We start from the raw sequence: 72,089 nt of genomic DNA, 5'->3' as shown, positions 1-72,089 counted from the left end.
TCTCGTCTTTTGCTTTGAAAAAGAAAAAAAAATGTCATGATCGGTCAAATAGTGTTTCAGATTAAAAGACCGAAGGCGGTCAAATAGCCACTGCCAAAAAAAAGGGTCCACGTCTTTTAGGCGCTGACAGTTAGGCGCTGGTCTAATTGGCGCGCACACTGTGGCGTCTGGATATTTAGGTGCGGAGCACTGTGGCGCCCGTTCATTTAGGTGCTATTCCTAGTAAAGTCTGTAGATTGTATCAGCTTAGCAGGTAGAGGCGTAGGACAATGCTTTTCACACAAAATATTATATTGAACAGGAAAATATATTGTTTTGTTAATGCGTGTGCGTTGTTGGTCATGGCTTCAGTGAGTGAAGCTGCTTAAACCGGCAATGCTTTTTCACACAAAATGTTATATTCAACAGAAAAAATATATGGGTGAAGCTGCTTAAACCGGGAATGATTTTCACACAAATTGTTATATTGAAGAGAAAAATATGTCATGGCTTCAGTGAGTGAAGCTGCTTAAACCGGCAATGATTTTCACATAAAATGTTATATTGAACAGAAAAATATGTTTTTTTTTTAATGCGCGTGTTCAGCATTTATTTCTTGTTAGTCCAAGTTTGCGTTGGTGAAAGCTTTATCAATAAATTATTCAAGTTTCCGAACATTATTGAGTTCACTTTTAGTTAAGTCAAATAATAACTACACTAAACATCAGTAAAATATACCGTAGCCTATATTCAACCGGGCGGTAGGCTTAAGTGAAGACTAACTTAGTTTTCCGTCAAAACCCCGACTAGGTTTAATAACGAGCGAAGTCCCACCATTATGCTTGAAAAAATTGCTGCTGATGGCTTCATGTATACGTTGCAGTGTTTGATTGCGCATTTTTCGTATTTATTAATTGTTTAATAAAAATCTTCATCCTTCCACCTCGTGTAGCCTACCTTCTCAAACAAAAGAGCTTGCTGTGTGTTCTTTGCTGTAGCCTAGGCTACTTGCAAAGTCAGGCACTGCACACCAAAATTTTAACCACCCGCTTCAATATAGACTAAGGTATGATTTTTGTTACTGATGTTTAGTGTCGTTATTATTTGACTTAACTCTTTCGCAACCACCGAGGTCAAGACGTTTAATCTAAATAACCAGACATTTTTCACACAAATCTGTTGTATTTACGCCGTAAAAACATCTCATGTGATCGACGTAGACGCACAATCTTGACATCAAATGAAAGCATACATCTTCAGCTATCCGAAGATGCAAAGCTTTGCAATAAAATTTAAAACATTCAATGTACAACTAGCAACTTTCCATACGGTGTTTTTTCTAATTTCTAAAAAAATTAAAAGTTGGCAGAAAAGTGTACTTCATTATAATCTTTACTACCCAAGCATGATAAAATAATTTGAAAACATATGTAGTTTAATCGAATGCCAAAACAATTCTGCACATGAGAAAAATTTTACTTCGTTTCTGCGCGCAATGCTTTAGGAGGTACAGCAGAATGATTATGGAGAAAATTTGGAAAATTTTAAGCAAAAAGTTTACGTAATTTAGCCTACAGTCTTTTTGATCGAGAAACATTTTGTGTGAAAAGCATTGCCGGTTTAAGCAGCTTCACTCACTGAAGCCATGATATAATTTTCTGGCAAGCTGCCATGCTGATACAATCTACATACTTTACTAGGAATAGCACCTAAATGACCGGGCGCCACAGTGCTCCGCACCTAAATATCCAGACGCCACAGTGTGCGCGCCTATTAGACCAGCGCCTAACTGTCTGCGCCTAAAAGACTTGCTCCCAAAAAAAAATCATACAGGTCAATGTTAGCAATCCAATAACTGCATTAAACTCAAATTTTAATAACACGAAAACACTCTCATGGGGCAAATTAAATTAAACTACTTCATTAATAAAAGCTGCCAGCTTTTTTTCATGCCTAAGTTTTCTCACTGTTCGAGTTCAATAAGTAAATTTAAATTATAAGCTGAAAAAGCGTGACTGTCTTGGCTTTTCAAGGTTTGGCACTGAGACAAGTTGAAACTTGAAGTTCGGTAAAGTAGCAAATACTATACGGGTCTGCACTCTGGAATGGATGAAAGGTTGGAATCTGGAGACTGAAACTCTGTTTTTTTCTAGTAAAAAACCCGAAATTGGAAAAATCAATCAGTTTCAGTAATCACACAGCCGCTTCGATTTCAGATACGTTACACTTGAGTGACCTCAATAATTAGACACCCTTTTTCATATTATATGAAAGGACCTATTAAAAACAATGCAATACAACCAATTGGTACCAACCAGCACATAATCATGTAAATTGGCATGAAAAGGGGAAAGCTTACGCTCTGCAGTGGGCTTTCACAGGCTAAAAATGATGATGATGATTAATCAGACAATGGAAATTGCTTTATTTTTATCGGCTACTTAGGCGAGATTCACACCAAACATATAAAACTGTCTTCTTCAGCATACAAAAGCGTCGTACCAAAATGGAACATGTTTGTTTCCTTTTACTATTCACACTAGGAATTGGATTCCTGGTGTCGGATGTCGGTGTCAATGAAAACCGCTGGTAAAACTTGTATTCTGAAAAGAAAGGCCACCCGATCACACCTCTCCAGTGATCAATTAAAAACTTAACCATCGTGCATTTAACAACCATGCTATATGTATTCGCACAAAAATTATGGTCTTCCGGGCTGTCGTTCCCCCCACCCTTTTTTATGCTTGTGAAACCTGGACATTATGCCGCCGTGACATCAAACGTCTTGAAAACTTTAACAAACGAATCTATAGGCACTCGTTGCAAGGATCGTCTCACCAACGATGCAATCCTCGATCGTGCTAGGTTGCCCAGCCTAGAAGCCACTATATATTGTAACACCGCTTCCGCTAGACAGGATATGTCATGCGGATGGACCCAAAAAAACTTTCCCTATTAATGCTCTATGGCTCTTTGGAGACAGAAAAAATACCCCCCGGAAGTCCAAAAATGCGTTACAAAGATCAGCTGAAAGTCTCCCTCAACAAAGAAAACATCGATCTGGAATCATGGAAACAATTAACTTGCTAGTAACAGGTTAAAGCCTACTCTGGAGAAAGAGAACTATAGAGAAGAAACTGAATTTTTTGAAAAAAAAAAAACAGAAAACATAAAGCTCCGGCAAAACGAAACATTAAAAAAGAAAACCTAAAACAACCACGTTTCCCAACCTCCATACAATGTAACTTTCTCCCACACCTTTTCCATCATAGACTGGGCCTCCAAAGCCACGTCCACCATCATCATTCAAAGCCAAATCCAATTTGAAAACAAAACCAATGATCCCTCTGACACGAGCTAGAGCAGCTGACAACCATGCACACCAGAAATTGCATTCTTTGTGAAACAAACATGCGCCATTTTTCGTGCGACTTTTTTTTATGATGCAGACAGAGTTTTGTAGGCTATGTTCGGTGTGAATCTCGCCTAAATAGACATAGTAAATAATAATGAAAGAAGCACTCACTGAATTCAACACCATTCGTCATAGCACATGACTAGGGAACTGTGTTCCGAAAGTTCGTGTAATTCGATATTACCCTACCACAACTAATTTGCAGCATCAGGCTTAAACAGATCGTTAGAATCTACAATGTGAAATAGTAAATAATAACTTACACAAACATAACTAAAACACACATAACTGAAATACACATAGTAGATAACAGTTTCATCATTAGACATACCGGTAACCTATTGAACAACACTTTTGCAATTTACGGTAGGCCTACACTAAAACATTTTTTCAATGTTTTGCATACAGAGAAAGCAATGGCTGCCGCAAATTAGAACCTTCCCATGGGCACTTAAAATTATGTTATGAAAAAGTGGGGTGTCATTTTAAATCACCCTTTATTTTCTGTCACAAAGCTACTTGTACATTAACGATCTCACATCAAAATGAAATCAATTGATAAAAAATAATTTGTGTTTTGACATCCGAAAAGCCAATTAGAGTAGGGCTGCTAGGGCCTACATCCAAATTATTGCCCATAGCCAAAGTTATTGTAGGATTAAATGCAACGAAAATAAGCTAGGTCAGTGGTTCTTCAGCGATAAGAATATCAATAACTTTTATTTATTTGTCTGTGTCTTCAGCTATTTGTCTCGTGGCAAAGTGAAATGGAATTAGGCCTATGTGCTGTGGCCAAGTGATTGTTAAATCATATAAATTGCCTGCCGTTTCGTAATGCCCCAATGAGATCGAATGGACATGCCTGAAAATAATACTGTAATATCGGAATATGCTTTAGTATCGCAATTAAGTTAAGATATGCAACGGAATCATTATCGGACCCCCTTGACAAATTGAAACAACGCGCCAAAGCAATAAAATTCGTTGCGGGAGGTAGATGGTCGGATCACGTGACTCCATATTTCAAACAACTAAATGTTCTTAAAATAAAAGATTTGTTCAAACTCGAAACTGTAAAATTAATGCATAAATATGAAAACAATCCTCTGCCATGTAGCTACTTTTTCTAGTTATTTTAAAAAGGCAAAAAATGTTCATTTTTGCAATACCAGAAATGCAATTGACATGTATAAATTTTATGTTCCTCAATACGCATCTTCAAAACTTCAACGTAGCTTCAAATATAAACGTGTGGAAATTTGGAACTCAATCCCGTTGGAAATGAGAAAAAACTCACCTAACTCATTTAAAAATCATTATAAAAATTTTCTACTATCGTGTTAGCCTACTAATGTTGATGGCTTTGGGCCTATGTAGATTGTAGATCCCTTATTAACCGATGCATATTGTGTTCATTCAAGCAACTATATGTTTCAATTCCTTTGCTTCGCTTCTTTGATCGCTTCTTTTATGTTTAATTTATTAGCCTACCTTTTCTTTTGTCGAGGGTGGCTGCTTGACCAGAAGACCTTCCAGGTCACTTCGCAGCCACCCGTTGCCAGGGCCTGATTAAGGCTCACGGGGGCCCGAGGCACAGCTAATTTTAGCGGCCCCTATTGGCAATCATTTTCGATGCAGAGTAGCAATGTTCAACTTTTGCCTAGCATTGCCAGTAACTTCGCCAAAGCGTGACGATTCGGAATCGTTATTCCATTTAGCAATCGTTACAAAATTTGAAATCGTTTTTCAAAAATAACAACTGGTTTGGTTTGGTTTTGAATCTTTATCCTCGGACTGACAAAGCCATTGATTCCTGGTAGTTTGGCATACGTGTAGACTCACTGTAGAGGCTTTTGATGCAGGGCCAGTTACCGAGATTGGCAGAGTGAAATTTTCTGATTGTTGAAGTGTTGTTGCTTGTTGGCGAGGAATTATTCCATTCACTAGGTGCCGCTGAATGGAGAGCAGTCCTGAAATGCGTTGCTCAAGCGCACACCCCGAGAGTCGAACTAGGCACAACAACTTTGCTCACTGCAACAACAACTGTGCTCACACTGACACAACAACTTTCACTATCTACGCCTACGGTACTAAAGTAAAAAAAATTGGGGGCCCCCAAAACCAGGGGGCCTGAGGTCTGTGCCTCGTGTGCCTCATGGTTGATCGGGCCCTGCCCGTTGCAGTATCCACACATTCTTGTGATCGTTTCATCGTTTACATTATTTGACTTTGCTTTGAATGTGTGTGTAGCCTATTTTTACTCGCAACAAAATAAACGCCAATCAATCAAACCAGGATTTCGCGACGCACAGTTTGAGAACCTCTAAGCTGGGCTATTGTCAGCCCAGCAAGTCAGTTCGATAAGCGGTCGATTATGAACGAAGATACGGAATGAAAGTTCAATTCTCGGGGTGTGTTAATGAGCAACATGTTTCAAGAACACCCTCTATTCAACAGCACCCAATATATGAAAGAACTAACCAGGAGCGCCGGAAGCGGGAGGGCAGGGAGGCGGATGCCCCCCTGCCCTCAATTTTTCTGCAGATGGAGGGGCAGGGGGGGCAATGGTGCCCTTTATGGTCATGTAAACTACTGCACATTTTGCAATTGCCTATATTAATTTCTACTATTCGCTTTTAGCCTAATTATAATCTTTCATTTTTGCCTCAAAATAATATTTACGGCACAAAGTTCTGCAACACAGTAGGTTACATCATTACAACATAGCATGATGCCCTTCTTTGTATACCAGACACTTGTAGGCTGTCATTACTTAATAGTGAGCTGATAGATGAGCATTATCGCTATATCTTATCTTAAAACTTTAAAAAAAATTGGCCTTTCAGTAAGCAAAAGTGCTCTTTTTTGATAATCCTGCCCCCTCAGTCAAAAATCGTTCCAGCGCCCCTGGAACTAACAGACACCACTTTATAACAACAATCGGAAGCTTCATTTTCTCAATCTTGGTAACCTGGCCTGAAGCAGAGATTGAAAGCCTCTCAAGGTATGAGAAACTACCGAAACTTACCAGGATTAGGCTTTCAGAGGCTTTTTCAGTTCGAAAATACATACTTCCACAATTAATTAATCAATCAATTATGTTTACGGAAAGGATGCTCCTGATGTTTGATACATATTGTGATGAAATCTACGTAGACTAAACTGTGAATTTCTTTCGAAAATATTGCGTTTGTGTGCCATTGAAAACGCTGGAAAGTAAGAAAAGAGTGAGTTGGGTTCAAGTGGTAGCCTACTTTTGGACCCGGGTCCAGGATAGTTTTAAGGGTCCAGAATCTTTTAAGGGCCCCTAAAGCATGAAGAAATCATCGCGTATTCTTTGGATATACTGTAGTGCATTTTTCTTAGAAATGCCATGATTTGGGGCCCGAAAATTTTATTGGTACCGGGCCCAAGTTATCCTCTCAACGGGCCTGTCTGTGTATTATATTTGTTTTGAATAAAGCTATCCAATCCTATTAAATTATTGACAGTCATCTGTTTATGGTATTGCAAAATTACTTCTCTCCCAAACCTATACCATTCTTCTTTTGTGAGTTAGAAGAAACTTTGAAATTTGTTTGTTAATTTCAGCCAATTGTAAAGCGTTGTTTCTATAGGCTAGATATCTTTTGGTACCGTACCAAATAAATACATCAAAACTTGCTTTTAAAAATCATTTTCAAGCCAGACACAATAATTGTATAGCCCTACTTTAAACTGTGAGCTTCGAGTACAAAATTTACTTTGCACTCAGTCTGTAATGTCGTCAAGCCTTAAACTTGCATCTTTTTGTTATTATGATAACTCAGCAGAATTAGATTGCCACAGTGACAAAAATAATTTCAACAGGCTACGCTTCAGAGAAAAATGTCATAATTTTATCATAGGCTATATGAAACTGAAAGGCTGTAAAATTCAAAACCGATTCAATTTTTTTTCTGCAGTTAGTAAAAGGTTGAGTGACCAGTTCAATGGCCGAGTGGTTTCGTTTTCGGTTCTGGTGCTGGTTGACCTGAGATCGATTCCAGGTCGGGTCAAGTCGAAGATTTTAAAAACAGTCTGATCAGGCCCGGATTTAGGGGGGGGACAGAGGGTGCAGGTGCCTCGGGCCCCCTGACTTTTGAAGGGCTTCCCTACGTGGAAAAAATGTGATTTTGTGTTATTTTTTTTCAGCCTTTGAAGTTTCTGCAAAATGCTGTGCAGTGCTGGATTAATGCTACTGTAGACGTAGAGGTGGTTTTTCGCACCCTGGGCGCGAAATGTTTTTGCATGGAGCCCCTCGATTTAAAAGTGCCCCGGGCCCCCCATCAGCTAAATCCGGCCCTGGTTCTGATTGTGTTTTCCTTTCATAACGCAGAGAGAAAATTTGGGTAGGCTAATAATGTAATGACATTGTAAACCAGATAAAAAATTAAAGTGTCTCTAAAAGACCTTAGCCGTTGTAGAGCGACAATAAATAAAATCATAACATCATTACTAGTAGTTTGGGCGATTAAATTGAGAAAAATTGTTTTGACAAAAGCTCATAATGTGGCTGATATTTTTAAATACTTTTTAGATCAACATTTATCTGCGTGTTGTGATGCAACAAACATCTCCACGAACGAACATTATCTCAAAACAAGAGACTTCAGTTTTTTTGTTTTTGTTTTTATTCCAAGTGTTTTTGCGACAGATGCAAAAGTGTAAAAGCCTATATTGGTATTGTGAGGAAAACTTGTTTTGGTTTATCTTGCTAGAGATATGCAAGTTCAATTTTTTTGTGATTTATAAATGTTAAATTTCTTATGGGTTTGAAGACTAAGGTGGCCTAATGGGTCATTTATATTGCAGTCTATAACCTATGTGTATTTATAAAGTTGGATACGGTATACTTTTTCAAAAAAAAGTGTTCACTCAACCCTTTACTTGTCTTTTTGATGGAATAATGCTTTTATTTGCATTGATTTCTATGCCGAGTGAAAAGAAAGTTTTAAAAAAATCAATCATGTAAATTATTCATGAAATGTCCCTGTGTTTGCGATTCGCCAGACACTATTCAACATGCTTCAACTGTCGAGATTAAAATGCTTTATTTTCCAAAACATGACATGTGTCACCTTTGAACCACAATTGCCTGTACTCTATTGTAATTAACAATTCTAGCTATCTTGTGTCAAGCCCATCTCATTGTCCACCTTTCATTAATTGCCTTCATGGCCATGTTAACACTCCCCGTATCCCCACCGGAGGGCTTCTCATTTATACTACGTAATTTTTCGGATATCAAAAAAATGCATTTTTGGATACAGTACAGTAGAATTCGCCTATAGTGACACCTGAAGGGACCGCGGAAAAAGTGTCACCATAACCGAAGTGTCACTATAGCCGAATTCTACTCAACTGTTGCGTATGCAAACGGGACTTTGCAACAGGTGTCACTATAGGCAAAGTGTCACTATAGCCAAAGTCACTATAGGTGAATGCTACTGTATTAAAAAATGAAAGTACTACTACAAAGTTTGGTATTCAATAACTTATATCACACAAGGCTGTGTTAATTGCTCCCCACACCCTTGTTGTAGGTTCCTCTTCTGTCTAAGCGCTCATCCATTTTGGTTTGTCTACCGTTTTTCGGCTATTTGGAATGGAAAGAAAAAAAAATACTGCTACAAAACTAATTTTTTTGAAGTTACTAGATTGGGTGATTAATATTTTTAAATCTTTTTTGACAAAAGAAAATAAAGTGGTAGACGTTTCTAAATTCCTTTTAAATCAATAAAATTTTTAGACGGGGAGGAACAGAACTTGTAGGCCTACAACCACAATTATACTTAGTTACCTACCTGTCAAAATATATCAGAAAATGTTGAAAATATTGAGAAGTTTAAGTCCGATTTGTGTAGGCTACTGTACCCCACTTCTGCTGGTAGGAACAGGTGCAAATAAAGTATTTGTGCCTCAGACTCATAGTTAACATAGATTTTAGATCAAGTAAAATTTATTATATTTTTAACTTTGTTCTGTTGGATTGAAACCAGTTTTAGACTAACTTTCTCAAAAGTGATCAACCCAGTGATATACAAAGTTTTTATGTTTCGAATGTAAGCGACCACTATCCAGTAATTTTATGGATTTTAAATTTACCATTTTAAACAAAGATTGATTTACAATCGTTTACGTAAATGCTACAAACAACCGATGGCTTTATTTTCTATATTCATCACAAACTATAGATATCTTATTAAAAAACTTAACATGATAAATGGAGTAACTTTTGGTTAAGAATCGATTTCGCGCTTTCAATTTCTTCTGTTGTCTTACGGGGTGGATAATTTAAAAGCTCATCCATCTGGTAGCTCATAGAACATGCACTCAATCTAATAAACCTGCACTTAGACGTGAAAGTCATGTAAGAAGAAATTAAATTAGCTGAGCAGTTGTTGTCAAATGGGTAAACCAACGTCGTCTCAATATGTGGTCTACAGTAGAACTGACTTCGATTTCTAAATTTCTAACATTTAATATTTTTTTAATTTAAAAAAGTGAAGGCATTTGAATGGCCCCAACACATTTCTTCAATTTTGGATAAATAAGAAACTTTTTAAAGCTTGAATTTCCTATTGCCTTAGTTTTTGCATGAAAGGTAGCTTTTTGGACAGCTTGCAAACACCTCTTGGGCCAAATATGTTGCAAATTCTAATCATCTTTCATGTCACATGACGTTTTGGGCCTCTTAGTGATACCATAAAAGTTCACATGAAATTAATTTGCACAGCAACAAATTGTCACGTGGTTTTAAGTAATAAAAACACATTTAAATGAGAAACATTTGAAAAGCCACAAGAAAGCAAACAAACAAAACATTAGGATGCTAAATACAGAATGGGACTGTTCATAAAGCGTTATAAACTAATAAACTGTCAGCCCCCTCGATAAAGTCAGTCGTACCGACTGACAAAACGACGGAAATAACACGCTAGTCATCTTTTCAACATCTTGATAGTCTAGTGCTAGTCTACAGTCATCGGAAAAACACAAGAAATTAATCTAGACTAAAACATTAAGAATTCACCGTGCTCGTCGTCGTCTGAGCTTCTGGGGCCGAGGGTCTATCGTTTTACCACCCCAGATTCACGATGTTCTCGGACTACACTGGAAGGCTGCTAGAGAGCAGCCAGTCTTTAGTTTCATCATCCATGACGCGCAGACCTTCCACTCCGTTAGGTGGCTTGAAGATGGTACAGTCATTGATGATGTGGTCTGCGGTCTGTTCCTCGGCACCACATTCACAGGAGAAGGCTTGCTAAAGGCTTCATTTAATCAACAGAACGCGTGTGGAAGAACCCTGCTCGAAAAGGAAAAACGTCGCTTGCTAGATATTGACACGGAAGCCATGCTTCCAAATAAAAGTTTGTTTTAATTAAAACTTAAATATTTACAGTATATCGTGCTTTGAGACTGCAAGCTGTTGTGAGATCTTCCTGCGTTGCGATTTGCAAGCCACTACTGCACGTTTGCCTACGGGTAAAAACTGGGCTTTGGCTCTAGACTAGAATACGCCAGATCAAATTGTCGTTAAGGATTTGTAAACTGATTTGTTTTTCTAATATTCATAGTAAAAATTTTCAACAGTAAGCTGATCCTAAGTTTGTATTAGATCTGCAGAAGCGAACTAACGTATTGTAGCCCACATGTTTATGATTGCCCTATGTTAATTCATTTTGCAAAACAATGCTTTCTTTCGTCATGTCCACTAAACTGGATGGACCATCATGGCATTGTAAAACGTTCTGCGGTATTTCCATGGAGAAATTGTTCGAGATTAACATAATAAAGAAATCGGTTTATAAGGAGAGGCCACAGAGACAAAAACGTAACAAATAGTTCGTTCGGCAGCCGTGGCCGGGTGGTTAGCGCGTTGGGCTCACAGTCGAAAGCCTGCATGTTCGACTCCAGCCACCCACAATTGCTGTTGTTTCTCTGGGCAAGAAACTTTACGATAATTGCCTCTACCCAGTGATCGATTTCGAGTAATGGGTAGTACCAAATTTAAGTCATAAGTAGAGTAGACAACCGGAAACAGACATTGCAGTCGGCTGCAGCGTGGGTCAGGTGTACATCGGAAGGTGTACACCGATGCATAGCGCTCAAGTCCGCTTTCCCGCAATGCAGGATAAAGATAAACAAACAAACAAAATGTTTACGATTACCCTGTGTTAATTCATTTTGCAAAACAATGCTTTCTTTCGTCATGTCCACTAAACTGGATGGACCGTCATGGCATTGTAAAACGTTCTGCGGTATTTCCATGGAGAAATTGTTCGAGATTGTGCATTAAAAATTTGAGCGTTTAAACTTTCAGGAGTCAGTCTTCAAAAAAAAAGAGAAGACGGGGTGGAATATTTTTGGTCCGATTCCATAGCCCTAAAATTGTTTCATTTTTAGGTTTCTAGTTTAATTTGCCTTTTCAACGCTTCCAATGTGCAGTACAGTCCAGTCGTTTTATTTCTGACCATCACAGCGAAAACACTACACGTCAACATAACAAAGGTCTAGAAAAGGGTAGAAGCGACAAAACGCAAACGTTATATCGGGCTTGAGACCGAAATAAGTAATTAAGTTAAAAGAAAACTGGCACGGTCGCAACACTTTCAGGTTTTAGTTTAGTTTGAAAATGCATATTTTTACAATAACAACAATGATTCAAAGATATGAATTGTGGATCGTCAAATTTGTTTTAGAAATTAACTTATTTTGAGTTGCTGCTGATATGGTGAACAACTGTTATGAATAATCGGCTTACCAGGCAGCCGGTTGGACACCTCACGCATTGGCACTCTTCTTCTCAGTTCTAATACTTTATAAGAGGGCTGTTGGCGTATCTTCAGTAAATATTACGCTGGTTCAACCCAAATAATTACGAGAATTCGTAGAAACACATGTAGTGAAACAATTAGGTTCTAAAGTGAGCCACTTGAGTGTAAATACAAGAAGCCGCTCGACTTGAATGAACGTGTCGGGCTGCCTAATTGCGCTGAAAGTTGCTCAATTATTCATCGCTAGACTTTTCCCAATTCATTATATGACTTTTTTTTATTTTACTTCAGCAGATTCCAACAGCTAAAACTACTCGACAAGAACGTAGCCAGTCAGGGATTTTAAAGAACTTCAAGTGGATTCGGTTGTTCGTCGTATTTTCCAGCTGACAAATCTGTTTCACATTGATTCAACACCTGTAAGTCTGCAGTTACATTACACAACCATAATAATAATAATGTTATGGTTTTATTTATTGTCGCTCTACAACAGCTAAGGTCTTTTAGCGACAGGGCTCATTTTTAATTTGTATCAGGTTTACGATGTTATCACATTATTACCCGACTCATTCTCACTGCGCTATGCAGGATAGAACACAATCGGTACCGTTTTTAAAGTCTTCGGTTTGACCCGACCTGGAATCGATCTCAAATCTACCAGCACCAGAGCCAAAGGCGAAACCACTCGGCCACTGAGCTGGTGTTACACAACCAAGAAATAAGAATAACAAAATCCTGACAGGATAAGCTTTTATTATTATTGGTGTTCTCACGTACACTACTATGGGCAATTTTGTCAACAATAAAATAAATTGATAGTATAAAATAGTTAGTTTGAGTTGTAAGCACAAGCGCTGCAAAGAGATTAAATTATTGTCACAGCGACTTTTCACTGATGTTGTTTCGCAGTGGTGAGAGGCATATTAGGCTACTATTAAAAAAGTTAGAAGCAAAGTCGCTGTTGGCAGCTAAACAGAAAGCACCACATTGTACCATCAAGAGCTTCTGTAATGTATGGCCGAACTATGGTGGATCACAATAAGTTTCAATTCGTCGTAAAAATTAGCTAACTTAACTTCAAAATGTAAGAGTCATCACTCAGCGGTCAGATCCAAGACGTCAAATTAATGAGATTGACGAGTGCAGATTGTAAATGTTTCAAACGTGGACGCAGTGGGTTTATCTGTATACTTCAGTGCTGCCAATCCATTTGTTTTTATACTAACTGTCGGATCCTACTACATTTTTCAATTTAAATGGAAATTTTAAGTAAAATTGTCAGATTTGCATAAAACACGGGATAAGTTAAACTTTAGTTACCGGTTGTAGTAAAAATACAATAGATTGTCACTTTCATGTGATGGAAAATCATAATCTGTTTGTAGCTCCGTGTTTTATTCACACAACACGCTTTAAACAAATTACATGTTTTAGATTTGTTTGGTTTAAAATTAGTTTTTTCGCACCTTGCCTTTCTACCACATCATGTGATCTGTTCAACACCTTTTAATGCAGTTACCTTTGATTCTCGCAGAACCTATATCGTTGAGTTTGAGCTAAGTCAGAAGTACTGTGCAGTTTTTGTTTTTTCCTGTTTATAGTTATCAGTAGCGTAGCCAGGAATTTTGAAAGGGGGGGGGGGGGGGAGTTTCGCCTAAAACGACACCCAGCGGCGGGGGGTCTGGGGGGCCTCCCCCAGAAAATTTTGAAAAATTACTTTGAATTTGGTGCATTCTGAGAGCATTTTCAACAAAAATGTGGGTATGAATATTACTGCAAAATGGTGCTGTCCGGTGGCATAGCAAAAGGATAAATCATGTTTTCTTCGGCATTTTTCGGAAATAAAACTATAAGTGTCTATGTTTTCTTGTTGCTAATTCCTGGCTGAGATGTTTGAATGTTTGGTATTGGCAAAACTCACTCTTTTAATGCAGTTTTGTATAAAATTAGTCAATTTTTTTTAGACTGAAAGCATCATTCTCAATATCGTGACGTCACACGTGTGCCAAAGGGGGGGGGGGGTTGTAACCCCCAAAACCCCCCCCTTTGGCTACGCCACTGATAGTTATAATAACCATTGTATTTTATTCAGATGTAGTAAAAATTGTATATAATATATGTTATTCCTGAAGAGGACTTCGTGTGATGTCGAAAACGTTCGATATTTAATTGTTGCGTAGTTTGTGTTTTTTGTAAATATAATAATCTTTAATATGTTAAACTTGATAACGTTGCTCGGCTTCGAATGCCTATGGTTCAAATTAAATGTATTGCTGAATGAGCATTGTGAGTATTTGTGATGCGTCCTTTCGATGAAAAGAACTGTATTCTTCTTCTAAAAAGAAGTTTTATATTTTACTGTAAATCCAGTCTAAAAGATAAAAATGCCAAAAAGCTTGCAGACAGAGCCCAGGAAATCGTTTGCTTTTTAGCCGTCTTTCAACTTGATTGATTGCATACAAAACCACGAAGAATCTCAAAGTTAGCTCCCGGATTCTTCTTGGTCGTGGCAACTACCCTTTACCTTCAACAATTGAATCGCCAAGTGCCATTCAACGAGAAAATTCGAATCAAAAATCGACTCACTGCACTTAAAGTATTGAAAGTTTGAAACTGCACTCAACCGAGAGTTGTGAAGATGAAGCCATTTTCTAAACCAAGCGAAGTTGGAAATAACGTAGGTCATAAAAAGATACATACCTTTCGAAATCGTCACCGCCGCTGGCCTGTATTATTTATAATCTTAATTGTTCAAAATTATAGCATACCTTTGTTTCGCTGCAATCGTTATAAGTTTTCCAACTTGGATTCGTGTTCTGCTTCAATACCAATTTGACCACAATTCCAGAACACCCGACTAAGCAATTATCATAAAATCGAAATATTTTCAAACTCGCTAAGCTCGTTTCCAATCCCCTTGAGCTGTCATTACCAGATTTTTTCTTGTACCGACATTTCAACTGCGCTTGTGGTCATTAGCACTCAATGCAAGGTGACAAACAGACGTAGTGTGCTCAGGTCGTCATAAAAAATCGAACGAGGAAAAATTGGCTGAAGACGAAAGTAGGTGACTTACTTTGGTTGTGATGTGTTCGGAAAAAAAGTTGTTTGAAAGCAAAAACATGTTACATCCCGAAAAGCAAATCAGTCTTTTTCACGTTGATTCAACTTTTATCGACCCTGAATCACTGTAAAAAACGACTGATTTGCTAACTGGGATACAACTTATCTTTTGTCTAATGTAACTGTTGATCCATTTAGTTTGGAATTGTGGGAGTGTCGTGCGAAGCCAATAGGCCACTGCTCAGCCAAAAGCGTTGGTTTGTATGTTTGTTAAGTTGTTTTGTAGCGGTAGTGTTACATTACATGAGATTTATCCCGAAAGGTAGCAAAGATGGAAAGAACTACTTCGCCTCATTTCTTTAAACTTACCATTTTGACGTAAACTGCAAGCAACCCTACAGCCAAGATGTCAATTTTCATCTTGCAAGGGGGAGGGAGGCAAGTTTGCCCCCTCCCGTTGCCGGATAATCTTCAAATTGTCAGTCCTATGAAAAACGCCAATTTAAACTAAGTAACATTAGTAGCCTATAAATGCTGTAGGTATAAAAATGTACGGCACGTCGATAACAAGTTTTGCGGAGGGGAGGTCAGCGCAGTTTAATTTTTACAATCCATGATTCTTCAAGTGTTGTCGTGAATATTCTAACCGTAGTAGCTCCAAAAAACTTCAGTCGTGCAATCAGCTGTTGCCAAAAGAAACAAAGGCTTTTATTATTACAGGACAGATTACATTTGTATACCAACGCGTTTTTGTTGTTCTTGTCTTTTGTTTTTGGTTTTTCATCCTTTTCGGACCATTGAATTGTATGAGTTGTTGATACGAGACCAAATTACAATTTATATCGTGTAACGAAAGATTATCCTTGTATAAAAGGTACAGTCAGTTGATATGAATGGTTAAACAGTGCGCAAAGGTACGTGAAACGTTGTGTAAGAGCTTGTGCTTTACATTGTTTTAGCATTGTTAGCTTTTCTAGAAAGATCAATAGAGAAAAGCGGTATATTGTAGTAACGAGTTTCAAGTCTGCTTACAATCCTGTAACTGTCTGACTTGTTTTGTATTTTTTAATTTGCCGTTTGAGGAGGGTTGAAAGATCAATCTACTATAACTTCAATTAAAACATCAATTTGTTTGTCGAAAAGATGTAACAAACAATCAAAGTCAGCTTGATGTGAATTCTTTGGCTTAGATTGCCATCACAAAACGTTCTATTGACTTAAGACTAATATTAACATTTTATTTACAATCTTCAAATGCATTTTCACACTTAGTTGCGAAATACAAACTCAGTTGTCGAAAATGATAAATGTATTGTTGAAAGCAGTCCAATCAAATAGTTGCCCGCTACTTATGTAACTTTGATTGAACATTAAAGGCTCCCATGAGAACGGAATGTGATTTGCATGAAGTTATCTTAATGTGTATTGTGTAATACCCCAAAGGCTTTAATGATAAAGAGATGTAAATATATTTACTATCTCATGTCGCTGCTTGAATGGTGAAAGGCATTTTTACAGTAGGGCTGCGCAATGTTGTGATGTGGATGTAGGTGTAGAAAGATACTATATACCCGATTCGAGACACAATTTTAAGGCTTAGCCTACTGGTGGTCATGGAGAGTGGTTATGCAATTCAGTGAGAATTTTACAAATTTACCAATCTTCGTTACCCTCAAAAAAATTCTATTGATAGGTCGAAACCGAATATTTTTCAAGACATAGTTAATATCAGTCAGGATAAAAGAAGCAATTCAAGCATATTTTTGAGTGGTCGTGACTCGTGATACAGTTAGACCTACGAATCATTTCTGATCATTAAAATTTCAACAGTTAACTTGAATTAGTTGTGCACCTTTCAGGACCTGCCAAATTAACGAAGTATATGTTTTTTTAAGGAGTTACTACTCCCTCTTTCCCATGAAAAGTTGACGGTTGTTGACATTTTGTTTTAACATTATTATGTTACTGTAATTGACGTTAGTCGTGTCTTGAAATTCCGCATAATGCAGTGCAGATGCAATAAGAACGGTAGGCCTACCTCCTGACCAATAAGGCCAACCATCGAAATTTCTGCAATGACGTTCCTGCAACATGGCGAATGTCTTCCAGATGTGACATGTTAGTTGACTGAAATTCAACGATATGTCCATTGGCGCAAATCGCTTTCAGCTGAGTTTATTGCAAAATAAAAAAAATAGGCGTATCAACGTTATCAGTGGTTCCATGAAATAGCAGGCTTATCAACATAAGAAAGATTTGAAAGAAAAATGTACAATAAGCAAGAACAGGTTGGTCCAAAATAGCTTAACAGTTATTATGTAATTTTCTAAAGTAAAATATTTTATCATAGGCTGAAAGAATTTTTTGATGTTGTGGAATTTATAATTTCTACAGTATAGGCCTAGGCCTAGACCTATTTTCGTTACGGGTTTTTAACTCCTGTATAACTCTCTATGCACGAAAAAAAAAGTTATAAAAATTTAGTGCACTTTTCAAGTCAAATAATTTTACATTTCAATTTTTAAGAATTAAAATTTTGCACTTAAGTCGAATTAGGCTAGGGCGCTAATGTATTGTTGAATTGCTTATGCAAAACTCGAGTAACACAAATACATAGACTAAAACCAAGTAATATCACAAGATTGTGCATGACTTAAAACTCAAAGTGAATTCAAAGAAATAGGCCAATTATAACATGTTCAGTCTCATCGAGAAACATCGCCCAACAATAAAAGTGACAGCTGGAACTCACACGTCGTATCAAAAATACTAACTGAACGAGACAGCTTAACATCAGACAACAGAAATACCGTACCAGTTAATTTATGGTTCACAACTAATAAAGGAACAAATTAGCCTACATGTACAAAAATGCTTTAAAAAATTGAGAAAATAGACGATAGAAAAAATGAGCCAATATTATAGATTGTTTAAGTGATCGTTGTTGTTAGGGAATGCAATGGAAACTAAAACAGAAGCAATTCATCAAGAAATTGATAGGTTTAAGCAGTGGTCTTTGGCTTTTTATCTATCTCGCCCACCTTAAATAATACCGCTTGGCTTCAAACCTTCCGGCTTAAAATAAGTCCTAAAAGCAATCACATTGTCGGCCGATTTATTGATCACTCATCAGTGAGATAGCCTACTTGACACTGGTTCTTAGATATTAGATTTGATACAAGACTGGAAATTCCAGAGTTCAGATATCCAAAGTTTGCTTAAACTTTCGGCCTGCACCAGGATGTAGAAAAGGAAGCTTCACAAACATAAGCAGCTCCGAAATAACATTTTTTAGAGTTCATGGAACCAGGGCCGGATTTAGCTGATGGGAGGGCCCGGGGCACTTTTAGATCTGGGGGCCCCCGTGCAAAAATTTTTTTCAAGCCTACGGCGCAAAAAACCACCTCTACGTCTACAGTAGCATCAGTCCAGTACTGCACAGCATTTTGCAGAAACTTTAAAGGCCAAAAGGAAAAAAATAGCACAAAATCACATTTTTTTCCACATAAGGGGGCCCTTCAAAAGTCGGGGGCCCGGGGCAACTGCCCCCTCTGCCCCCCCTAAATCCGGGCCTGCATAGAACCTGAGTACAGAGCAAGATAAGAACGTAAACAAAAGGGAATTGGCCTGCAGTGTCCCTATATCCAGTTTTCTTTGTAACCTGGACTTAAAGAAAGCCAAACGACTATTAGTAAGAATATGCGCTTATGTGCGTGGAAGTGCTAGTTTACATTTAGTAAATAAAATACTATTTTGCAACATTTTAATAGCTTGAGCTAACAAAAATAGTTGCATGTTTAACACATCAGAAAGTAAGCATTTAATTTGAGTCAGGAGCGGAACTAGAAACGAATTTTAGGGGGCAACGGAGTTTCAAACAATTTTTACCCTTACATCCACTGCTGAAAACGTGTATTACCAATGGAGTGGTTACGAATGAAATAAAACTGAGCAAGCAACGTAAATAAGTTAAATAAAAACTGAGGAAACGTGTTTTTTTCTTTGGGATTTTGACCGCTACTGATTTTTAGTTCATTTTGCAATTGAAGAGCTTAGTTCTAAAAGTACCTAAGTCTCATTTTGCGAAAATCGAGTTGACTATTGCTAAGATATGCTTGCAGTTGCGTAAGTCCACCCGAGCAAAGTGGCAACAAAAAAGCAACCTGTCGCACATGCACTCAGTCACTTTTTCTAGCGCCATGTTTGCTCGGGTGGACTTACGCGACTGCAAGGGTTTTTTAGCAATAGTCAACTTGATTTTCGCAAATGTGACTTAGGTACTTTTAGAACAAAGCTCTTCAATTACAAATTGAATAATTTTGATGGAGAAAATTGCCCAAAAGCTACTTTGATCGATTTACACAAAAACTTCGATCAAACACACAATATCGCCTAACAAAATAGCCTAAAACCCAGGGCCCGATTAACCATGAGGCACACGAGGCACAGGCCTCAGGCCCCCTGGTTTTAGGGGGCGTAATTTTTTTTACATTAGTACCTTAGGCGTAGGTAGTGAAAGTTGTTGTGCCAGTGTGTGCACAGTTGTTATTTTTGAGTAGTGATTTCAAATTGTGTAACGATTTTGCAGCAACAGTTGAGCACTCCTGCTCTGCATCGAAAGCGATTGGCAATAGGGGCCCTTAAACTTAGCTGTGCCTCGGGCCCCTGTGAGCCTTAATCAGGCCCTGCTAAAACCATATGTTTGTAATCTAAACTTGTTTGGTTTTCTAGATTTGTGGTTGCGATCAAAATATTTGTCATCGAATAAGTTTGAAACATTTCGGAAATGATTAAAGCAAATAGGCTAAATCATACAATTTGAGTTTGGTAAACTAAACTGCAACATTCTGTATTTAAATTAGCGACGCAGACTGTTAATTGTGTCATTTCTGAATAAAGCTATCGACATATAATACCTCAGACCATTTTTGAGATTGCAAAAGAAGATTGGTCGAATATAACAACACCAAGTTCTGTGTAAAAAATAATTATAATTCTATTGTTTTTGATTACCAGAGTAGATAATAATATTATGTAGGATTGTTTGACGTAGATGCCCCAAGAATGCATTCTCCCCATTGTTTTGAGTTGTCTTTTTGGATACTTATGTTTATATCCGGATCTTTCGCTCAACTCTCTGTACCTGTAACCGTGAAAGGAATGAGAGGGAGTGGAGCGGTTCTTACTTGCGTCTACCCTGCTCCGATGGTGGCTACCCCTACTATATCGTGGGAAAAAACTGAGGAAGATGACATCATACCAGTGGCTACTTCCGTATCCGGGATCCCGCACATCAGGTAAGTAAAAATTTTTACACTTTTCTGGTTTGCAAAAGTTTAAATTTTACCGTTTTTCACTAAATGTTCCATTTTTAATAGCTTTTACTTCAAATTTTCATGATCCATCATAGCGCACATTTTAGTGGTGGAACAAAAATGCTTTCATATTGTGTTCGTCAAGTGAAGAAAGTCTTTACATCTGGTAAAATGCTAAACATAATCAGCTGACATCACTTACATACATTCTACAGTGGTCCCTTAGTTGGAAGGGCTAGTCTTGAGGAAGCCAATTTAACAATATCTTCCCTTAAAATACTGGATAGCGGAACTTACACATGCAAAGTTATCGGAGTAGGAATTCCTTCACTGTCTGCGTCCACTAACCTGGTGGTGACAGGTAGACCTATCAAAGTAGCAGCTATACTTCAAAAACAATCTTGTTTTATTTTGTCGTATCCTGGCTTTCTTCTTGTTTTCTTCACAATGTAGATATTAACGATCTGTTTTAGCCTAATGCTGCGAGTTCGCTGTGGTAATAGCGAATTAATTCGCTGCTGCTGTTGCAGTATTTACGTTGTGAAGTAATCAACGATCATGCTGCTGTTAGCAAAACTAAGTTTATTGCACTTTTCGTGCTTGGAGAGTTAGATTGAGTGGATGGGAAGACAAGGAAACCAATTTTCGTGTCCATCTTCAGACATCCCTTTAAGTGTCCTGCCAAAGACATAGCCACAGGCTCTTGAGTGGTGTCGAACTAGCGCCCTTTTGAGCGCCGTACCAGGAGCCTCATTACTCGGCTATGTAGCTAACCACGCTACGCCCTTTGGTTAACGATTTAAATTCAGTGGACCAAGAAGCAAGGAAGTTAATCTTCATGTGCACTTTCCGAATATAATGTTTTAACGGGTCACAATATGTTGCTACAATCAACGTACGTAGAATCTAAAGTTTGTCTGACCCAGAAAATGAACAGTCCTACTGAACAGACAATAATTTGCTTGCAGTAAAACAATCCAGCATAAACTTAATTTTTCAGCATGCCCATATTTAGGATATGAAAGAACAATTGATTAAAAAGGGATGTTTTTAAAAGCTTTGTCTTTAAAGTGCAACTCGTAGCCTAACTTTCCCAGCGAACCATTTGCAATTTTTTGCAGAGCAATTTGCCCATCTACTTGTACATGCTGACATTCTGCGGGTTAAATTAAAAGCTTAGCCTATGATTAAAAAATCAAAATGGCACGGATAATTCTTGCTGCAAATCGATACCTTTGTAGGCCGATGACAAGTCAGAAGTCAGATATGAAATATGTACGGTACATAATTCTTCCAAGGTCTGTTGGAAGTCGACTTTGATATTGATTTATTGTAGTTGTCATGATGCATTGCTCCTGGACTGCAAAAAAATCTAAGTCATAGAAAAGAAATAATTGGGATAAGCTGTATTTCATTATGTCGCTAACATTTGTCATCTCCGGGCTTTTAATCAACGATGATAATTAATTAAATCTTTCCGCTTAAATCAATAGACTTTGTTCGTCAAATCGCTAATATCTGTAAACCGATTAGGCCGTCCTGGCTGATTTACCTCATTTGCTTTTTCTTGATGTCGCTGTGTCCGCTTATTAAGTTAGCCCACTGAGTGGTGCTTAATGAACACCGCTTTATGCATTAAATCTTTTTAGCTGTGCCATCTGTGAACGCATCAATCATCAAATCTCCTTCAATCCAAGCAAACGGAAAATACGCGGCAGCCACTTGTGTTGCTAATGCCGGCAAACCAAAAGCTACAATCCAGTGGACCAATGAAGCTGGATTGGTTAGTTTATTATCAAATGTTCTGAAAGCTTTTGACATATGCTACACAACTTGATTTTTCTAAAATGTTTGAGAGAATAAATTGTAGTTGAGGCCACTATGATAAAGCACTGAAGAAAATCATTTAGTTTTACGTCCATAGTTTTATCCTAAGTTATACAGCTTTGTTCGCGATGCAATCCGTTAGATAGAGTGATAGACTGTTATCGACACACTATTATTAGTTTGACAAAGCAAAATTTTGGAACCGTTTTTTTACGCTTTCATAATAAAATCCTCCACCACTTGAAGTCAATCTATAGGCTATGTTTATCTGGTTGAAATGAAGTTGCAAAAACGTGTGCCATTTTTATCAAACACCGCATTTTAAAGACCGCCCTCAATTCAGTAGCCTAACTACAGTTCACCTAATGAAAATGTAATATGAATTATCTCGTGTTGAGGCACCTTGACTTTGATAACCACATGTTTTTTGTGTCTTCACAGTGTAGCTTCAAGGTAAGTAAAAGTAATACCGTACTGTATGTTATATATTTTCGCTATTTTACATTGAAATTGAAATTAATGTGGAGCAAAACTACTGAAAACAAACTTGATTGATTAACTGATATCCCATTAAGTCACTGATTGACCTTCATCAGTACTTCAATACCTTTAACAACAGGCCAACGCCCAGTCACTGTTAAATAAATTTTGAAGGTTTCTTGGTCCCAAGATACTGCTTCAATCAATAGTTTTTTTTTCTTTGATTGATATTTCTAAGTTCTGACTATTATTTGCCATTAGATCCAGGATTCTCGTGAATCAGAATCTTCATCTGAAGATGGGTCTTGGGATGTGGAATCAGTGCTTTTTCTTGCTCCAGGATTATTAGGAAGATTATCCAACTCTACTTCTCCAATTTCCTCTCAAGAACAGAGGCAAATATTTGTTTGTCATGTATCCCACGAGGATTTGGTAACAGATGAGCAAAAAACAAAAAAAGTGACTGTTGATATCTTATGTAAGTTGGTCAGAAGACAAGAAAAAATGTTGTAGCTACCGTAGGCCAAATTTGCGTGTAACTTTCACTTTACTGCAAAGGTGACATGCTTTGACTTCAAACTACTCTTTAATGTCGGAATGGCCCGTTTCGGTGAGTCCGATTCGGTGAGTCCGATCCCTTAAAGGGGGATTTTTTTTATTTTTTTTTTAAATTATCGGGTACCGTAGCCTAATTATCATTGCCGTTTTAGGGTTAGGGGTTAGGGTTAAGGGTTAGAGGTTAGGAACTCACCGAATCGGACCCACCGAATCGGACTCACCGAATAGTAGCAGACCCCTTTAATGTATCGGCTTTGTCTTTTAAATGTTTGTTGGTAAAATGACCTAGAGTCTGTGTTGATTTCTAGTCAGTTTCTAGTCGGTTTCTAGTTCTAATCTGGTTGTAATAGCGTGCGATTGGCATGACAGAAGTCAAGACAAAGATATTGTGGCCTGAAAAATGACATAAAATGGATGGAAGGATGGTTATTTCATTTTTGTTAAAATAAGACAAAGTAATTGGTAGCCTACAGCACTGCAGAAACAAATATAAGGTTGTATCATTCAACACTTCATTTGGCTCATTTTCCTGTAGATCCTCCTCTGGCCTATATATCCCTTCTATCCAATCGCTTGACCTGCCACGTAGAAGGCAATCCAACCCCCACTTTAAAATGGTTTCTTCCAAACGGTGACATCATGCTGGAAAACTCAGAGATTTACGTCAGACCGTCAGCTTCAGAAAATGGCCGTTACACGTGCTTGGCCTCAAACGGAATAGATCCAGATGCTCTCAGTACATTGGATGTTCGGAAAGCTCAAGACCTTCGTAAGATTTAGCCTAAAACTAAAAAAGTTGTAAATTTTGCAACCAGCGATTTCATTTTCAGAAACTGCTTTATTTCCATATGAGTTTTTTATTTAAGCTAGTTAAAAACTATTGTTTTAAACGTACAACTAGTTTTGGAAAATTCTTTAAAATTTTGACCAAAAGTTTGGTTAATTTCTTGTCGTCGTTAAACGAGAATTCAAGCCTAGCATAATTCGTTCTTGATTCTCACATGACCATTTTATGGTTTGCCGTGATCAGCGGCGATAGGCTACTAGACAATCAAAATTTTCAATGCGAGTGTGGTAGAGGGATAATACTAATGCAAATTCTGTTTCTAGCTACTTTGTTCCGGACTTTAGTCAAATTGGAGACGTCACTTCCTACCACAGCTTCCGGTTACGAAATAAGCTGCTCAGCGGAAATACAGGACTCAACTAACAGGGCGCAGGATCTGTCGTTCCAATGGACAAGAAATGAAAAAATACTTGATGTAGATTCGTACCAAGGTAGAATGTGATATCTGAATCAAAGTTTTTAACAACATAGTCGCAACAACATTTTGTTCCTCCTTAGCGTAAAACAAAGGGACGTGGCTACAGTTTAGCAAAGTGTGACAGACATGGCATATTTTTTGTACTATGGTCTGCAAACGTAGAAACTAAAATTTTTGTTACTCTACTAAATAGTAGTATGTTTTACAATAGAAGTGTTTTGTTTCTTTTTCGTTTCTGCGAGTTGAGAGTTACAGTGAAATCACTAATCCATAGCGAAAAGCTCTATAGTCCGTTCTATGAGTTGCCTTCGGTGTTTCATGAAGAGTCAGTCGATTATGATATGACGCTTGAAAGGACGGCAGCTCGACACCGCTTAAGAGCATGCGACTGTGTTTTTGGCAAGACACTTGATAGTACTCATAAAGATAGACACGAAGATGAGTTTTCATGTCTTCCGTTCACTCAAAGGCATGCCTGAAGGACAGGTGGACACGAAGATTGGCTTCCTTGCCTTCCCGTCCACTTAATCTAAATCTTCAACCACCGGGTGTAAGCCTGGATACGACTCGATCTAATTTTTCAAACAACTGGTGCAATCCTTGGTGCAACAATAAATGAAGTCAAGCCAACGCATTTTTCTTTGCAGTTACAACAACATTAACTGCATCTAATTCAACCAAAGCTACGCTATCTTCTACACTACGCTTCGTAGATGTTTTGCGAGGGAGGGACGACGCCACTTTTCGATGCAGATTCGTAAATACGTCACAAACCGTTGGCTTTGTGACAGCTGTCGAAAGATCGGTTCGAGTGTCAATTGATTGTGAGTAGTTTCATAGTTTCTTGGTTTATTTAATTTTTTTCATGAAGGATTGCTTTCTAAGAGCTGTTTATGAAATGACATGGATTAGTCAAAACATGGTTTCAATTTTTTTGATAAAATTCCGACGTAGATTATTGTTTTAGTGTTGAGAGGAACGTTTAAGTAGGATATCTGTTTTGCAATTTTTTTACGGACGATATTATGGCTCAAATAAGACTCTCTACCAGATGACATATCCGAGTTTTAATAGTTTGCTTTCAATTTTATCTCCATTGAGTTACACAACAGCTTTTACTCTATGTCTTCGTGTAGTTTACGTGTTCAAATTGCATTGTACTCTACCCATCCGAAAAACCACTTCAAACAGCATTTTGATTAAGAATATTACTTTTTATGAAGTAAAATTACATACAGGTCTGTGCATTCATAGTTAGGCAGATGTATTTTTTATTCGTATTTTCTTATCCGTCAAAGAGGTAGATGGAGAATCTCATTTCAATATAAAATAACGACTTAATATCAAATATCAGCCGTCATATATTCATTATGTACAGCAGCAGCTATCCTACACTTTGAAGGTTCTCGTTTGGCAAACCTTAATGGAAAGTTTCAACTTTTAGGTTGTAGCCAAGTAAAATTTCTCGAGGTCCTTGACAGAAAAAGGTAGTTTCGATTTTAGAAATTTACGAAATGCATTAATAATTTACAAACGTAGGCAAAACTTTTGTAAAATTGGCCGTGGTGGGAAAACTCTACAGTGAAGTGTCTTTTGAAAAACTTGCATGTTTAACACTGTTGATTCATTACTCCTATATATGAAATCTTACAGTGACACATTTCAAAACATTTACAGATGGTTCAAATTTCCTCAACACATTAGCCTACTTGTTTTAAAAGTCAATAGTTTTATCCGTATGTCAGTGGTAGTGGAGAGGAAAAATTGCCAAAGGCTAATGAGAAGAAACCTCCCTTAGCCTAGTTTGCATTTTATTATAATTTTATTAGAAAGCAACGTTTGCATTACGGCTTGTCGAGAAATTTGCAGTAAAATCTATCCAAGAAATAGGACTTCATTGTTTTTGTGTTGGGAATTTGATGAAAAACAGTATCGGTGACCTGTCAATCCACAGGTTTCTGGCAAATCATAGAGGGTTATTAATTATAATCTTTTATTATCAATGACAGCTTGGGGCTGCATTTCTTACTATGATTCTTACTGTTTTAAAAATATTGGAATTTGTCAATGTAATTTTGGCTACTACAACTTTAATGAAGTCGCTTTTGGTTTAACATTCTGATGTTAAAATAACGTAAAAATATCAGCAACTTATTTTGGGATTAATTAAAAAGGATTTTGCAGTCGCTAGGGGACTCGTTTGTTTTTATTAAGGGTTTTTACTATAAAATCTGGCGTGAATCGTGGCAGAAGATGGGAATGATTACATAGCCAAAGTCTGCTGTACCGTTGTGTTTTAAATTTTTACATCAGGCCTCATTAATATTTATAACTGCATTCCTCTGTTGACGTTTGCCTTTCTGCTCCGGCCCCGATTCAACTTGTCTGCCTTTATACTTTGTCTAATTCGAAGTTGTAATTTTCTGCTCAACCACATATGTCGTCAATGACATGCTGCTGGCTACCTTTTCCAAGTTGGTTCATTAACAAGTAAATAGGCTACTTAAAACATTGTGAGGTTAGATAAGGATATTTTTTCTGCGTTTTTTATGTATTTCCATATAAGAATTACGCTTTTAATAAGGTTTTTTAAATTTAAGAGCACTTATTATTGCAATCGTAGCCCAACTTTCACTAAATTATTTGTCAATGCAGTTCTTGAAGTTTACTGTAGCCTAGTTATTCTGTATTTGTGTACTTATCCGGTATATACATTTTTTTAACTTTAAAATATGTCACGTGAGCTTTGTCTGAATGCTTATTGCAATTCTCCGGCATGTTTAAACGTTAAATGCAAGCTTATTTTTTGCTAAGGTTTCTGTTTCAATGTTAACATTGAAGCATAAATAATTGCAGATAAAAACATAAAAATAAGATACCTCAAACCACCACCATAGCAGCATACCCAAACTAAATGTGTAGTTTTAATTGTATGCTTTTAAAATTTAGATCCCCCTTCTGACGCGGTTATTGTTGGAGAACCAAATGATTTCACTGTGTTGGAAGGGAACGAATTGACCCTCAGATGCGCAGCGGAGTCTCAACCGTCAAGTGCTTACGAATGGCATTTTAACGGTGAGGACCATTTCAAGTGTTTGCATAGTTTTTTCAAGAACTTGAAGTGGTGCAAAATTGCGTCTTTCATTTCCTTAAGCTCGTTAGTGTTCTTTAATTACTTTGAAGTTTTTGTTTTTCCACTCCATAAAAACAACTTATTGCGGCCTACTTCGAAAGTGAAACCCGATTATTATATTGCAGTAGTCTATTTTCGTTCTTTAAGTGAAGACTCTTCGATATGGTATTGATTTCCTTTTTCAAACCTCCCAAATAAATATGTGGTGAACCTTATGCGTTTGTTGGCTTTAGAGATCTATGGGGCATATTTGAACAATTAATATTTGCAGCAATGCAGTACCAAATAATTAAAGTTGGAGTTTTTTTTTGAAAATCTGTTTCAAATAAGAGTTCGAAAAAATGTGCAAACTGTAGCCTAACCCGAAACCCCAACTAGCCAAAGACCTAATTTTTAATTGTCTTGTTTATTCTTCTCCAAACGGAATAGGCTTAATCTGCCTAGTTTTTGCTTACTTGATGACTGGATAAGAAAATCGCTCGGAGACGTCAAACCATCATGCTGGTAAAAAAAATTTCTGCTTTATGTGAACCATGACATCCAAAAAAGTCTTTACCTGTTCTTCGTGCCCTTGCACCTAAGTTTTTGTGCCGGAACATTGTGGCACAGCTTATCATGGGTCCATTTTGCTACATTTAAATTGTTATCATGCTTTTTCAGGAAAGCTTATAGCGACCAGAAGTTCAATCACATTTGCTAAGATTGACCGAAGTGATGCAGGAAATTATCGCTGTCTGGCCTACAACTACGTTCCTGGAAGTGTCCATGCAGACGTCCCTGTTACTGTTCAATACCCACCAACTGATGTGGTGATTGTTGCGTCACCGAGCTATAGCCTGTCGTGCGTAACGAGAAGCGGAAGTATTCCACCACCGACTTATACGTGGTTGTACCCAAATCGTAAGTGACAATTATCCTTCTGATAGTGTACATTGGGCACTTGGGCAGGATGAAATGCAAACTCTACTGTATGATAATAAGTGAAAACAAAAAGATCAGCAACCTCAAGCAAATGTAGCTCCATGCGAAACGAAATTTTGTGACTTTGACTTTGAGGTACAACGTACAGCCCCCTCTTGTCTTCCATGATAGGAGTCATCATTTTTAGAGATCTCACAGATTTAAAAAAATTCTAGTCACCAGATGGGTGGATTCTAAAAACGCTTAACTAATATTCTGGTGATTGTCATTTTGCTTCACAAATGTAATTTTGTACGTACGTACAAATGTATATTTGTGAAGTAAGCAACAATCATGCTGCTAAAAGCGAAACTCGATATACAGTATCTCATTGTCATTTTGCTTTCTATTTGGGTGCATGGACGGCAAGTGGCTCCTTGTGCCCCAATTATGTGAGTAATATCTGCTTCAAGCAGATGAGAAGCGAAACTTGTCAACCAAGCGCCTACCTGGACAAAACAGCTGCAGGGGGCGATGGACAAGGTCAAACACCCATGATCCTGTAGATCAACATAGAAGGCTACAGAACAAGCAAGATCAAAGTTGTGGAGCAGCTTGCCCATACCAACTGGGCACTCGTCGTCATCCTCCACTGGGGAATGGCCTCTTCGTTCTCTTGTGACTGTGGTGCTGAGGAACAGATCGTAGACCACATCATCAACGATTGTACCACCTTCAAGACACCTCATGGAGTGGAAGGTCTGCGTGTCTTGGATAAGAAAACCAAAGACTGGCTGCTCTCTAGTGGTCTTCCAGCATAGTTTGGGAAACAGAGGTTGCTCAAATTACCCCATTGCACACTACCACAGTCTCCCTATAAACAACGTAGCATTACAGTGTTTTATTTAAAACTTTATTTTATTTCAGAAAGTTACAGCAAAGGCAACTTATCCACAATAAGACTGCTTTCAGACCATGTGAACACTCCTACTCTCTACGTTTGTATCGTGTCGAATAATCTTGGTTACTCTTCCAACACCAGTTTCGTACAATTGCCCCCAGCAGCAGGTACGTTGTGAGAAAAAGGCTTTTTGCGATTCAAGATTGCGTATCGCAAGCTATTTTATTTTTGGTTTTCAGTTGATATTCTGTCTAGGCAAAGTAGGACCCGTTAACAAATAATGATAAAGCCACAAAACTTTGACTTGATCTACTGTAATAAGTTTATTTTACAATGTTCATCTCGCAATCAAAGATACAAAAAGGTTATCGATTTTCTAGTGTTGCTGAACAAAGTAAAAAACAAAATATTCTGAAAGCATTGGCTTAGGGCGCTGTAAGCACATCTAAACATAATAAATCACAATATTTTAGAGAGGGTTATTCTCATCCAGTCCTAAGGCAATGTCACCTTTCTTAGTATTAACGTTAGATGTTCGGAGTCGTCAATCTGTGTCGAGCGCAGTCACCTACAATTTCCTACAATTTGTTAAATGTGTCTTGTGATGGGATTCATAAATATTTCTTCAGAAAGTAAGAGAACTTTTAATTGGGCAAACGTTTACCTTGTAAGCCACACTCTGTCTAATTACCTGGTTTTAACTTTTAGTTTTTTTTTTCTCTGACTTGTTGATGAGCTTCGTTTCGCCATTTCATTTGTAATTGAACTCGGCTACTCACAGGAGGGACCACGTGAAGGTGCTCATCATCCCATCTTAAACTTTTAGTCTATGTTGTTTCACAGTAGCCTACAAGACAATATTGTAACTTGCAAGGTTTGTACAATATATGTGAAATCGTGGACGTAGCCACGGGAGGGCTTGAAGGTAAATGCCCCCTCAAAATGTTATCTTGCACCCTCAAAAAATGTTGCAATACTTATATAACCTTTACTTTATTTATGTTGAGTGCCGTTTGCTCCCCAACAGTTGCTGTTGCCCTCCTAAAATTTTCTTTCCAGTGACGTCATCAACTCAAGTAAAATCAAATTCACGTTACCGTAATTGTTTTATGGTAGAAGATCAAATTTTCTTTCAAATATACAAAAGTAGAAATGGATAAGCTTGCTGAGTAAAAAGCTTTCAATTTAGTGTGCAAACTTTTCAAACAAATCAATTCATGCGAACTTGTATTATAAATAATGCAAACTCCATTTGTTGACGACCACTTAGTGGGATTGAATTAAAAAAAAATTGTTTTACTGAAAAATCAGCATGACTGTACGAAAAGGTCATAAAATATTCAAACGAAACTAATCTAGTTACTTCAAATTAGGAATATCGAAGTCAGTTCTGATTGAGGCATCTTGTTCTTAGAGCTTGCTATAGTTGACGGCAAAAACACGTATTTAAGCGTCATTATTAAAGTTTTGTTTTTAAATTTACACAATTTCAGAAAAACTTGCGTATATTTGCCTGGATATTAGAGCGATAGCCGGGATTATTTTCAGGCTTTACAGGGCAGAAAACCTAGCTGAAATGTGCCTATGGGACGCGTTGAAACGCAAATACCATATTTTAACGCAAGGAAAACAATTAACAATATACAAGAAAAGAACACCAGTCACTACAATTTGCTTGCCAACCAGGTTACATCACCCCTCTTCCTAGGACCTAGATGGTTCACAGATTAACACTTACAACCACTTCGCTACGGTTTGATGGTAACTATGGTGCCAGTGCATCAGCGATATAATTCGGAATACGTCATTCCAATCCATAAGCGTAAATTACTATGAACCGACTCTCTGTATTTGTGTGGTTTCGTACCCAGTGCTGTGAATGAAATTCGGAGACAACAAAATGAACACGAATCTTGGTTACTTGTAGGTTACAACCACCATGTTTAAAATTTTATAAAATTGGAAACTATCTGTCTTGTGAAAAGCGACAACTAATCTGCAGCTATAATGCGATTTATAATAAGAAATTTTAGAAGCTAAATAAAAAGATGTGCAAACTGCAGGTAGTGCTGAATGGGTTTGTTCAAAGCAAAAATGTTTCTTAATTTAAAATATTTTGTTTCGACGTAAAATTCTTTGTTAGGTTTTGTTTCAAAATAATCGCTCGAAGTGTTTTTCATCCTTTCGACAAAGCAATATCTTGAATATCCCGAGTGTCTACATCATCTTTGTATATTTCTAGTTAAAATTGGAGCTTTGTCGCTGCCTGAATTCATCGTCACAACTGTCATCTGTGGCATCATTGTGATCGGCATCGCAGTATTTGTTGGTTGGATCTTGTATCGCAGGCGTCGAAAACTGGTGGATACGAAGAAATTGAAATTATCAGCGGAAGAGTAAGTGTGATACTTGTGATAACTGATAATCTGATCTAAGATTTCCAATGAGATCAATAAGTAATTGTTTTGAAGAAGCTTGTTATATTAACAAGCACAAGTTGTGTTTAGCGTTTCCTGGTTTCAATTACTCCAACGAGAGACGCATTTGAATAAATTCTACTGTACTTCTTGCATCTTAGTGTCATCAAATTTAAGATGTGTTTTAACTATAATGAACACTGTTCGTAATCACGCTTTTATATTTGATCTTCAAAGTTCTCTTGGTACGACATAATCAAATGAGCAGTTGCCAAAGTGAGTAGCCTACAAGCATTTGACCTCCTTTTCAGGCGCGTGTGACCTCATGGTAGTTGAATTAGCAATACTGATAAATAGTTGTTACGTTAGCAATTAGGCTATTATCATTTGTAGGTTATAATAACTTATAAAATAACTATACCTCATTTATGCAATCATCAGTGATTTAATAATTGTGACATCACGCACGTGAGGGCGGCAAACACCTTCTTTGGGTCAAAATTTGGGTCTGCTTCTGAGTCAAATCAAGCTTCATACAAATATTAAATAACAATATAATTTATTTCACAACATTTTTTTAAATAGCTGCAAAAAACATCTTTCGTAACTTTGAGTAGTTCTCGTGCTTTGCATTCTTTACTTTATGCAATCAAACGTATTGCTAAGTTGAAATTATGTCGTTATTCGACAGAACCTTCAAGCGCTACCTCCAATACACAGAGCCTCCTGAAAGCGCTGCGCCCATCGGTCGGCGGGAAGCTTCAGCTAGCACTTGTGACGCAACAGATGTGGTGCAGCAAAGGAAGACCAACGACATGTGATATGGCTTTTTGATATTAGTTGATAAATTATTTCTGTATTACGTTGTGCTATTGGTCGGTTAGTCAGAAAACATAGCGAGGTATTATCAGATCGCAACGTTATTTTACATGTTTATCATACCTAATTGAACAGCTATGATTTATAGAAAGCACTGGAAAACTATTTATCATGAGTTTTCTTGAGAGCTCAGGTAAGGTATGTTAAGATTTCTGTAAAGCCAGCCGTCTATCCTGCGTCAGTGATTTAAACAGTGGCGGCTCGTCCATAGAAACTGCAAAACTGCAGCACCCCCTGCACATTTCAGTATTTTTTTTTTTAATAATTTCACGTTTTTTCTCATGTTTTCTATAAATCCTACCGACTGGAAGTTTCATAATTTCTGGATTTTAAAAACTATTATGATTTTTTAAGTTCTGTATTTGGCAGCTCTGAACTGCAAGCAATGCAGTTGCGATCTTATAAAAGAAGAACAAAGAGAAATTATGACGTCATATTTTGGCTGAGGTTGCTTTAAATCCTACAATTTCGAACTGCAAATTTTGCAGTTGCTGGTCACGTGGTCAAGCTAGCTACTGTTGCAAATACTTCATTGTTTTCAAGCACGATATTAGGTGGCTGCGACTGATGTTGTTACATGGTTAGACTAATGTGCTTTGCTTTCTGCACAAAAAGATAAAGCTAAGAGACTAGGTTATCATTATTGTTGTTAAATTAAATTTTGTTAAGGTTCATTGTTAACTTACGATAATAAGTTAAGGTCAAAGGTCACATGCTAAAACAACCTATTTAAACTTGTTGAATATCAGGAAATTAAGTGCTCAAATAGCCTCAGAATTCATGAAATACCACTAAAATAAGGTAAAATTTTATGGGGGTCATGCCCCCAGACCCCCCTTGCTTGGCATCGCGCCTTTGGCGCTCACTCTTTCACGTATACCTCCGGTTGCAGCACCCCCTGCTATAAATACCACGAGCCGCCACTGGATTTAAAGATCCTTTTATTATCAACAAAAGGACATCATCTTCCACATAGGCTTTCTCATTCCGAAAAAGACTTTCATATAGACTCTCATTCCGAAAAAAGTTTTCTTTCTATCTATATTGATTGATTGCGAGTCCTTATCCTCTGACAGAGAAAACTATGAGCTTTTGACATTACCAATCATTTGAATGATATTGCCAAAAGACACCCTTTTAGCAGCAGAATTCTAAATATAAAAGTCCTTCCACTCATGCAGTTCATGCCACGGTGAGTTGGCCTATTGATAACGGAAATTGTTTAAAACTATAATATTTGTTTTGCAGATTTAGCAATGAGAGTACACCTACAAAGGATTATGTTGCTATGAAGTTATCGGATACAGTTAATAGCAACGAAACATGCCCCACTAGAATAATGTCACCTCTGTCTTATACAAGTGCAAGGTAATAATTTCGACTTGATTCACAATTTTTACTACCTGTTATATAATAATATTTGCTAATACTTTTTTGTTGTTGTTGATACAAATACATTAGCACTTGTATTTATTTAGATCTCCTTTGCCTTCCGATCTTTCGCGCAATAAGAAGTATAGCAGTTACAGTGACATCGATGCTCCTAACGTTGGAATTGTCCAAAAAGATTCATTACCGTCTTTTAGCGAACGAACAACTGCAAATGATTCAGATTTAGAAGTAGATAGAAACGCGGACTACAAATCTCCTGCAAATGACAGCCCTCTCCACAACGCGGAAGCCCGACAATATCACAACACCGGACGAGGATCAACCTTACCATGTCCGGGAAGATTAGCTCATATACGACGAGACGTTGCTAGGCATATGCAAGCACAAGCTTTAATTCCCGTGCAATATTTTCCACAAGGTACAGTTCCTCGTATTTCACAACCAAATGTTCCTGTGCATATCCATCAGCACCATCCCGTTGGACTTGTAATTCCAGGCTATGATCCAGTTCTGTATGAGGATGCTTGGCGACCAAGGCTGCCAAGGTACTCCAGAATGGAAAATGAACCTAGACAATATGCTCCGAGACAGGTGGACTCGAGAAGACCAACTCCTATCAATGAAGCTTCCACTCTAAGTGAGACAACTTCTGCCTCCACTGATGCGTCAGAAGACTATCTGCACGGTGGTAGAACTTCGTGTCCTCGTTCCATGTCGTTGTCAGCTTCTTACTCTTCTAGTGGTTCATGTACGCCTAGCTGTCTTACGTCAGAAGCGAATACTCAAAAGGAAAAGGAAATACAAAACTTGGGTTGTGGCTCCATTCCTTTAAAAAACGTAACTCGTTCAAGAACCGCTTCCCCGTTTGATAGCGGAAATGATTCAGCTAAATCAACGCAAGCTGCTACAAAACCAAGCAAACAGCAGTCTATGACATTGGTTTAATCCACCACTTTATGTTAACATTACTTTTTTACCAAACCAGGGAATCCCTGAACCAAATAAATGCAGAAATTTTCCGATGCTGAACGGTTTTAATATGATATATTTTGTTGGTGCAAAAGTTGCGTTTTACTTGGGCTTATTACACAGACATAGGCCTACATTTTTGGTAAATGATGTTGATTTTGTGTTTTATCGATTTCTTCTATGTTAATTTCGTCGAAATAAATTATTATTTTAAATAACTATTATTTATAGGCTGCTGAGCCTCGAACTATAACGAAAATAGGCCAAGCCTAGGACTGTTTTATAATTAAGGGTCTCCAGTAGCGCACCCAGAAAAATTTTTAGGGGGGGGCTAATTCAGAAATGTCGGCCTACTGATTTGCGACAATAGTGACAGTGACAATAGGCCTATGCCCACCCCTTTGATTAATATAAAGGCACAAAATAAAGGCACTCACGGCCCATAGCCCACTGGTTGCCGATACATGTGCCAGGGATCCAGCGGAGCGTTCAAACTCCCTTGGAAAAATATTGATTTAAATATTTAACTGCGAGGCAGAGCGAACCATCACTTATGATCGCACAGTCAAAACAGGGTCATCAATAATAATTAACGTTAAAGCTTCAAACAACTGTATTTAACATCAATATTTAGCGTTGTAATGTTAATGAATTGAATACTTGTTTTATATTTTTAGGCCTAAATTTTATACATGAATGAAAATTTGAATAAAAGAATGGCTATTGTAGAGCTCTTCAAATCGGGCAAGTTAAGGAGTGATATTTGCAAGAACTTCAAAATTAACAGAATGTTGGTCTGAAGAACTCTCAAAAAGCACAAAGAAAACTGGAAATGTCAAAAATCGAGGAGAAAGTGGCTTATGGAACCATGTTCACAGTTCTCAAGAAGGATTTGAAGATGAGCCCATTTAAACACATGAAGAAACAGTTGCTAACTGCCAATACCATTGTGAAACGTCTTTCCAGAGCCAGAATTCTGCTCTCACGCATTGAAGAAGGAGGCACGCTGCCAAACCTTGTGTTTAGCGATGAGAAGAAATTTGATGTCCAGCATTATTTTAACAGTCAGAATGATCGTCTATGGTCAAGAGATGGTGACTTGGAACCCCGGCTAGTCACTCGGAGACAAGTGGCGGCATCAGTGATGGTGTGAGCCACAGTCATCGAATCAGGAAAGAGTTCATTGATTTTTGTGGATCAAGGAGTGAAATTGAACCAAGAAGACTACCGAAATGATATTCTTGAGGGTTCATTGTTGCCTTGGGCAAAAAACACTTCAAAAATGTAATTGATCATTCCAACAAGATTCTGCCCCTTCACATGGAGCTAAGAGAACGCAAAACTGGCTTTCAGCCAATGTGCCGTTCTTCATTTCCAAGGAAGAATGGCCTCCTTCATCCCCATACCTGAAAGTCTGAAACCCCTAGATTTTGGCATCTGGTCTTACCTAGAGAGCAAAGTTTCGACTAAACACCACCAAAGTTTGGAAGCGGTGAAGGCTAATCTGAAAAAAGAATGAAGCAAAATACTTCAAAGAGTTATTCGTGACTCTTGCAACTCTTTTTCGAAGCGTCTCCGACTTGTTATTGACGCAAATGGCGGACACACTGAGTAAAACTTGTTTATCCTAAATATTTATTTATTTGACAATGATTATATGTTTATTACTCAAAAATTGTCTAGCCTTTGTTCAATACAGTTGTAACGATTGATGACCCTGTATCTACGATGTCACAATTTTACTTATTCCTCCGGTACTTACAGTATTCATATCTAACCTGTAGGCAAAAGGTATAAATGGGGAACATATAAAAACTTCATTTTTGGTAGCGGGTTTGGGGGGGATTGAGCCTCCTTAGCCCCATGCTGGGTGCGCTATAGAGGGTCTCCTCTTTGTTGGTGGTTGGTCACAGCGGTAAACCATAATCTCTTCGTGGGAAAATTTTAACATAAAGTTCCCGAATCCGTTCGTCTGTATATAATGACCGAAGAAACACACACTTGAACTTCTTTTCAAATAGTGTATTTCTGTAAAATTAGCCCGCGGCTATCGAAATGACTGGTGCAATGCCTACACCTCTAAAACTGTCACTACGATACAGATTACTTGGATAAAAGACGGAGAATTTGTCCAGCTAGCAAGCACCAAATAAACCAGTTAAATGTGCGACCGACTTCCAACAAACAACTTCGAGAATGAATCAGAAAAATTTGTGATAACTCAAAAGCACGAGAGCAGTTCGTGACGCAATATTTCATGTCCAAACAGGTCTCAAACTGAAACAGGTTTAAACCGGTCTGACACGAGTCTTACGGACGATGGTGCAATTTTGGCTCATGTTTTAGGAATTTCCATGACGTAATATTCAGTAGACCCGAACGGTTTCTACATGACGTTTGACCAGGCGAACAACCGTCTGGAACATAGCGGCCCCTAGTTATGACAGTCTGACATGGCATAACTAAAAAAGAATTGACGACAATTGTGAGCCAATGAATAAAAACACATGATACACAAATTGTTTGAATCGCTCACGTTTAAGTTAATACGCAAATACAAAGGGCATGCGAAGAATGAACAGCAATAAGAACACGACGATACATGAAATTGGTACCTTAGGTATTAGGTACACGCAAAAAATGAACAGGTGTTTAAGCTGATGTAACATTTCCTGTTTAAACAGGCCCAAACAGGTCTTATGAACGATGGTGCAATTTTGGCTCATGCTTTAGGAATTTCCATGACGTAATATTCAGTAGACCCGAACGGTTTCTACATGACGTTTGACCAGGCGAACAACCGTCTGTAACAGTGGTTTAATGGGATTTGTAGCAGGTAAATAAGATAGCTTGAAATAGTAATTGGAACAAGAAAGTTTCAACAATGTGGCTACAAAGCACAGATTTAGCCGTGAGAAGCAAATTGCTTGTCGGCCAGAACAGGATAATTCAACGGCAAGAACAGGTCTTGTAGCCTAACAATTTGGTTTGATGCCAGCATCTCGACTTGAACAGCGTGACAGCAAGCCTAATTGTAAGCCATTTCAACAAAACATAATAATGTGAAGGTCGATATTAATTGGGCATTGCAAATACACTCTAAATAAACTTTTTTTTTGGGTGGGGGAAAGGCAACCGCCAGAGATAAGATAGCATTTCAAAAGAAACTTTAAAAATAATTTGAATAAATCATATAGCCCAGATTTGATATAATAAAGGGTCAAGGTGATTTTATGGAACGATCAAAATGTCTTGCAATATAGCTTGCAGTAATGTAGACTACACTAACAACGTTCGCGTTTTTTTGTTTTTTGCGTATGAGCTTGTGAAGATTGTAGTATAAACTAACAGTCACGTTATTTTACCCAGGCATAGCAGTCATTGGACTGTGTTGCTATCAAGTGCTGTGAGATTGGCATTTCCATTGTGAAGTCCTTAAATCGGGCTATGATAAATGATGAGTAGGCTACTGCGGTTTGGGAAGCTGATCCACGTACACACCAGGATGACGATTCGACAAGACCCTATTGAAACATATACGGTACGGTAATTAAAACGTCCCACTCAAGTACGAAGACGATTGAGCTTTACCCAATCTTTGCAAAGTAACTCTGATCCTGGTGGGAGTGATGTGTTTAAAGGTAGCCTACTGTCAACTGCTTTGGTCTTATAGTCTCATCCCAACGTTTACGCCAGACTCGTTGAAGGTTAAAACTAGATCATGGAGATCTGTAGCATGGAGAGAGAATTTGTTGCTTCTACCTTTATAGAAACCTCTGGTGTGTTTGACATGTCAACTTATCAAAGGTTCTGTCAGTCAGGCGATTAAGATTCAAAACCAACCAACCATATTTTATGATTTGAAAATCTTGTAAGTCCACGAAGCGAGGTAGGCCTAATAATAGGCCTTCTAAGTAAGGTACCGGTAACCTACTGTTGTTTTTTGTGTGAATGGAATAAGCGAGTATAATGGGGTCAGGGGAGTTTTATCACTGGAAGCAAGGAGAGCATTGCTTCCCTTGTCAAAAAAAAAAAAAAAAGAATATGATATTTTTCAATTAAACGATTTCGTAATTTGTTTGCCTGGATAAGAATTAAAACAGCTCAATTCTTACTCATGTCCCCGTATGATATCAGCTCGGTATTAATTCTTAAAAAATTGGAAGCTTACGGAAGCAGAGATTCGTACCGCATCCCTTGCTCTCATTTGTTATACGAAAAAACAAGTGAGAAACAAAGGAAAAAAGCAGCGCTAAGTTTACGCGATTTACGTTTCTTTTAACTATAATCTGTGGAAGCAATTTCTGACTTGCTTGTTCTGTTTGGTATTGTACTCTGGTAGTACTTAGGCTAATGAGAAAATGTAAGGCTGGGTTAGGGTTAAATCATCCTCGTAAGGAAAAGTTTGAGCCCAATGTTAGCTTTATACTGTTATCCTGGCTGAATGGACTTTGGATAAAAGAGGAGACAGGTAGGCATATGTGAGGTCTAGGCTAAACTTGACTGAAATGAAAACTGGCTTAAGCTACTACAGCAGTAGCCAGCTGTAGCTCAGCAGTTTAGCTGAGTTTTTGGTGTTCTCTGATTTTAGCCGCTGTTTTTTTTCATTTGTGTGTTAGAGCCACCTTTAATAAGTTGATAAATTTCATACAAATATTACCTTAAAAGTGTTTCCAGAAAGCACTATAATCCATTATTTAAGTGTAATTTTGCAAAAGTTTTTGCAAAAATCCCTCACGAGTTTTATTGCTTCCCTTGCTCAACCCACCAGGATACGCCACTGAATAGGGTGCATCAAGAAAGACTGGCCTTTGCGTCAGTGAAAAATTCAAAACTAGAAAAACGTTGAATTGAATTAAATATTGAATGGTTGGATAGATAGTCCTGCAAGGGAAGCTCTATCATTCCTCTATCACTTCGTTAGCTCAGTGAGTACGTAGGCTACGCGCTTTAGGCCTACTCAGTGATGGGCATTATCGGCGATAATTTACCGGCGATAATTATCGGCGATAAATTTTTATCGCTTATCGTTATCGCTCAATTATTTTTTCAGTTATCGTTTATCGTTATCGCCAAAGGCAATATTTGATTATCGCCGATAATCGCCGATAAATTTTATTTCGGATCAACACACAAGTGGAAAGACCATGAAAAGTAATATTTTTACTAGCCACCTAGTAAATGAAACTAAAATTGAAACCAGATCTTCTTCAGTGCCTGAAGTGTGTGTGCACAGGTCGTTGTCAGGGGAGGGGGCACGCCCCCCCTGCAGCGACGGCCCCGACAACACAATAATTTTTAGAGTTGCAAAATGCAATGAAATGCGTGCAACAATTCTCTTGTTGTTTTGCTGCAATCGGCAATCGCGAGTGAATTTTACAATTAAAATGTTTGTGAAAGTGTCACAATACGAGGCTGCTTTCAAGTAAGCATTGCAGCAGAAAGAGAACTCTGATTGCAGCATCGTGCATTTTACCACACTTTTTAAGATCAAGACTCTGCAAAGTGAGATTTTATTGCATAGGCTTAGATTAGGGGCGTAGCAAGTTAAAAGTTGTTCCTGTTTAAATTTAAAGAAAATTAGCCATGCAGTAAGTATGAAGTAGATAGGCTATGTAGCCTATAACCGTCGAGAAAAGATGCAAGAACAATACAGTAGGCCTATAGTTCAGTGCTCTCGCCAGAGCGAAAAAAGTAGGGAGGGGGGGCACCTGCCCAAAGTGAGAGAGCACCAAAATGTTAACCTAATGAACAAGTCACAAAAAAGCCGGTCACATAATAAACGCCATAAGTTTTCGTGGGGCAACAATATTATGAATGCTGAATGGTAATTTTGCGAATCAGAGTTAACAAATAACTAATCAGTAATCAACATAATAAGAAATCGGTTTATAAGGAGAGGCCACAGAGACAAAAACGTAACAAATAATAACCTAGTGAATTTGAATGAAAAATCATTTAAAATTCAGCCAGAGAACTGGGGAAGCGCTGCAAACTCACTCAGTGGAATCCGAGGATCGGAAGCTCTGGGAGTTTATCAGAGAGTTTTTGGCATTAAATAGCTAATTTTAACATTGAAAAATCCAATATTGTTGTTCCGATATAAATTTCGTTTGATTTTGCGTTTTTCGGAACTTTTTCAATTATTGCTGACTTTGCTGCAAACAGCTCTTTAAGCCGAAAGCAAAATACAGTTTGGAATTTTTTATGGTGTTTTCATTTGATTTAATTATTTTGCCTACTGCACGTAAGCGGCAGTATAACTCGGTTGATAAAAGCATCCAACTGGTATCTGAACGTATAATTATAAGCACGACGGTTACCTCAGTGGTTTGATTCTGGATTAAGAGGTTGAAGATTCGATACCCATTGCCGCTGTTGCGATTCTATTCATGCATAACTTACAAAAAGTTTTGTCCCTTTACCGTATATTATGTTCGATTTTTCGTCATGTTGATGAAAACAGTTCGTGCTGCATGGGATGGGGCAGCGCTAATCAAGAAATTTTTTTTATCGTTATCGGACGTTATCGGCGATAATTTTATCGTTTATCGTTATCGCTTAACTTTTTTTTGATTTATTGTTTATCGTTATAGGCATTTTTCATTTATGGATTATATCGTTGTCGCTTAACTGAAAATGAGTTATTGCGCCCAACACTGGGCCTACTTAAGATCACGCAACGCTGATTCGGCTCTCGGAGCACAGTCTCTATGCCTGTATTTGCATAACTTTGGTGCTTTGCTTTCATAATATACTATACCACCACTAGGGGCGCTGTTTCACGAACAACGCAACTGCCTTTTTCGTTAGCCTTCCAGACTAGTAATATAGAGACTGTGCTCGGAGTGTGCGCTTGAGCAACGCATTTCAGAATTGCTCTCCATTCAGCGGCACCTAGTGGATGAAATAATTTTCCAGCAACAACACTTCAATAATCAGAAAACTTTACTCTGCCAATCTCGGTAATCGGCCCTGCGTTAGTGGTTCAAGCTTCTGCAAGTATGCAAAGCTGCCAGAAATAACCTATAGGCCTTTTCATTCCAAAAATAAAGAACCAAAACCAACTTTTGAAAAATGGTTGAGAAGTGTATTATTGTGCGTTTTGCAAGTTTTCCTTCTTTCTTTTTATTTCATTTTTGTTGCCGGATACCAGATATAAGGTTGTCCGTAGTAACATTCCAAGATGGCAAAAAAGCAACAATGATTGTAAATTTATGTGCTAGGCCAGCTTTAATCTTTGCCTTGTAGGCTACGTGTGGCCTATTAAGGTAATCTTTTATCTGCATTTTGCAAAGTATATATTAAGGCTTGCGTATGGTTAAATATTAATCGATTTTGAGCGTTTAGCCGAATTTTACGTGGTGAAACACTAGTAGCTAAAAATATTATAGGCTGCTTTTTATTTTGCTTCATTGTAACAACGTGTTTTGTAGTTGCATACAAAAGTAGATTGTAGTATAAAAAAATACTAAAGCCTAAAAAATTCAATGTTAATACAACCAATCATTAAAATACAACAAAAAGTATTTTACACATTGATTTAGCTCCAATCAAAGGAACTTAGTCTCTAAGCTAACCTGGACGGTAGCCTGCCGGTACTGTAGGCTATCTACTGAAAATTGAATAAGCCTGAATGCATTGTGATTAAAGATTATTGCATCTCTTTCTAAACTAAACATAGCACATCAATCAAAAACTTTTTTTTATTTGAGTAGTGAACAATTGTAGTTAAAACTGGTGGAAATGCAGCAAAAAGTCAGTTTTGCAATAGGAAATGGTGAAAGACTATAATAGGCTACTCTTGAGTTCAGTTTGAATTATTTACAATTGAAGCAAAAACAATATTGCTAGGCTATATAACTCTTAATACCGTATGTAACCTAGTAAAATCTTTTTTAATGAGCATGAAACAAAAAATTTCACAATGAGTTTTCTGACTGGTCTAATGTGACAAGTGGAGTCCCTCAGGGCAGCGTCTTGGGCCCATTGCTGTTCATAATTTATATTAATGATTTGCCTCTTGGTTTGAAAAGTTCGGTTAAACTGTTTGCTGATGACACTAAGATGTATAAGAGAATTCGAGACCATACTGATTTGGAAGCCTTACAAACTGACTTGGATCTTCTGACAAAATGGTCAAAAGTATGGAAACTAAAGTTTCATCCCGACAAGTGCTGCTTCCTCAGAGTTGGAAAAGAACATCAACACATGAAATCACAGTATAATATGGTTACAGAAAGCGGAGAAAAAGTTGTTTTAAAAAGTGTGAGTGAGGAAAAGGACCTTGGAGTGATATTCGATAACAATCTATCCTTCTCATCTCACATTGACAAGATGGTATCTAAGGCAAATCGTATCGTTGGTGTGATAAAAAGAACCTTCACTTTTCTTGATGTAAATATGTTTCTCCTTCTATACAAAACGCTAGTCAGAACAATATTGGAATACAACAACATCATCTGGTGGCCAAATTTCAAACATCAAACTGTAAAAGTAGAAGCAGTTCAACGAAGAGCCACAAAACTTGTGTTTGAATTTCGAAAACTAACCTATCCAGAAAGGCTGAAAAAACTTGGTCTGCCCACTATAGAACACAGAAAACTCCGAGGTGACCTCATCGAAACATTTAAATACATGCATGGTTTGTATGATGTCAATGTCAACAATCTATTCACACTGGACCTGAAAAACATTGCTACAAGAGGACACAGCCTTAAGCTGGAAAAGCCAAGGCCCAAGACCAGAAAATTTAGTAACTTTTTTACTTGCCGTGTGATCAATGGGTGGAACAGTCTCCCTGAACATGTGGTTACTTCGCCAAGTGTAAATTCGTTCAAAGCTTCGTTAGATAAATTTTTCCAAAACCGGGATATTGTGTACACCCCACAATGTTTCTAATTTTTATGTTGTGTTTTGTGTAAGCTTACCACAGTAAGTTTTGTTTCCAAAATTTTTAACGTTACCTTCTATTTATACTGTTGTTGCCAATATCTAATAGTGTACTATTTATTGTTGTGATTGTGTAGCCTACTGTTATTACTGTACCAACACTAGTGTTCAATTACACCGTTAGCATTAGGCATTCCAGTAGTCACTGCCTAATTGATGCATACCAATATTGCTTTAGTACAATAACAAAAATTTTGGTATTGTTTTTGTGTGTCTTTTTACCTTAATAGCTGTTTACTTTTGCGTGTGTATCACTGTTGATACCTCTGTTAATCTTAATATTGTTATTATCTTTATTAGTTGTTTACTGTACGTGATTGAAAGATGAATAAGCACTCTGCTTTACAACATCTCATACATTATTATTATTATTATTATTATAATAAAAGAATAGAATTATATTTCATCTTCCGAGACGTATAAGTATAAGCTCTGTGAACTGTGATGGTAACTAACAAAATTACGACGTTTCATGCTCTCCTTCGTAAAAGTATATATCAATTTACTGATCGCTGTTTTAACACATCAAATACATGGATTCAGCATTTGATGAATTCCGAGTGTTATTGTCAATCTGCTTTCTTCCAGCATCGTGATCATGCTCTCCAGCCTGAAACTTGTGGTTAATATTTGTGTAGTACCGATAGCTGCTACTCGTTCTCTGTGTGGTGTTGTATTTCGTTTTCTTTGTGTGTTTGTATCCTATGGACCAATTCTACTTGTGTCTGAAACAAAATCCAAATAAATAAATAATAAAGTCAATTATATGGGCTGGGGTTTTTTTTCGGTCATTTATCGATCATTGACCGATTTTTTAGCAAAATGTCCAAAAAAAAATATAGTCAGTTTGGTCAAAATGTCCGAAAAAATATATAGTCAATTCGGTGCATTTAAAAGATGTCTGTGGCCGAGTGTTGCAAGGTTGAGTTTCACTGATGAACGTTGAAGAAACGTTTGTCTATTCTAACTTTTTTCAGATAAAACACGACAACGTTTCTCAGCAAAACTTAATATTGTAGCTAGTCTAGAAGTGCAAATTTTGGTTTGTATCAGCTACTTGAAAGGAAATATTTTCATCAGAAAAAATGACCGAAATAAATAAAATATGGCCGAATTTTTTCAAGTCATTTTGGACAAATGACTGAAAAGTTTCAGCGAAAAAAACCCCCCAGTTATATGTGTTTATTATGTCTCGAGCACAATATGGCTCAAAGATATCAATACCGGGTATTCATCATTTGATGACATTAAATTTTACTGGTTGGTTGTTTGATCAAAATGAGCTCGTAGTTTCATTTTGAATGCTTTTGCGTTGCTGCTGTTTGTATGCCTCTTATTTTTATACTTTCTTTGTGCTGTTTCGTTTGTGATTCGACTATGGGCATCCTTGTCTGATACAAATACATAAATAAATAAAATAAAACAATAAAACCTATATGTGTTAGACCTAACCTTGTGGTAGGTATGCTAGAGTTTTTTTGTTTTTATTGCTATCATGGCAAAGATATATAATAGATTAATTTTCCAATTTAGTTGCATGATCTTTGTTTATTTCAAAAACGTTATCTTAAATTATCTTACGTTATCTTAAATATGTTTTTTTTTTTTTTTTTGGTGCGTATGTTGAAGCGCGGGAACGTTTTAACGTTTTATTCTATTTTTCTCTTGTAAGCTTATTTTAAATGGCAAAATTGTCATTTCCGTAGGGTGGCAATTGACTAGTAGACCGTATGGTCGTCTCGTTGTCTCCCTGTCTGTATGGGAACTTGTGTAACTTTTGCATTGTGTATATTAATTGCATATTTCCAACATGTATCTATGTTTCTGTTACTGACAAATAAAACATTGATTGATTGATTGAAAAATGTAGATACTAATTACTAACAACTTGTTTTAACCTAATGCTGCGGGTTTACTGTGGTGGTAGTGATCAATTACTAGCTTCCGGAACACAGTTCCCTAGTCATGTGCAATGATGAGTAGTGTTAGAGTCAAGTGTTGTTGCTTTATAAGGTTGTTTTCTTTGGCTTGAGACTGCTGTCATGATTGTGGTGTGTTGAGTGTATGTGTTGTCAGGCGTAAATACTGTAGCTTGCCAAATCAGTTATTAGTTAGATTGCTTAATCTATTAAATTACTTAGATTACTTAAATTCTCATTTTTCATGCACTTTTTCTGCTTTAGGTGCGCTTTTTGATTCAGAAAGGAACATGTAATATTAGCTTATTAAGATAGGCTTATCGGCACTTGGCTAAAAATAATGTCTTGGCCAAACTGTGAAAAGTTCATCTTGTTTTCTAAACAATATCTAACTGCATACTAAACCAGCCACGTTCAATTACACTTGACATATCCATTTAAAGAAGCAAGACATAAAACTTTACCAAAATGGCAGATGTTCAGAGAAGACCTGAGAATGTTGGGACCATCTTGGTACAGGTTAGTACAATGGCATCAAGTAAGTTTTGAATTGACTCCTAAATACAATATTGTGAACATAGTAGATACAAAATTTGTAAAATTAAACATACAGTTTTGGTTGTATGCAGTGTACAGGTAAAGGAAAGGTATACTCATTTGTGTGCCAAAGTTTCTTAATCTCCAGCTTTGTAGGCTAACATTTACATGTTTTTTAAGGTGCAAGAAGATTTGAAACATTTGAAAGAACAATTTAGTAAAGTTTCTGATCCGAGTCAAATTGATCTTCATGCTCTTGATGATGCATTGACCAGGACACAAGAAGGAATAAAGGTATTTTTTTACTTATGTTAATGTTAATATACTTGCTGTTCCATAAAATGCTGCCAGATATTTATCACAATCATGTTCGAAGGCATTTGTATATTTTATGTAGTTGAACAATTGAACATGTGGGGAAAATTGGATTCAGATACAAACTGTTAGTTAGTATTTACTTCATTTGCCTTTTCTTAAATTAGGCTTTAGTATTTCATTTCTGCTAATGATCTTCTTCTTTTATTGTCGCACTTGATTCCAAGCATTGACTGCCTCGTGTATGAAAAGTTTCCAGGATTCTCTGTTGTTTGCTTTGTGTATTAGGTGTATGTTGGTGTTAGTTTTGTCGGTTTGTTGGTTTAAGTATGTTAATCTTTGTCTGCTAATGATACACAATTAAAAACTGTGTTAATTTTAAACTGAGAAACTTTAAATTTAATTTGTGTACTATAAATAAACTGAATCAAAACATTGTCTTCAGAACTCTTGCCAGTGCTAGATGTAGCATTTATGAAGCAAGGTTTACACTTTAATTGTGTGTAATGCTTGAATGGGTTATAATAACTTTGTTTTCATACAGAGGTTGCAATCCTACTGTTAAACTGAAGCTCAATGTATCTAACCATATCTTACACACTCATGTTTTCAGAATAACACTGAGTATGTTGTGAATGTTATAAACAATGAAGTCAGCATGCTCCCAACTGTCAATAAGGAATCACGTAAGAGCTTTCGCCCACAAGTGGAAGTTGAATCCCCTGCTCGTCCTGTTCTTCACTCGTCGGTCTATCATGACTCTCCTGGAGAAAAAGTAAGTGTGTCATGTCATTTTTCATTTAAACTAGCTAACTGGATTGAGTATAACTGATCACAAAGTAACTAATCACAAAGCATTGTATCGAAAATCAGCGACATGGGTGTTGGGTTAGTCCAGGCTATGATCAACAGAAAAATATAATTGTGATATATAACTGCAGACAGTGCACATCGTTTCGGCCTTCTGGCCTCCTCAGTGCAGTAGGTACACTGGTATGGCCATAGAGATATATACTGCCATGTGACATTTCCCATTTGTGATACGTAAGTTCCAAAAATGGTACTACTGTCAACCTTGCCATAGTGCTCAAACTGCAAGCAGTAAGCTTTGTGCAATGCATAGCAAGATGCCTCCAGTTAAGTGCTCAATCGGCGTAAGCCAAGATCGTTTATCTCATGGAACATTGTTAGTATAGTCTCGTTATTCAACAAACAATTTACCAGCGTCATTTTTTTAACGAGGTTAATTGTTAATTTATACACTTTTAAATTGAATTGTAATTTAAAAAAATGAGGTTGGTAAACTGTTTGTTGCGTTGAGTAACAAGACTATACTAAGGATACGAGACAGTCAACCGCTTCAAGTGGACAGTTTGCTGGGTTGGTTCACAAAAACAGAAAAGTTTTATTAGTCAATGGAACTTTGTTGTCAGTCGTTCAATGGGAGCTAAGGTATTACTATCATAAGAAAATGTAGGTATTGAAAACGTTGCGATTTATGTAAGGGAAGATATGTTAGATATGGTTAAGTAAGTATGTTAAAATTGTGTCAGGTTAGACATATTGTTTCAGTGAATGAAATTGTGCGTTTTCAGGTAAACTACATAATATATTTTATGTTGTTTGTGAAACCATAGTTTGGTCAACTTATCGGTTTTGACAGTTCTATTTAAACATATTTGACAAGGCCACTGTACAAAGGTAAGTTTTGTTTTACTTAACCAAAAAAAGAGCATCAGCAGCACAACATAATGTACTGATGTAAACTTTAGATACTTCAAGACCTTAAAGAAGAAAAAGCGTTTAAGACGATATTTCAGGACGACGTACAGGTTGAACAATAAGTTAGTGATAGTGAAATGTTGGCAGTAAAAACTGATAAGCAAGAACCACATATTTGTTTTCTTTCAGCATGCTTTAATAGAGTATAGACCATGTATAATGAACAGATAACTATTTATTTATACCGAGTAAATAGTAGCCTACCAGCAATGATTATAGTACAATACAGTTACAAATTAACTATTTGCTTAGAAAGGGAAGAAAAACTGCTGAGAATTTTTACATAAGAATCAAGGAGCAACTTGACATTAGCGTTGTCCACACCGGCGATAGTGGTGTAAAGTTACCAAAATACACACAAAGTTATTTTCGTGCAAGCCAGTTTAATGTTGAACAGCTAAAATTCGATTTTCTTTTACTGGATCATCCTCAGTTAAACTGTTCTATTTGAATACTTTGTTGTTTTTTTTTATTTTTTGTTTCTTTGTTGTAGTTACCTCCTTTTTTCATATTTTTGTAGTTTTTTTTTTATTTGTATGAGGTTGGCTGCTGACTTCTTTAACCCTGTGGTTTTTCGCTGTCATCCTAGTACCAGCACCACATTCAATGTATTTATTTATGTATCAATATATTAGGTAATGTAAGCTAGACGTGCTTTAGTGATAAAGCAAGTAAAAAGATTCTGAATCTGAATAAGCCTAACTGAAAATGATTTTGCAGATTAAAATAGATTTTCAGATGTTTAAGATTGAACTGATTTGCGTGAAAAGAAATTTATTTGTGTTACACAGCATGTATATAATTGAGTCATTTATATCAAGCTTTGTTGTGGGTTTGACACCTGTTAGAACATATTTCTTTCCTGTGTTTTAAATTCACCAAATTCATTTATTTTTCGTTTAGTTCTTTATAATTTTATTTTTTATTTTTTTAGTGTGTTTAACTTGCTTGGGAAAATAAGCAAAGCTTTTGAATCAAACATAACTAAAAAAAATTGCGTAGCAAATTATGGCATTGAACATTTTAATCGTTTTTTTTTTGTATTATTGCTCGGCCAACGTTTGACAAAATGCCCATTTCACACTCTTGACTTGTTCGACAGTCGATATCTAAGGAGGTTTTAAACACTGACCGCAAACACTTGACTGTGCTATCTTGCAGTTCCATCGCGCCTTAACGATGAAAGCTCTCCTGAACCCGGAGAGTCTGTACAACCGTTCTGCACTGCAAAAGAATTATGGACTTTCACTTCCCGCCATTAAACCGCCACGATCAGCCAAGGTCTGTCAAGTTTATGGTCTGTCTAGTCTAATCATGTTTCATTGTTGTTACAAATTTAATACTTAAACTACTGTATTTTGTTCATCAGATGCAGATAAAAGTACTGTATGTAAAATTGTTATTCCCGAAGTTCATCATGCATGTGTCGAAAACGTTCAATGTAAAATTTGTTTTAACATAGTTTTTGTTTTATGTACATGTTAAAAATAAACGTAAATATGTTAAATCTAGTTGCCATACTCGGCTTTGTGTGCTTATGGTACAACAAGCACACATTATGAAAGACTGGTCAAGCCTTGATTACTCAGCCCTATGTGCTTGTGGTAGCCTACATATGCATTATCACACGCAATCTTAACACTAGTGTTTCATCTCTTCTCTCGTTTTGTTTTTCCTTTGCCATAAATTGTTTTTGCTGTGATGGTCAGAAATAAATACAAACTGAATTGACATTTTGAGTTCCGGTTCTACTTTTGAAATCTATTAGTTGTTTAATTAATTTTGATTGCTCTTTTTCGAAAGCGCAAAGTTGCTGTTTCTACGGCTAAACGTTTCATGTATCAAATTTATGTCTAACGGTTAACAGATAAGGCTATTAGTTATCAGCATCTTAGAATGATGTCATCATATATATATTCTGAGTGATAAAGCTTTGGTAGAGAGTTTGCTTTGTTGAACCATAGACAAACAAAACTAATTAACTTTAGAGGGTATAACATGTTTTATTCAAGGAGATATAACATCATTAAAAAATCAACTCAAACGTTTTCGACACGTACGTGTGTCCTTATCAGGAATTACTTAAATCTGCAATATATATAAAATGAAAATTAAATCAAATATAGTTATTACTATCTAAACCCTTGACAGCCTGTTTTAACTAAAGGAGGATCATCAGAAGGTCCTTATTCAAATAGGATCTGAATAAAATAACATGAAAATTATGAAATAAATTATCTGATATATTCAGATGACATCACAAACCATCAACAAAGGCAGCATGGTGGACCCGCTCTCTGTTTTACCAAGAGCCAATCGGATCGATCCTTCACTCGTCCCGCCTACTATTATGGAGAAGGTAGATATCCACATGTTGTGATCAGCTTGTAACCGAAACTTTAGTCTTGGAAACTTTGTTTGAGAAAATTTGTCTCTTTTGGGTTAAAAAATTATCATGCAAGTAAGTCTGTTGAAAAGGAGCGATCTTCCTGCCATTAATTTTTTACACTCATTCAACAAAAAAGAAAGTGCAAAACGTCAATAAAACATGATACTTCCCAAATGTGGATACGAACGACCTGTTTTAGCCTGATGCTGCTGGTTTGCTGTGGTAGTAGCGGTTTGCACTAGCTTTCGTAATTCCCTGGTCACGTCAGTTCCTTAGTCACGTGCAATGACAGGTGGTTTTGGAATCATGATAAAGTAAGCACTGATGTCAAATGCGGAGCTTTTTTGACTGAGTTGAAGCTTTTCTGTCTTCTCAGGACGCAAAGAAAGGAATTTTGAGTTTAATCGAGCGAGGTTTGATTCCTCCCGCTGCTGAGTTGACCCTTGATCCCTCACCTGTCCACCACAAGAGGGTGATGTTGCACCATCCGGACGTTGCGAATAGAAAGCAACTTCATTCGGAGAGCAGCGCACGCGGCGGTGAGTGGTCAAAAGTTCTGTGATTAAAAATCCGGATCAGTTGCAAACTGAAAGTAGAAATTTGCTTGAAAGCGAACACACTCATTGATCTTACCCAGTCAAAATGCTTTATTTTTACATTGATTCAACGTTTCCATGGCTTGGATCTATGGCATTCTGGTTGGATCGGGATTTTGATGGCTCTATAACTCATGGCTTGTAGCCTACTACAAGTTCGTTTTTACTAAACTCAAATCGAACCTACATACTTGTTTTCATTTGCAACGCATTTGCTCTATATTTTGAATTTAGCACAGTGCTGACAAAATCCGTCTTTTCAACATCGATCCAACATCTGCGCACAAGCTGCACATACGAAAGACTAATTTTGTTAACATGGTTGCATGACATTTATCTAAACTAAACAAACGTCACTTTTTAACCTCCAGAGGGAAGCCATCACGCAGCGTCAGTGAAGCTTGACCTGTCACGTGATGAGCGCACAACCGACGCAATGTCACAACGAGTGGCGTCATCAGATCGTGGTGTGTCTCCTTCCACCGTCCCACCTTCCACTGCTAATATGTCGCTCGACAGATTTCATGGCAAGATAAAGATTTTTCTGTTGTATTGTTGACGAGATAGACGAAAACAGTAAATAAATAATTCGTTAATTTCGGGTTCAACAAACCAATATCTTTCTTAACGCGACTACTCTTGCCTGGTACACTTAGCTAACGTGGCATAGCGATGGCGTAGGTAAAACGTTGTCCTTAGAGGAGGAGGACATATCCGAATTGGGTCCACTGGGGATACTTCTCAATTTCTTGCAAGTAAACTTTGGAGACAAAACCTAAGCATTGAGTTACCCAGGTCTTACGTTTGCTTCCATACTTCATATTGTACTCGGATATTGATGATTCGCTTGATTAACGATGCGTGAAACTTAGTTTAACCAACAATCTGCGTCTTCCAGATTCAAAGTCTCCTCAGCTTCGCTCTGTAATGGTCCAGTCCCCTCAATCCCGCAGGAAGTCAGCATCGTCGTACAAAGCTGTGCTTCCAGTCACCGTGTTTGATACCCCACTCCAACCCCTGGTGTGTTGTTACTTTATTCAACGTGCAACCAAACAGTGAAAGCAACTGTACAGAAACCTTACTGTAACCTTCCTGTTTAAACTGAGAAATTTTTTCTTTAAGACGCTTGTTTTTCTTAGAAAAATCCAGAGGTATTCACTTTCTCAATATTCCTGTTAAATATTTTTGACATTGCTTCAAAATATTAATTTTTGGTAAGCGATGGAATAATCCCTTGATTTTTTGCACAAGGCTCGCCATAGTGAACACCTTCATATCGCAAACCTGCGCCTTGAAAGCTTTTCATAACTTAGCCTTTGGATAAGGGATATCCACCAGATTCCTAACATAATATTTCGCTTTAGCCCCCTCCGGCTACACCAGCCAGAAAAGAGCAAGAGCGTCAACAAGTGGTAGCAGCCGGCAAGGGTTTCAGTTTCTTCATGCGTAACGGAAATGCGCCACTTAGTGGCGACCCTGAGTACACAGCCTTCCAGCAAAGATACCTCCTGCAGTGGGGGAGCATTGTTTCGACGCAATCGCTTCTGCAGAAGATTTTAAAAGATTACTCAATCCCAACAGCTTATGTCATTGGAGATAAGTAAGTTTCATGGCACACGTTGTGGTAATAGACTACCCGTGTTTGCAATTTTATGCATTATAAAATTCTCATTGATATTACAATTACTAGGCCTAAATGCTTTTTATGCTGAAAAGAGGTTTCGAATAGTTAAGAGAGAAGAGAGAAATAACTTTATTTGCCAATCAGATTCTATAATAGTACGATACACAATAAGCTTACATCACAATCACAAACAGTTCATGAACATAGAGGAACGCATAAGTACGCTCAGTGTTAACAAATTCTAAGTTAAAGACAACCTTTTTACGTTATTAAGTTGTTTGTTTATTTTTTCATTTTTGTTTTAACTTAATCTCACCAGGGCCAATACGTAATTTAGCTTCTTCTTCGTCCTGTAAGCTTCTGGGGGCGAGGGTCTATCCTTTTACCACTTCAGATTAATGATGTCCCCGAAATATACTGAAAAGTTACTAGAGAGAAGCCAGTTCTTGGTTTCATTTTCCCAGACGCGCAGACCTTCCACTCCGTTAATTAATCGCAGACTGTCATGAAACCGTTCGTTAATTCAACAGACTCGCTGAATTAGCATCTCACTACGAGATGGAAAAGAAACCAACAATAGACGAGCTGATCTCAGTGCTGGACAATCAAGAAGAGGTGGCGAACCTGATCCACACACCAGGACGGCGGTACATGGGCAGCGATAAGTTCCACGCTGCTGCCTTGAAGATACAAGCAACATGGCGGCGACACCGCGATCGGAAAGCTTATCTCCGGTACAGGAGGCAAAGGTAAATGACATTTTTTATTAACTAGACAGAATGAAAAAAAATACTATAACAAGCGCTATACCAACACGCCAATGAGCTGAAAATTTAAGTGAAAAAAATGTTTGTTTTACAACGCTCAAGTGTAGGTGGTTAGTGCTGCATGTTTGTAGCTGGTAATGCCACAACACTCACTTGTTACCGACTCCGTAATTTAGCTGTTGACATTTTTTCTGATCAATTGTTGTCAGGTGACAAAATGTAGCTTATAAAACAAGATTTACATTTCCTTTTACTGTAAACTCGCATTTCAAACTACGATCAGCCGGGTCGAATGCAAACCACTTTTAAATGGCGTACTTCTTGAAGGTGGGCGGCTGGTGTTATCGCCATCGCTTGGATCATGCACGTCAGGATGTCACGCATGCGACGTACGTTGCGTGAAATACGTCACCGTCACATAGAACACTACAGAGCGAGAGGCAAGGTAAGTCTTCCAAGCAGTGGCCTGGCACGGTACATTGGTTTGTGTTAATAACAATCTAGGCCAGATAAATGATACCTAGTTGAACCGACGGTAGATTGGTTACCGGTTTAAACTGGATTAAATTGCATCTATATTCTTGACATAGCGATTTTTTTATTGCATCTCAAGTATTTTTATTTTACGTAAGTTACCTCGTTTTTCCATAGACGGTCAATTATCTGTATGATGTACCTTTACGATGCTTATTTGTTATTTTTCTCGTCTTTAATGTCTGACCTTTATTCTTGTATAGCATTGTCTGCTTCTTGCGTTTTAAGTTGATTAATATCAATGTCAGGTTATGCAGTTTGTTTTCGTTTTAACTTACCTTGTTCTGGTTACAGGCGCTTGGGGCCGATTGGGGGCGCATCAAAAACTCCCGCCGAGTCATCGTCCATGTTCCGTCGATGGGGTACCCGGCCCACCTCCGATTCGGCCTCACCCACTTTGGCCGCATGCAAAACACCCAAATTGCCCGACTGTGCGACTTGGCAGGTAAGCACTCAGCCTGCAATATCCATGAGATCTGACATTGTGCATTTTCTATTATCCCTTCAGCACATTTCGATTCCATTTCGGATCATCGCAGCAGTACAATATGTACACAGCAAGAATCAGGAAAAGTAGAAGCAACAAAATCCAAAACCTCTGGCGCGCTTATGAGTTCAATAAAATAACAGTGTAAAAAGCAAGAAAGTGTTTATTATGGTCTCAACAATAATGGAATATAGACATGAACGCTATACAAATAAGGTTGCGGCTGGCTAGATGACTTCTTATGGTCTTTTGCGTTTATCCCAAAAGTGTCATAACTTAGTTCATTATTACGATACATGTTGTTTTAAGACAATGAAGGACATTCTTTTGAGAGTTTTGTTCACTCTTTTCAATGACACCATCGAAACAAATAAACTGATTGTTTGGAAATCTTTTCTGCATAGATTGTATGTTTTCATTAATCACTGTCCAGTGTCCACCAAAACACAAAACGTGATTAGAGTTGGTGAGATAGTTTTCATTGTGATGTTTATTTCGTATTGCTTATGCAATGAGCCAACTGTACGCAGATCCCAATGTAGACGTAATATACGTATCTCCTGTTGAAGTCCTAGAGGAATATCAACAATATTATCAAAAACTTGTTGGACTTCGTTCCGCTGTGGATGTTGGAGATCCGGAGAAAATAGGAGACTTATCATCGCGCTTCTCTATTATCGTCCCTGACGCTCTCAATAAGTTCCCAGTAAGCATCTTCATGTTTAAGCTGAATCTTAAATGCATATGATGTTTGATTAATAAAAAAGGGTGTTCAACTGTCAAGTCTTCCGATTTCACGGACACGTAATCCGTAGCTCAAGAAGGTTTATTCAAGAACGCAATTTTTTATGTACATTGTGTGGTAAAAGTGGTATGCTCTGGACCCGGATGTCCTTTATACAAGTTGCCTATTTGTGGTGTTTATATTTGATTTTGTCAGCAATAATCATCGTCTTCATTTCTCCGATAATCATCATCTTTAGAATAATAAAAAATGCTTGTTTTTATATAGCGCTGTATGCACTGTAGAAAGCGTTGCTTCTCAGCGCTTTACAAAGCAGACAGTGTCTATGCAGCCGTATAGAGGCACAACTGAGTACACTATTACATTCCATTCCATTGCTGAGTGCCAAGCATGAATTTAATTCAGTATGGTACCATTCTTAAAGATTCTTTGGTATGACCCGACAGGGTATCGACCCCGTGCCTACCAATTCAGAGGCGGACGCACTAACCACTAAGCTACCGAGCCGGTTTGCTGTCTCTAAGCCAAGATTAGCTATCATTTGCTTCCACACGTAACGTTCTTCCGCTATTCTTCACGTTTCTCCAGCGGCAATAAGAAATGTCAGTTTTTCCTTTCAGACCCACCACATGTGTCTCGCCTCTCTTTTGAAGTACAGTCCCCGTACCATAACAAGGATCAAGACTCTCATCTCAGGAAGAGATGCTTACTACATCCCTGGGATCATGCACAAGGATGATCTTGCGGTCGCTGATGCTCTCGGCATCCCAGTGATCGGATGCGAGCCGGACATATGTCACTTGTACAGCAGCAAGTCAGGATCGCGGCGGGTCTTTGCGGCCGCTGGTGTTAAGACCCCGCCTGGTGAACATGACGTGTACACGGCCCCGCAACTCCACGAGTCCCTGGCCCGGCTCATATGCGACAACCCAACCGTGAAACGATGGCTTCTCAAGATTGATGCCGGTTTCCGGGGCCGTAGTATCGCCTATGTTGACATAGACAAGTAAGAGATTCCGTTTTTTTAGTATTTCAATCCAAGTGCACAGGCAGTATAAGCCTCCAACTAAACTTCTGTGGTTGTGGTTTTAAACGTACAAGTGTAAAAAACTACCTTTGTTGGTTTTAATTGCATAGGATTTGGACAAACTTGTTTTGAAATTCTATTTCAGGCACTTGCCTTGCTACCGCTGGATGGTGCGCGAGAGCATAAGATATGGTGACAAGTGGAGCAAGAAGTGGGCGCAGGTAATTTCTTGACGCATTTACGCAACTGATTGCGTAATGACGTGTTTTAACGTGACTGTACGTGCAGGACGCCGCATACACGAAGATACTATGCGAGTTGCCAGAAACACTGGATAACTTCATGGTCCCATCCAACCGTGACGTATTTCCAACTTGGGAAGTCTTCTTGGATGCTTTCCTATCACAGGTTAGTAGTCCCATGACATGCATAAGTATTAAGTACGGCCATGCTTGTCGCATTTATTTGCTGGCCAATTGAAGGCCTAATGATATTATTTCCGTTCTGTAATCCGTATCTTACAATGCATATCTCATTGTAGAAAAAGAGATTATTGGTAGGAAAATCATATTTACCAATTACGAATATAAGAATATATAGCTGTAGGTCTACTTATTTAAATCGTTTAATTTTTTCCTTGAAGCAAAATGGATAGAGTTGTGTTGCTGAGTAGTTTTGTGGAATATTTCAGTGCTTGTGAAATCATACTCATGTTACGTGCTTTCCGCTCTGAGGGTGTTGCTGTAGCGTCAAATGCTCCGGAAAACCTATTTGTACTTAAATGTGCATGGGAAACAAAAACGTCCTTTTCAAATTTCCGTTTTGGATATTTTTGCATGGATATCTACGTCAGCGTAAAATTCTTCTGCTATAAATGTTATTCTTTAAGTGATGCTATTTTTAATTGCTCTACTTCGGTTTATTCCGCGGTTGAGTGTTGTCACGTTGGCGATGTGCTCAAAAGTGCTCTGTGCAAATGTCAAACGAATTTAATTTGCTCGATCGCCACCATGTGGGTTGACTTTCCGCACGTGCATTTGCAAACAGTGACGTCACGACTGCAACAAATCGCCTTCATGAACAAGCTTGATTAATTGTGGAAATCTTTACTCTTGCACAAACATTTTTTTTGAGAGCTTAATCCTGGCAGTTGCGCAGTGACTTTGAACTTCTGAGGCAAGCCTGATCTCCGAGATTGACAGAGTGAGGTTTCCGCTTGTCAAAGTGTTGTTGTCTAAGTTATTCCATTTACTAGTCACCGTTGAATGGAGAGTTGTCTTAAATGCGTTGATCAAGCGTACACTCTGAGAGCCAAACTAGCACTGCTTGATCTTGCGGCTTTTTTATGTATATGTAATATGTATACAAAGTTAACCGCCTGAGTTATCGGGGCGGACTCAGCTGCCGGAAATAGCACAAGCCTTTGTGAGAGCAACTTGTCCAACAGGGGAGAATGCGGTCGTTCACAGCATGTTACGTTTACATCGTTGCAACATAACACGGATGCACGATAAAAGAGAAGTTCCAATAGTTTTTACAAAATTTTTGAAGACTGTAAAAAAATGTTTTGCTCAAATCAAATCTGTTTCAAACCTGCAACGTTTTATCAGTTTCAAAATATGTTACTTTTGCTACTTTTCTTTCCAGGGTGGGATTATAGATGCCTATTCACCTTCTGATAGCATCACGTGTTTAACCGTAACCATGGCAATCGATCCAGATGGGGAAATCCGTATGACGTCATCTGGGGACCAAATTCATGCAGACAACCCTCTCAAGTCATGGGGGGTCTCGATGCCCCAAACATCGGTTGAACCTCAAGTACTCTACGAAGCTTGCTTGAAAATAGGGGAAGCTTGTCGGACCCGAGGGGTCCTCGGCCATTTTTCTGTGGACTTCGTAACTTTCATTGACAAAAATATGAAGCAGAAACTTTGGGCTACGGACCTAACCCTTGCATACGGGTAAGTGAAATCATTGTTATGTGACAAAAGGTATTAGGATTGCTTCATCACCAGTTTGGTGTTTACATTTAGCAACTTTAATCTCTGCTCGGAAATTCGTGTCTGTTGGTCCTAAGACCTTGCTTCAAAAGCTGTTGCTCTTCTGTCCTTGAGGGACTAATCAAATGTCACACTACATGAAGGAAATGAACTTGGTGACCAACGAGCTTGGGGTGGGGAAAGAGTGTTAGAACCGACGTATTGCGTTATGCAGTTTGGTCACAAACGTCATGTTGGTTCTGTATGAGAGTAGGCTAAAAAAGTAAGAGAATGGCGTTAGAGTGAAGATTATCTTACAAATTCTAGCGAACAAATGGCGATGACACAACTCTTGCTCTTCGTCACTGGAGGACACCTTGATGCCGCGAAAGGTCATTTAACGGTTCCCCCTCCCCCTAAACCAAAACCGGCACGGTTTAGAAAGCGAGATGATGATCTTCCGAAAAAGGTTTGTAAGATGACTTTTTGATGTGGTACTTGTTCATCTGGCGTTGCTTCGATGAAGCTGGCGTGGTGAGCAAAGCCTTGTGCTGCTTTACTAGGACAAGTGAACAAGTACCAAGGCCAAATGAACAGTAGGCTACACGCTGGTTTTGTTTCTATGAAGAAGAAAATCTGTTCAACGACGAAAGCGATGATTGAGATTCGTGTGGTCAGAATAACGGCCAATCAATGATTTGCCAATTGAGTGTTGGTATGCTTGCAACCCTTGTATTTTCATCTGTCGCTGGTACTCCTTAGTAATCGAGCGGTGTATGTTTTTGTGTGCACAATCATCATCATCATCTAGTGGGGACTGGGGGTGACTGATTCTTTGCGGCGATTGCCTTCACTCCTATTCTACATCTCATTCTATCTGTCGCATCTTCTTTCTTTAGTCTGACTTTGTCTGCCTCATTCTTCTGTTCTTCGATGTTTCTTTTGGACGTCTCCGTTTCCTCTTCTTGTCTACGTTTAATACAAAATGAAATTTTACACGCATGAAAATAAACTCAACTTTGTAAGAAAGTGAAATTTTAGGAAAAGTGTTTTCATTCTCAATACTAGGATTTGTTCATGGCTTGTACAATGTATATTCAAAATTGGTTGATGATGATTTCAACTCATTTAATTTTCTTCGTTTTTTTTTCAGCCACCAAATTTGAACCGATATTGCGTATTGAGTACCAATCTCTACCACTCAAACATGGCGGTTGTTCACTACAGCGTCTTCTTCCAAGTGAGTTCTTCTTTCAAAGGACCGTTTCATCATCAGTTATCTGGCTAATGCGTTTTTATATTAAAACGTGTACAATACTGTGTACCTACGTAGGCTACACTCTTGTTACTGGTACGTTGAAGGGGCTATCTAGCTAAAAAAACATGTTTAACCTGAAAGCCATATCTTTGAATGCATGGCAACACTTTTGGATTCGTTTCAGATGTGCCGGGCGCATGGAATAGGCTTTGACATCAAGGAGCGACAGGGTACATTATTCACTCTGATTGATTCCTTCAAGCGGGAAGAACTCGGCATGCTGTAAGTGAAACGCTGTGTAAACAGTTCAAAGAACATTCATTGTTGTGCTTTGAAGTTCTTCCACAAGTTTGATTTATATTGTACTTCTGCAAATGTTTATATTTTCCAATATGTTGTGCTTGCAATAATTATTTTCGCCAGCAGCAAACAAGTACTTGCATTGTTGGGTGCGAGTGGTGTCTTGGCTATACTCTTGATATCACACTTGAAGATGCATACGAAGATTCACTTCCTTGCCTTCCTATCCACGGGCTAATATAGAATTTTAGCTAACAAATATAATCCTAAACAAAGAAACGTAGCTATAGGGCGTTCGCTGTCCAAACTGATTTCGGAAAGCAGGAGATTATTCCAGATTAAGGAAATTTATCAAAATAGAAAATATTTTGGGATTTTATAAAGCACGAATGGTCTGTCAATTTTTCAATACAATGATTTGAGTGCTCTGAAGAAGCTTATAATTCGATTCTAAAATACAAAACTCGATAATATAATCAGATGTCAGATAGCCTACACAGATCAACTTAAAACTAACATTTTAGACTAAAACTATACACAGGGTTTGTAAGCTGTGAGCCCTTAAAAGCAATGTCACTAATAACTTTTCTATTTGGTAGAACTGTTGGTGTGGATTTACCTGGAACCTTGGCCGCTTTTGCTCGTAACTTGACGATAATACACGAAGAAATATCGGCTCCGAATATGCAAGGCAAAACAAATTTTAAAGCAGCAGTCAACGATATTGAGAGTATTCTGGGAATCACTGAGCTGAACGAAAAAGAAGATGAGGAAAAGGAAAAGCTTTAACTCCTGTCTTTAAAGTAGTGTTTCTTTGTTTTACCTTGTGTTGAAACCGTAAGTAAAATTGTGGTTTTTTAATGGTACGTATGTATGGTAAGAGAGTAGCTTAGCCATTGGGAGACTGGAACTAAAAAGCACGCAGTAATGTCTAACAAAGCAAAACTACCTCTTCCTAAATAGCCAGCCGATCAAGGACTTGTTCCAACTCGTGTTCGGACCGGATTGGTGCACTTTTTACCTTTGCTTTGGTCATGAGTAAATTAAAGTCTTTTGGCTCATGTTTTGTATCACACAAACTTTAATACCAGCCAGCTGTCAGCAGTTGAATTATGAGGCTAAAACCATGGTCAGAGAAAAGTATTGATCGACGTTTTTGCAGACTTTTGTTGTCCAATAACCTAAAACTGAAATAGACCTAACAACTTCAGACATTTTACACCTTCTGTCAAATCATTGATTAAAAATACTCGAAGTGTCGACTTTTAAGTCTTGATTAGAAACACCAATTTATATAGTCACCACTTTATTATTGTCAACTGACATCTGTTGATTGCTGTCGATTTTGAACAAAGTATTATCAATTTTCGCTGAGTCATGCCACAAAAAAATAATTCTTATCGATTCTTCCGGCAAAGTTATTGGTGACATTTCTTGAACAATTACTAGAGTTTTTGCTCAAAGAGAAATTGTCATTTTTATATATCAGTTGAGATGATAAAGCTCTATTTTGTCAATTTAGTCTCTTGAAAATACTTTACATTTAGACTCACTGGACATTCAATTAAGCATGGCATGCTATTTGGCACTTTATTTGGTCGTGCAGTTTTTTTTTGACATGCCCAATGAAAATTACTCACGACTTCTCATTTGGAAACTTGGCCAAGGCAAGACAGATGCCCAAGAATGAAATTGCTGCAAAAGCCACTGCTATGTGTGATGTCAGCACTCAAAAACAATGGTTTGTAACCAATGCACAGCGTGAAGCTGTACTTTGGCAAGACACACGGAGATTGGCTTCCTTGCCTCCCCGTCCCTTAATCTAACTATTCAACCATCAAGTCTAAGCACAACAGATATCAAACTGAACAGTTATGTTTGTCGTAGGCTATGTTTTTTGCCTGGCCTTTGTAAGCCTGCTAGCCTATTCTTGTCAATAATTTTTAGCAATTCTATTTTATGAACTATCGAGCGTCAGATGAAGTAACACAACGACACAATTGAAATAACTTATTTATTAAAAACGTAGAACAAAAACTAGTCACAAGAATGTTATGCAATAATAATAACAATAATTGTTTACAATAATTGTTTATAATTGTTTAATAATTGTTTACGCTGCAATTTGCAACATTTAATACGGAACTACAACATTTCACAATAACTACAATTTCATCCATGACAAGAAGTGATTGAACAAACAATCCACTTTTTTTTTTACATATTTCAGTGTTTAGCAAGGACCCAGTTCAGGTTGACTTTTCAAGCTGTAGAGTGCTGTGGCTTAAGTGCCCTAAATGTTGGCCTATGCAGTTACTGCCATCACCTACTGTAAAACAACAGCTTAGTTTTGTTCTGTAAGCATAAATCTTGGCCGTGGGCCATATCTATCCATTTCACCAGAGCGTAATTTTTTTAAGCTGGTAGTCAGTTTCTGCATAAAAATAAAAACATGGGTTTCATCGCTTCAACATTTAGTGACATTTTTATTTAGTTCTTACCAGCTTTATGACATTTGTATTATTTTAGTGACGTGTTAATCGGCACTGATGTCGGCTAATTGCTGCTCTAATGACTCGGAGCCAGAATCCCACGAACAAAAATCTGACCAGATATCAGTTAAATCGTGGTCTCTTCACACAATTCAGAAAGCATGGTGTAGTAATGACGTCATTTTGTCATTAAGATTGTGAACATTGTACAACTTTGTGTCACCCAGCAATCAAAATCCGTCGTTTTTACGTTAATTCAAAGTATGCAGACGTTGAATTAATGCAAAATAGCGGATTTAGCTGACTCGGCAAGCAAGCCGAAGTTGCAACGTTTACGAAGAAGATCTAGTAATTTAATTGACACACATATCCGGTGCACGACGATTAGCCAAGAAATCAATCGATTCCGCGATAAAAGGCCTGATGCAAATGTTAATGCATTTTGTATTTGCATATCTGTGCAGATGTTTGATTGCATACAAAAGAAAATCAATAGACAATTGAGTGATGTATAAACTCACTTTAGATAAACAAAAACTTTATGCACACATAGTGTACAGCAAACACACTTTTTTCTGCCTCATTTTTAGGTCCTCCGTGGTTTAACATTTTTTCCGTTCTACATGTTGATTCCTGTTTAAATCCACTTCCCACCATAGGTTTTGGTATTAGTCCATTAAGATGCAGATAAAGCTTATTATTTCTCTCAGGTAAGAGAATCTTCGACAGATTGATTTTGCCTTCCAAGCTATTACCGTACTATTCCCATAGTAGATTACGGTTTTTCTTGATATAATCAAAGAGATGTTGCTTGCGATGACGCGGTAATCATGTGACTTTTTGATTCGGCGCCAGATGTGTCGTCATCAGCTTTGAGCTTAGTTGTCAATTCGTAGCAACCCATCTTATTGAAAAGTCGAAGAAGAAGATTTTTGGTTGGATGCCACCAAAATTTTCTCATATCATTTCTTTTGACACACGTCACGTACCAAACCACAAAACCCTGTCAAAAAGAAGTTTTGTCAGAAAACATGTCACTTTTTGTTGGACACAAACAAATTGTAAACATGACGTTAAATCAAATCTTGGCTTTAATTGTAACAAAAAATAGGCACGGTTGTGTAAATAGAACAGAACTTTATTGAAGTTAGAGCTAATTCCAGTAGCGCTAGCAAAGGGTACGTTTGGACACAGGCCGGAATTGTTTTGGGGCCCACAATTTTCTAAGTAAAAAGAAAAAAAATTGAATCATTTTCACACTTTTCCAAAAAGTATAAATTAAAAGACTTTCGTTACTAAAACACTGGTTTGCATTATAATGGCAGAAGAAGTGAACCTAAAAATAAGTTACATAAATCAAATTGAAGCTCGAAAACCATCCTACCTGCGAAGCATTGAAAATAGCGAAGAGCCAGTTCATGACCAAATTGTAAGTCGGATCTGTCGATAGCAGCATGAGGAAACCGAACACCCAAGTTATACCGAGGGTGAAAGATAATGAAACAGCCGATATCAGCTCCGAATATTTGCTTCGTTTCGCACGCGTTGAACGGATCTAAAGCGAATACGAAGTAACGTATGCTCAATTGACTTTCATGGCAAACACCAAGAGACATCATAAAAAGGGATGAACCTCTCGGCAAGCAAAATTTAGAAACTAATCAAAAATATGATATGATCATTATTAGTCTGCCTTTTTAGCAACATCATGTTCACCCTTCAAACCAACCTACAGTTACACAGCAGGTCAAGGCTATTGTAGGTAGGCTATAGAAAAGAGTAAACTATAGTGGTACTTCAAACAGTCGACAATACCAGTCATGTTTACAAACTTATATATTTAGATGAAGCTTTCGCCATTGGGGAAGCTATTTGAATAATATGCAGAGGCGGCCGTTTTTATTGTATCAAAAGGGTATACAAGTTAAGCTAGCAAACATGACTGATTTTTTTTCTGACTATTTATTTAATCGTTTGGTTGCATTTGATGGATGGAAGACGGCATTCTCCAAAACATAAAATAACCTCAATAGACGTAGAAAAGTATAACATATATAATACTGTAATATATCCCACGAAAAAAATGCTATTCGATTGTTACAAAAAGTACCAAGCAAATTGACAAAAGCATTCATATTTCTATTAACTTACGCTGCTTCTAGAGCAGATTTTGTTGATGACTAAAACAAGAACTATGATGTTGTTCAGCAAAACTATTCCAACAATTGTAAGGAATCCGAAATAAAGAGAATAACCACGCAACCAACACATGTTCTCTGCTCTGTAGTGAGATATTTTAGCTATAACATCCTCTGAAAATAAAATAAAAAGTGGTTATTTCTCAGGAAAATAGATGTCATAGCAACAAACCTTATTTCTGCCCAAGATTGTTCGAAAAAAAAAATTATGTGATTTCAAAGCAAAGTTGATTGTGAAGGTAAAGTCATTTCGTTTCGTTGTGAACTCGAAATGCGAGTCGAAACAGAAAAATTATTTATTTTACCTCAACGCAAAATTCTTTGTTTTAATGTTTGAGTTTGATAACGCCAACCACACACCCTTGTCACTGTTCAATACTTTTACAATGTGCAAACAAACTTTATATCATCAGCACAGCGCGTAGTTCTACAAACCACTTCGATAATTTCAAGAGGGATGAAAGAAACGTTGATAAAAGGTTAAATAAATGCGGCTTAGAATTGTTAGGTTAATAGTTTGTGCACGCAGGCCCGGGTTTAGGGGGGCAGAGGGTGTATGTGCCCCCCCCCGACTTTTAAAGAACCCCCTTACGTGAAAAAAATGTGACTTTATGTTATTTTTTCTTTTCTTTCAGCCTTTGAAGTTTCTGCAAAATGCTGTGCAATGCTGGATTAATGCTACTGTAGACGTAGAGGCGGTTTTTGCACGGGGGGCCCCCCGATCTAAAAGTGCCCCGGGCCCCCATCAGCTAAATCCGGCCCTGTGTGCACAAACGTTGCTATTACGTTCTTCAAGTTTGCCATATTCTGCAACTTTGTACTCATGCATTGCTAATGGGAGAGGTCGAAAAAAGCTACGCTAGAAAGCTAATAAAACTGTAGGCTGCCGTCTTGATGATGCTACAGAACGGGAAGTGAGCCTTCTATTTTATACCCTGACAGAGCTAACAACCACAAGTGCCTCGCGAGAAAAACTGGTTCTTTTTACATTAATCCAATAACGTGTACAGACGTTGAATCAATGCAAAACGGACTGATTTTGCTGTCTGAGTTGTAAGCCAAATGAAATGAAGAAACACTTGAAATCGAGATTAATTCTTTCGTAGTAAAACGTGCAAGAGGAGAAAACGTTTAAAGAGACCATAACGAGTTTTGTACAAAGCACAACAGACTAACTCACACAAAGCATTGCTACCTGGATTGCATAATTCATCGTTGGTTTGAAGAGTATCAAAATATCCAACAGTAAGTCCAAGATCTACTCCTACTATAATCAATGGAACTCCGTAAGCAACCACAGAAGCTTTTCTTACAAAATGATCTCCCGTTTGCTTGAAAACCTGGCACAATAAGACATAACAATTTTGTGTGTAAACTATTTTTGAAAGAACTTAAATATCTTACCGTTTAGAATATTTCATCTTTGCGTTACAATAAAGATTTCATTTTTGGGGTGGAAAAAGAACAGAATCTCTTCACCCTCCACCCAAAAAGTGCAAAAAATACAACAATGGGTGACATAAATTTTTTGTTTAAATTGAATGTTGCGCCTGACGTTTCAAGTTACTACTGTAGGCTACTGATCACTTCATGGAATAATTTAAATCGGTCATTCACCTGTATAAGAGCAACATAGAGTCTGTTGCTGTAAATGGCAACCCACATCCAGCTGACGAGGAAAAAATAGTGCAAGACGCCTGCAATGGTGGTACACACCACCGAGTTGCCAACTCGAGAAACGCCGAAGACAAAAACGGTGTAAGTCACAAACAAGTTGAAAGTGAAATGAAGTAGAATTTGATTTGGAATCTTTCCTCTCGCTTCCCTGAAAGACAAATAACACTTTTTATTCATAGCATTGATTGTAGAAATCAATCATGTTATTTCATTGGACAGTAGGTAGGCTATCTAGAAAAATATTTTAAGGGGGAACCAGAGTTTCAACAAATCAAACACTCTAAGAGAAAATAGATTGTGCAAAAGCTGAGGCTCAAAAGAACAAATATTCTGATGTGGGGTCTAGGGGGCTTGCTTTCCAGAATGTTTAGACCAATTTTACCTGGTTTTGGATGGTTGATGCTTTCAGACACAAATAGTGAAGGAATGTCTAATTAGTTCTAACCTTGCCAATGTAGCCTATAGCTAAAGTGCATAACGGCGTATGGTCGCAGTCAATAGCGTAGCCAGGAATTTTAAAAGGGGTGGGGTTTGATGACCCCCCTTTCAAAATTCCGAACAAGAAGGAAAGATCCAAGCCACGAGTATAACTAGACTGCATTACGGCTTATGGTCGCAGTCATCATGGCCATGAGTGCATAAATATAGAACAGCACGAACCAAACATCTTGAACACTTCCAGTGCCAACATGTTGCTTGTGAGCCAACCATTCAAATATCCAACACAAATTAATAACGAAGTGGGCTAATTTAACTCATTAATTACTGCTATAAGCTACGGTTTGTGTGACCTATTTTGTCCTGCATTCGGTGTTCAAGACATTATCCTATTTTTATCATGACATAGGACAGAAATATATTCGTACCCGTTAAAAATGAGAATCATGAAGGTAGCTAGTAGGCCAACAATGGACAACCAGCATCCCACATCACTGATGATGCTCAGAACAACGTCGGCAGGTACTTCTACTGTAGACTGTGGAAAAACAATAGAGTGGTCAATTGTCACATTAGAAGATTAAAATCGCAAAGATTAAAATGTGAGCACTGTAGCTAAACAGCGACCACGTATCGTATGTGTTGCATCGGAGAAGCACAAAAGGTCAAGTTGTCTTCCGATAGCCAGATGTAATTTGGCAACGTCACAATTAGATTGGACGCTGGTGATCACTCAGGCTTAAGCTGACTACTCAAAAATATGTCCTTTTTACATTGATTCGTCATCTACAGACGTTAAATCAATGTAACTAAGATAAGTTTTTGCCTGTCGATGATACTTTTTTTATGTCAATGGCTATTATTTTGAATTTAATAATGCCGGTGAGAAAAACGTAATCTTCAAGATTGTATTGAAAAAATGAGTGAAAAGTTTGACTAAACAGTGCGAAAATGATAACAGTAAAATACTTTAGATTAACATTCACAACCCTCTTTCAATGCAAAAAAGTGATGAGGACAGTAGTGTTACACGATACTTACAACTATGAGAGCAAAGCTGGATAAGTGATTGCATTCACAAGTCGGAGGGAATAAATTGTTGTTCAGACAACACCCATCACGTGACCAACGTTGTTCTTCTTCGTCCCAAAATACGCATTGCTGAATCACCCGTTCGTTCTGTGAAGTGCGTGAGAACATTAGTCAGTGATTTAAATAATGTAGCTCGCAAATCTAATTAATATAAGCTAATTAAAATACTATGATTGAAATAACCAGCACTGCAAAGAAAAACAGGAGAATTTCGTCATAGTCACTTTTCTTCATTTGTTGATTAATCAATCAATGCTTTTTGAAACTAAAAAAGCTGGTGAACATAAGAGAAGGGGACAGAGAGCATAGTGAGAATTCAGCCCTGACAGGCTGCAATACAAACTGGAGCTCTCACTGTATTTTTTTACACTTTGTGTCGAAAATAACAAGCCATTTTATTACAAATATGACCTGATTTATTTTACTCTGCTTACTCCGCTGCTTAAGAATTAATCCCGTTCAAAAAACGCGTGATAGCCTACTCTCTTTCTCCTTCACTTAGTGGGTGCAATTACTCTTAAGCCTTCCGTCAAACGATTTATAAAAGCATTTATTAAGTCTACCGCTTAAACTCACCAAGAGAGGGGTAACCTTTTTGATCTCTCCATATGAAGTATTTTCACGGACATTGACTATTTGTATCGGGTTTGTGAGGTTTTGTATGGTCGTGTTTGTCCCAATATCTATCGTAATAACCTGTGGACAACACAACATAAATGTGACTCATGCCAAAGAAGGTTAATTTCGTTTCTGCGCAATGCAGTGTCTTAAATGTGTATTACTAAACAAATGATTTTGAAGACAAGACTGCTTTACAAAAGACGTAAAAGGTAAAAACAAAGGGTAAGCTTCAATGTGCCCTCAAATAATTTTATGCTAAAGCCAGTCAGTAAATCAGACGTTGAATCAATGTAAAAAGTGACTGATTTGCTGGCTGATAACAGATACACACTTACAAAGTCAACTTCGTATTCTGATGGGAATTCATCATCATTTTCGTGGATCTCAATTGTAGGCACAACACCACCTGAAATGTTGAGCTGAGATAGAGCTTGCTCGATTGCTTCTGATGGGATCGCCACTTCGACAAACCTGGAGTAGTTGTAAAACACCTTTCCAACCGCTGGAACTGTTGTAGCTGCAATTGTCGTTTGAACCTAAACAATATTGTTGAGAATCATTGAAAATGTGTCCCAGACAGTAAAATCAGTCATTTTTACACTGATTAAGCATTTTTGAACGTTGAATCAATGTAAAAATGACGGATTTTGCTGTCTGGAAATTTAAAACATTTTAAATCGGTCTTTCAGTTTTTTTTTGTGGTCAAAAAGTAAAACAAGTACCACCCTAATAACAAAAACTATCAAATTTTGTTAAAGTGTCGTTCGCTCAGATAGCTAAATTGGTTGGTTTCTCTAGTCTACACAACACAAAACCAAATTCAGGCAAATGCAATTTATTATCAGCACTTTTTAAGAGCGGTCCTTTATTCGGGGGCACTCAATGGCTGAGTCTGAGTTAGTGGTTCCAAGATTTAAAAATATTTGCCATTTCTGTAACAAAACTACGTCCCTACTCATATTTTTTACTTTGAAAGTAAATACTTTGTTGCCATATTGCACACCCATAAAGTTATGCTACAAGATCTATCATAACGAGAGACAGGTAGTAATGCACTTGGCCACTGCAAAGTTGGAAGCAGTAAGTTCTTATGATCGTACTTGTGTAGTGGTGACGTCATTGCATGGAGTTACGTTTAATGTGTCGTAATCAAATCGTGACGTCAGGAGCAGAGCGCCTGGAATTGGATGAACAATTCTTGTGCAGTTGATGGAAGCAATGGGCCGACCTGGATAAAAGTCAAATATTACCAAGCTACAAAAACCAAGATTACAATCTCTGGTTTTATCTTCAGGATCCTCAAATATCAACACAGGCATCATACGGTAACTGCTTTTTAATTTGCCAAAACCAATAGAAATAGATAGTTTAGGCTACTTCTTTATCGGTTTTCTAACTCTAAAATTATGCATTTGGTATTTCAAAATTTACAAAATAGAAATAAATGTAAATGCTATTCTCTGGGTTTTATGTGACATAGCCTATTGTACCGTACTTAACTTCAGCAAGTTTTTGAGATGGCCTGCTATCAAAAGTAGAAAATGATGTTTCTTAACCTCAATTCTGGCTTCTCGATGTCACAAAGAATGATAAATTCATATCAGTTTTTGTCGATGTCCGTGTTGTTTTATCAGCCGTTTTTGTCGTAAACGTTTGATGTGGCATTACGTACGTGACAGCATTACAACCAACAAAATTATTATTTTTGAATGAAGCTTTCATGTTTAGAGCTGTTGGAATAAGCTTTCACGATCTGATGGCACGGCTGTAAGTTTATTGTAAAATTAACTATCACATTACCATTCAAGCATTTCTCGGTAGATTCTTGAATATTTTCCTGTTCTTCTTTCAGGAATGTATAGTTTGTAAATGTCATGGCAGGGCATGTATCTAAAAATATATATTTATGAGTAACCGTTTGCGAAAAAAAATACAGTCTGTCTCTCAATGCAAAGTCGATTTTGAGTTTTACCTTTTAAAGACTCTGGATCTCCTAAGAATAACTTCGGTGGATTTTTAGGGCTGGTCAAGCGTATGCCACGTTTTACATCCGTGAAAGAAACACGAAATCTGTAAAATAACTAAAATTAAGTCGACTAAAAGAAAAACAACCATGTGACATGACGCATGAAACAACGTTGTCAAACTGTTGTGTAACAAAGACCGTTGAATGGCAATAAACTTCGATGCAGCTTGAAAAGTCTTGGGAAAGTTCACATACGCAAAATCAGCCGGAAGCTGTAATTAGTAAAGTCTTGTGTTGCTTTTTTTAAATACAGTGTATCGTTGTTAACAACTTTTTCCCGTTGTAGTGCTGTTATGGAGCAAATAACATGCAGTTACTTTTTACTTAGTTAAAGGTTACTTACGTCACGTTTTGGACGCTCGTCTGCATGACAACGACGTCAACAATGTTTCTATTATTGCGTCGAAAAATGCGTAACAATGCGTTTTGCACAGCTACGTCGTCGACATGATTTCTCCTCAATCTTTGCACGAAGTCTTGCGCGTAGATACCTACATTAGATTCTAGCTTTATTTAACATGAAATATTCACGTCATATCCGCTAAAAATTTTGAATAGTCAAGCAAATGAGTCTCCATTTAACTCTATTCCACGAAGTTACTCCGCATACAAACCTTAAGAAATAGATGATAGTGTGAATAAAAATTTTAATACTGCTTTTGTTTTTTTATTTCTTACTTGTAGATCACCTAATTTTCCAGTAACTAAAAATCGTTCTCAAACGTTACTTTTGCGTTATTTACTTACGGGAGCAAACGATTCCATTTCCATAAAACCCGTGATCACAAAGGCATCGTCCCGTCACGCTTGAGCAGGTTGCATTCACGTCGCACTGAGGATTTTCATGACGACATGCATATTCTGAGCAAACATAGATAACCATGTAGACAGAGTTGTAAGTGGGCCTTATTTCAGGCCTGGACATGCGACCCCAATGTTAAAGTGCTCGCTCAAATCTGATTCAAGCCAGAAAATGGCATAAATATTTCGAAAATTTAAACGCATAGGCGTCCCGATAACTTCATACCAAACACAGCCAT

The 72,089-nt window shown here is 37.6% G+C and overlaps 3 protein-coding genes across 5 annotated transcripts; all 3 read left to right on the top strand.

Moving 5' to 3' along the window:
- The first annotated feature begins 20,370 nt into the window (after positions 1-20,370).
- LOC145781175 (hemicentin-1-like) lies at positions 20,371-35,503 on the top strand. Its single transcript, XM_082592951.1, has 14 exons — positions 20,371-20,552; positions 20,786-20,931; positions 22,220-22,353; positions 23,139-23,355; positions 23,971-24,204; positions 24,546-24,713; positions 25,348-25,524; positions 27,650-27,775; positions 28,494-28,733; positions 29,661-29,801; positions 31,877-32,030; positions 32,743-32,868; positions 34,179-34,298; positions 34,409-35,503. The coding sequence occupies exons 1-14, from the start codon at positions 20,416-20,418 to the stop codon at positions 35,265-35,267; spliced, it is 2,979 nt and encodes a 992-aa protein (XP_082449077.1). The 5' UTR covers positions 20,371-20,415; the 3' UTR covers positions 35,268-35,503.
- A 7,855-nt stretch (positions 35,504-43,358) lies between these two features.
- On the top strand, positions 43,359-44,192 carry LOC145780554 (uncharacterized). Its single transcript, XM_082592181.1, has one exon. It carries the CDS (start codon positions 43,359-43,361, stop codon positions 44,190-44,192), a length of 834 nt encoding a protein of 277 aa, XP_082448307.1.
- A 2,238-nt stretch (positions 44,193-46,430) lies between these two features.
- On the top strand, positions 46,431-61,371 carry LOC145780521 (IQ domain-containing protein H-like). Of its 3 annotated transcripts, XM_082592143.1 has the most exons (22): positions 46,431-46,681; positions 46,880-46,993; positions 47,628-47,789; positions 48,787-48,846; positions 49,958-50,077; positions 51,048-51,155; positions 51,562-51,724; positions 52,153-52,308; positions 52,680-52,801; positions 53,146-53,381; positions 53,936-54,154; positions 54,500-54,617; positions 55,001-55,151; positions 55,724-55,899; positions 56,559-56,944; positions 57,111-57,186; positions 57,254-57,373; positions 58,613-58,929; positions 59,275-59,416; positions 60,101-60,187; positions 60,390-60,487; positions 61,105-61,371. In XM_082592143.1, exons 1-22 carry the CDS (start codon positions 46,631-46,633, stop codon positions 61,292-61,294), a joined length of 3,372 nt encoding a protein of 1,123 aa, XP_082448269.1. In that variant the 5' UTR covers positions 46,431-46,630; the 3' UTR covers positions 61,295-61,371. The 3 variants fall into 3 exon arrangements, with proteins under 3 accessions (XP_082448269.1, XP_082448270.1, XP_082448271.1); XM_082592144.1 differs by lacking the exon at positions 48,787-48,846; XM_082592145.1 differs by lacking the exons at positions 46,431-46,681; positions 46,880-46,993; positions 47,628-47,789 and having other exon boundaries at positions 48,823-48,858.
- The last annotated feature ends 10,718 nt before the right edge of the window (positions 61,372-72,089 follow it).

This window comes from Aplidium turbinatum, chromosome 12 (genome assembly GCF_918807975.1).
Source record: "Aplidium turbinatum chromosome 12, kaAplTurb1.1, whole genome shotgun sequence".
NCBI classification, from domain to species: Eukaryota; Metazoa; Chordata; class Ascidiacea; order Aplousobranchia; family Polyclinidae; genus Aplidium; species Aplidium turbinatum.
This window is presented reverse-complemented; position numbering and strand designations above follow the sequence as displayed.

Bases quoted from the DNA above. Each gene is read 5' to 3' on its own strand.
- LOC145781175 (XM_082592951.1), top strand. From the start codon at position 20,416: ATGAGAGGGAGTGGAGCGGTTCTTACTTGCGTCTACCCTGCTCCGATG. The intron at 23,356-23,970 runs GTAAGTTGGTCA...ATTTTCCTGTAG, and splicing joins AGTGACTGTTGATATCTTAT to ATCCTCCTCTGGCCTATATA. The intron at 32,869-34,178 runs GTGATATGGCTT...TTTGTTTTGCAG, and splicing joins CAAAGGAAGACCAACGACAT to ATTTAGCAATGAGAGTACAC.
- LOC145780554 (XM_082592181.1), top strand. From the start codon at position 43,359: ATGTATAAGAGAATTCGAGACCATACTGATTTGGAAGCCTTACAAACT.
- LOC145780521 (XM_082592143.1), top strand. From the start codon at position 46,631: ATGGCAGATGTTCAGAGAAGACCTGAGAATGTTGGGACCATCTTGGTA. The intron at 54,618-55,000 runs GTAAGTCTTCCA...TTCTGGTTACAG, and splicing joins ACTACAGAGCGAGAGGCAAG to GCGCTTGGGGCCGATTGGGG. The intron at 55,152-55,723 runs GTAAGCACTCAG...AACTGTACGCAG, and splicing joins CCGACTGTGCGACTTGGCAG to ATCCCAATGTAGACGTAATA.